Here is a 68,381-nt window from a genome sequence, read left to right on the forward strand (position 1 = left end):
AAATATCCAACTGGTTCTGTTATCCAACTTCATTTGTTTTTATCTGTGAGAAGTAAGGAGGGTACTTTATTCTATTTTATTATTATTATAAAAAAGGCTGACGCTTTTAAGAATAACTGAATTTTTGTTATCTTACAGCAATGACACACATCAGTCTCAGAACAGATTCTGATGACAGAAAAGGGAAATGAAATGGATGGGTTTTGGTTGGATTTGCTGTGTCTAAACTTGAAGGGTTGTAAATGAGTGGTTCAGTTTAGAAAAAGACATATTGTATGTTGTGTAGACATGTACACATGTTGTGTAGCCGTAACCTCTGCTCAGTTAGTGGGTCAGCCCTAAGGCAAAAGAAAATAAATTAATTGTGAGTCCATTCTGGTAGTATAATATGACAAATGTAGTACAGGTGTGTAGCTGCGTCAGCATGCGTAGTCTGCAAAGGAACAAGTACAAGTTTATTCCCTGCTGAGAAGAGAAGAGAGAAAACACAGCGTTTCGGCTGTGAAGTCTTCTTCAGCCTTCTAATCCTGAAGTGTGTTTCTTATTACTTGTTCCTAATATGACTCATGTTTACCATGAGCCACCAGTCTACAGATATAGTCAGCTTAGTATTGCTACTTTGTCTACAACAATCACTGCAGGGTTTATACCACTCTACTGCTTTTTTTATCCACTAGTTTATTGATCTGACATTTTATCCAAAGCAAATTGCATTTGTGCACAATTAAACATTTTCTCAGAGTGATGAGTGAAATGCGTCCCTCAGGGGTACAACAGCTGTTTCCCCACCTCCTGGGATTTGAACCTGCAAACTTCTAGATCCAGACCCCACGACCAAAACTCCTCAAGTTATTGATGGCAGCACCAGTGGATGCCTACACAGGAAAGTCTTTCCTGCAGAAATAGCTGTGGAAAGTTGCAGGATGCAGGATGCAGAACTCACTGTGTTTATCCAGCAAAGAAACCGCAAAATTGAGACAAGACAGAAAAGGTTCTCATCTTTTTTGTGCTTGACAGCTGCCCTGCAGATATTTTTCCTAATGTTAACACACTGTTAAGAGTAATAGTCATGCTTCCAAGTACATCATGCAGTGTTGAGAGACTCTTTTCAGCTGTTAATCGGATCAGGACACATTCGGATCAAATCGTCCGAACAACTTGTCTATAATTCCCTTTGAATGGGAACTTCCCTACTCTCTAGACTGTGAAGAGATTATCGCCATATTTAATTCCAAGTGCTGATGCCTGTGTCTGGTCTAGAAGGCCACACCCTCACCACAGAGGTGGGAACTGATTGTTTTTGTGTGTGTGTCCGCCGTGGCACAGTAGCGTTCGGCAGCCTCGGTAATTGTTGCTTAACCTGTGTGTGTGTGTGTGTGTGTGTGTGTGTGTCTCGTGTGTGTGTGTGTGTGTGTGAGAGAGAGAGAGTGTATATATAAGGTTCCCCTAATTCTGCTGTTTGATTATACCGCTTGAGAATTGGATTGTAAATTGGAGGGGTGCCCTCTAAATCTCAAAAGCATTGACATGACATGAAACCAGACTTTTAAAACTAACACTCCAAAAGCTCGAATACACACCAATGCAGGACAAAGAAAAGTGTATATTTAAAATGTCCCATAAAATGAGATTTTTACAAATGGGTGCTTACCAAAAAATTCATAAGACTGTGCATGTGGTCCCACAAAAAGAATAAAGTTCAGCAAACTGATTTTGTGCAGCCATGAGTGAGACAAAACATTAACAGATCTAATACTAAACTCAGATCTAAAGTGAGATCTTTAGGTGAGAGTTTTATAATACTGAAAGCACCACATGGTGGCGCAGTGGTTAGTTAGCATTGCTGCCTCAAAACACTGGGGCCCTGGGCTCAGTTTCTGGGGTGGTGTCTGTGTGGAGTCTGTATGTTCTCCACATGTTCTTGTGGGTTTCTTACCAGAGTCTAAGACATGCTGGTGGGTCGATTGGCTTGTGGGAAAATTGGCTCTGGTGATGAGTGTGTCTGTGTGTCCTGTGATTGACTGATGTCCTGTCCAGGGTGTGTGTGTCTGTGTGTCCTGTGATTGACTGACGTCCTGTCCAGGGTGTGTGTGAGTGTGTGTCCTGTGATTGACTGACGTCCTGTCCAGGGTGTGTGTGAGTGTGTGTCCTGTGATTGACTGACGTCCTGTCCAGGGTGTGTGTGAGTGTGTGTCCTGTGATTGACTGACGTCCTGTCCAGGGTGTGCCCTGTCTTGTACCTTTTGCTTGCTGGGATAGACTCTTCCTGCTTGCTGCGACCCTGACTTGGTAGAAGCGGTTAGAAAATGGAGGGATGGATGAAACTTTTGACATCGGTGGTGTCTGTGATGGATTTGGGCAGGGAGTTCCAGGGATGTTACTACTCTCAAGAAGGCTTTATCACCTCCTGTGGGGCCTGGTGTTCGTCAGAGTGAGGTCAGATGAGCCAGAATTCAGATGCAATATGGCCTGAAAGTGATCTGCAGACACCTGAAACAATAACCCAGTACCACTCTTAAAAGCTAATAGCAGCAGTACCCTGCTGTATTGACCCCCATCATCCTAAACTGCAGCAAGCTCTAAGGATCATCTTGCAGGTGCTTAAATGTCACATAACTCTTCTTCTTCACACGTTTTTTAATGCAAAAATTAGTCAAGAAAGAGAAAGTCCGTTTAAAAAGAGCTATTAATAGCCCTTATTGTTTAATACTAAGAATAAGAAGAGACGCCCCACCTTTCCAGCTGCTATGACCTATCAGGAGCGTCTTGCTCCTGCCCCAGTAGCTAGACTGCGCGGGACTTGATAAAAGCGCCGCGCGGAGCGCGAGTCTGTGCTCGTGAATGAACTGGAGGGAGCGCGTGAACGCGGAGGCAGTCTCGGACCGCAGTGTAGCGATTCTTGAACACCCCGATCACCGCTTGGCACCAGGTAGGGCTGTGGCTTTCATCAAGCACAGGGCTTTCGTCGTTGTCCAGGTTTTGATGCCTAAAAAAACGCTCGACTTGGAAAACGTCAAGGGGCGCAGTGCCTTTGATTTTTTGACAGCTTTAAGAAAGGTTTCCCTGGCGAACGGGTTGCGTTCTCTCTTTGGGTAAAACTGTCACTTTGCAAACAATAAAACGTGTTTCTCTTACTTTCGGGGGCAAAAAACCACGAGTGTGTTTGCGACATGTTTGTGCCGTTTTACAGATTTTCGATTTAATTTGATTCAGGCTGAGTTACAAAGTGCTGAGCGAAGATGTTGATGAGCAGTGACGAGGCGGGGTTTAGCACACCTGTCCAGGCTGAAGTGCGATCTCAGTGGGACAGATTGAATCACGGTTGTAATTCAGGGAGACAATGGGCCTTTTTAAAGAAAGCTTTAACTTTCTTAAACCATTTCAATAGCTTAAATGTGTGCGATTTGTTTCTTTTCGTCTATAACAGCTGGAGTGTTGGCTGTGTGGAGTTTGTACGTTCTCCACGTGTTCGCGTGGGTTTCCTCCCACAGTCCAGAGATATACTGTGGAATAACTGGCTTCTGGGAAGATTGGGCCCGTTGATGGGTGGGATAAACTCAGACTCCACTGCCCTGAACTGGATAAAGCGGCTGGAAGTTGGACACGGGTCCTCCATACAACTGACATACTGTTAATTGTTTGACAAGAGGGTGTTTACTCGCTCACACGCTTCGAACAATAATAACAGGGGAATTTAAAAAAATTCGCTGAGCTCGTTCAGATTCAAAGCAGGGTGTTTTATTGCGCTATTTAAATAGCTAGACTCGATGATTAACCATGTGGTTAGAAACAGGTGCTGAGTTTGTCTCGGGTGCGCTGCGTGTCCCGAGCTTGTAGCTGTTGAACAAAGATTTTCTGAAACATGTTCCTATTACGCAAAGGGTGGTGGGAGTGTGGAACAAGCTGTCCAACCACGATGTCGAAGCCAACGATACCCTTGTGCCATTGAGGAAACGGCTGAATGAGTATTTAGGGGATTGTAGACTACATATGGGATTATAGAATATAAAATATGGATTATTATACAGGATTATAGAGTATATAAGGGATTCGAGTACTGATCTGTGTATGAGCGTGCAGACTTCGGTGCCTCATATTCCGCATAGTTACAACTGCTGTAACAACATCGGCTAACTTTGTGCGTGTGCGGTGAATGTATCGGTAAATAGACCACTTACAGAGTAAATGTTTTACAACATAATCAATAGGGCTCGTCGGCTTTAAAAAACACGAAAAATATTAACGGTGTTTGCACAGGTGCCTCGTATCACGTGTTCCGTGACCTGAGTTCAATCTTTGCTCAGATCGAACAGAAAAGCGAGATCTAAACGGTCCTAATTGCCTGCGTAACTAAAGCCACCCACTTTACTGGGAATTCGGAAGATAAACAAAAACAATCGTCCCCTTAAGGCACGTACCAGCAAATGCCCTCAGTATTTTTAACATTTAAAGCGCAAGACTGACATCGCAAAACAAGTCAGTGCTTAACAAACAACAACAACGATTTCCGTCAGCTGCAACACACTCGGTTATTTCAAGTGGTAAAATAAATTCAGTCTTTTGTCCATCTGTTACTGAAAATGTTTTTTTTGCATTCCTCATTGAATTCTGTCCTAAAACTAAGAATTACAGAAAATGAGTTTGTATTTACTTGTTTTAATTACAAGCATGATGGAATCTGTGAGCTTACTGTTGCAATTTACAAAGTACTTTAACTATGGTTATTTTATTAGTGAATTAGTGTATATTGTATTTCTGTGTGTTGGAACATCAGACTATTGTCTTTATTTTGACAGTTGCATAGAAGGATTTTTCTTTCTTTTTTAGGTTAACGCCCCAGATCTCAGAGATTACTTTCATTTTCTTGGAATTACAGTACCAGTCCATAAACACTTTAATCCATTTGTTGTGACATGCATTTAACTACTGCCTTGTCATATAATTTATTACAGTTGATGGAATAATTCTTCATGATTACTGCCTTTGTGAAATTCTTAGTAATTTACATAGAGGACCAGGTAATGAGAATATTTTTCTTGGCCTGAACAAAGGGTTCCCCCAGTCAAATCCTGGAGATGTGGACTCCAGGTTTTAATTCCAACTCTTAATGTTCCTTCCATCCATTTTTTAAAAACTCTTTAGATAATTTAGTTATGGAAGGGCCAGATTCTACCCCAGCAAACAATAGACACAAGGCAGGGTACCCCCTGGACAGGACATCAGTCCATCACAGGACACACACAGACACACCCTGGACATGACACCAGTCCATCACAAGACACACACACAGTCACAATGGGTGTAAAGGTGTTGCCAGTGTGAGCCAAGATTTTATGCCCTAATTATCAGTTCTGTATTTGATGGGTATATAATACAAAAATAATAACTGAGAAATTCAGAACTGGAGAGCTGCTCCATACAGTGTCATTATTATCTCATTGTTGTATTGTTTTCACACACAGGAAGAAGATGGAGAGGACACTGATCAGGAAGGGACTTTTCTGTTGCTTATTGGCTACAGGTAAGAGGTCATACTGCACCCATGTTGAGTTTTGTCAGATGTTTGTATCCTTTGTCAGTGTGAAAGTATCCTTTACCAAAATCTGCATAGTGATGCTTCAACCTTATCAGTTCAACTAAGAGGTCAGAAAAAGTGAATATAACTATTTGCAGTGGCCACGATTCCTTTGTATCTAACTTTTTTCTAAGGATACTCCATTTTACTACTATTGCCCGAGTTATGAAGCTTCTTGTAACTCTCAATGCAGGTGTATTTCACTGTATTGATTTGGCCTTATAAACTCATCCAGCAGGATTACACAAAACTGCATAAATCTTGTAGCGTTTCCCATCTGCAGAATACTATAATTTTGCAAATATAGTGAAATGATGCCTCAATAAGGAAAAATAAAGCATTCTTGGATTTAGGGCTTTGGATCCTGATTCATTAAGTAAAACAGCAGCATTGCCTGTGTTTGTCTATAGTTCATTTTCACCTTAGCCCATTGGCAGTGAGTATTTTGTTTCTTATCAGGGATGCTTTTTTGCCAGTGAGAACAACAACAGTGTTCCCTGTAAAGCTTTAAAGGATAACCAAAGAAAAACTCCCAAAAAGATCTCTGTAACATCCCACTGTCAGTGATCTCTGAAATCAGTTTTCCTAGTTCAGCTTCTAGATTTATAAAATATGCCTATCTCACTTAACTAATCTGTTGTGACACAAGCTGAGTTCAGCATTTGTAGATACACTGAAAGTTCTGCATGGAAAAACAATCAGCATTTAATAAGTACTTTGGTAAAAGATTTGAATGAATTCAGACTAAATCTTAGGTGTGAGAAAGGGCAACAGGTGTTTCATTAACTCAGATGGTTTTTGTGTGATTTCAGTTGTCTGTTGCTGCACAGGATCAGGGCTGTGTGTTCCTGAACACGCAGAGCAAGCGATATGTATTTTCCTTGACAACAGCACATTTTTCTGCAACTCCTCAGACCAGTGCGGTGTCCAACCAGGCCAATGTAACCAGCTGCAGACCAGTGAAAAGCTACTGTGTACTGTTTATTTCAAACAAGATGGTAAGTTGTGTTTAAGTATACATCTTTAATTAGGTATACAGACCATACTATAGAAGTATGTGATATGAAATTAAACTTTTAATGGTAAGTTATGTCTGAGCAAAGTGGACTAATTAAGCCTTTAATTTATACACCTTTATATAAAGGGTGACCATGAATCTCTGTAGCTTACTGGGCTTGCATTCTTTCTAGAGAGAGCTGCGTCAGCCTTGCCTCTGATACAGACTGAGCTGTGTAGCTCACAGAATGACCTAACACTGCACGTTTAGGAAGATGTGTGTCCACTGTCTTGACCTCTCCTGGCCTTATATTGGAGTTGTGTCCTTAAGAATGACTGAACCCAAATTCCAGAAGAAAGCTGGTTCATGCTGTATAGTATAGTGCTCTTATGCATCACCTTTTTAGTAATTCTCAAAGACTGCCAGAATGTCCTATCATTAGACAAAAGATGCACGTCAAATGTTTAGAAATTCTGTTTCTTGTTTTCACCTTTAGTGAAACTCAGCAAAAGAATGTGCTGCTCTGAAGAAATGATCAAATACAAATGTTTGCCAGATAAAAGAATCTCCTGTGGATCCGAAAAGAACAAATGCACTGACTTAGACAGTGGCACAAAACTCTGTGATGTCAGCTACCTGAGAAACTCAGAAGGTGAGTTTTGTCCTGTCCACATCTGTCCCTGTTCAGACTCCTGAACCACAAAACAGCAACAATACATAAAATGTATCACCTACAGCAAAACAAAGGTTTCGTAACAACATGGTGAAGGTAGTGTCCTGGATTGGGCATGTGTGGCTGCCAGTGGACCTGGCTCACTTGTCTTTATTGATGATGTGACTGCAGACGGCAGCAGCAGGATGAATTCTGAAGTGTACAGAAGCATCTTATCTGCTCAGATCCAACCAAATGCTTCAAAACTCACTGGACAGCGCTTCACCTTGCAGCAGGACAATGACCCCAAACATACTGCTAAAGCAACTGTGGGGTTTTTCAGGGCCAAAAAGTGGAATGTTCTTGACTGGCCAAGTCAATCACCCAACCTGAATCTCATTGAGCCTGCATTTAACTTACTGAAGACAAGACTGAAAGCAAAAAGCCCCCAAAACAAGCAGGACCTAAAAATGGCTGAATTACAGGCCTTTCAGAGCATCACCAGGAAAGATACCCAACGTCTGGTGACGTCTATGGGTTGCAGACATCAGGCAGTCATCAATTGCAAAGGATTTGCAAACATGGCAAATTTTATTTAAGATTATGTTTTGTGTCTAATTACTTTTGGTCTCCTGAAATGGGGGGACAATGTATAAAAAGGGCTGTGGTTCCTATATGGTTCACCCAATATAGACGTCAATACCCTCGAGTGAAAGCTGACATTCTGCGCTTTAACCTCATAGTCGTTGTTCTATTTCAAATCCAATGTGCTGGAGTACAGAGCCAAAACAGCAAAAATTGTATCACAGTCCAAATACGTATGGACTGCACTGAATGTCCATTTCTAAAATTCCACAAAGACGCTGAAAAAAAAACTGTTGGGGACACTAAACATCGAGCGCAGCAAGGACCCAGGGTCATAAGTGGAAATACTAATCCAACAGATCAAGATAAGTCTTTCTCATGGTGCCTTTAATATGTTCTGATGTTTTCTCAGCACCCATGAGCACCACACACACTGAAGTGCATTCAGACAATGGTAAGTCTTTGAGCTGTGTGGATTATCAATGTCTTTGAGTCCCTGGCTTGTCCTGTCCTGTCCCAGCGATGAGTGGACACTGGGGGGCTGGGCTGTGTCCTGTCCTGTTCAGACTGGGCTGTCTGACTGCTGAGTGACTCAGGACCTGTCACAGGGCCTATGATGAAAGATTTAATACTTTTTAACTGTAATATCTGAGGCAGAGTGAAGAAACAGTGTGCACCTTTATTTTAATTACATTTTATCAATCTTTTAGCTGACAGTTCCACAGAGGACAAAAACCCAGCAGCAGACTCTAACGGTAGGTTTACTCTTTATTATTCCTTCTTGTGAGTCCTGGATCAGTGCAAAGAGGGAGTGGATTCTCTCCAGAACCCAGCTGTAGCCACTTTCAAGCTCTAATGTGTCTGAACACTTACAGTTAACATTTAAGAAAATGTACCTCAGTGAAAACATACAGTAAAAGAAAAAGATAAGAAATAAGCAGTATTTCTGCTGTACTCCTTTGCCAACAGTTCCTTGTATTTAAGACTCATTCGTTCTTGCTGCTGGTATCTGAGATCCTCAATTAAATTGATTCTTTTGAAAATGGGCTATGTCAGTTTTGTGTTTTCCTTTTTTCCAGGCAGGGTGAAGAGTGTGGTTGGAGTGTTTGTGACTCTGGGTCTGTTAGCCATAACAGCTATTGCTGTCACCCTGGTGAGTCTCTGTGCTTTAGTGCTGATCTGCACACAACACACACGGACCTCCCTCTCCCCCTCCTGTCTCCTTGTACCCCTGCCCCCCACATTCTCCTCATCCTCCCAGGACTCCCAGCTCCTCCTGAGGAGCCTCCTGCTGGGAGTGGAAGTGCACTCAGACTGGGGTTCAGCACTGCTGCTCCAGCACTCTGGACTGAACATCAGAGCCTGTGTTTCAGCCCTGAGCCTGTCTGAAGTCTGAAAGGGAGCTGACTGCAGATCTTACACATAGTGACCCCACTGTGTCTCCAGTCAAACCTCCTGCAGCTACTGACTGGATTTCTCTTCTTTCTGTCTCAGATCCGGAAATACAGGCGCTAGGCTGGAATGTGGAAGTAAGTGTTGATCCAACAGTCCTTTTTAATACACCTCCTGTATCGATTCAGAAATAGGAATGTGCCGCGTGGGCTGCTGTAAAGTCAGACTGTGTGATCAGACTCTCTCCTCTGTTTCCAGGGATGACCCAGAAAAAATGCACCAGAGCAGAGAGCCTCTGTTTGCTGGGAACTGAAGGTCTTGCCTTTGTAAGGGACAGTTTCAGCCTGAGTGCAGGAAGCTAAACGTCCTGCAGGGGGAGCTGTTAAGAGTCTTCATCTACACTGTCCTACTGCTCAGTTTCTTACTTTTAATCTGCTCCACCTCTTGCTCTTAGGAGCTACTTCTCTACTGAATAGGTTGGACCTCACTTGATAGCAGTTTGGCTGCTGCTGCTTAGAATTGTAGACTAGCCATTCTGTAAAACAACTGAGAGTAATATGGAAGAGGCTGCTTCTGAAGACCTCAAGAGTCGGGTGTCTCTGTTGGCCTGTTTTCTCTGGGAAAGAGAATGACCGAAATGTCCGTCCTTCTCTGCGAGATCTGATTATTTTGGCGATGAAACGTGTGGATACACTGGCCAGAAGCGTCGGTGCACCTGCACTTCACCTGAATGTGACAAAACGCTGACCACAGCCACAGCGAGACCCAGGTTTGAATCCAGGAGGGCCGGCCTGCCTTAGTAGAATTGAACACAACATGAGCGCCTACAGAACTCTATCCCTCCTATACACCTGCTGTCGCTTTACTGCCCAGAGTGTGTTATTTTTTTTTATTCTCCAGGGAGTTCCTAAATGTATCTGGAACAGCTGGGCTGGTGTTTTATGTACAGTATATACTTCTATTGTATTTTTTACAGTAATGTTTCAGGGAAGGGTTTGGAGCTATCTGTAACAGTCACAATGTGCTTGGAGCCTCGGTTGCCTGGACGCTAATGGCCACTAACGGCAGGACTTGTCCTGTCCAAGGACTGCTTTGCCACCCAAGGAGCCAGTGGACACTGGTCAGTGGACATAGCCAGTGAGACGAGGCCTGGACAGGACTGGGTCCTGAAGGACTGCACTCCTGTGTGTCCCTGGTCAGTGCTGGTCACTTCGGAAACATGTGTCTGTGGCTCTGTGGCAGCTCAGATCTTACACACTACCCAAGACCTGCGCACAGCGGCGGTAGCACTGATGAGTAGGACGGAGTTGTGTCTGCTGGCAGCAGGGAATGAGATTTCTGTTTTACTGGTGTTCATTTCGTTCGGGAATTCTTGGACTCTTGTTTTGTACTTTTGTAAATCCTGTGATGTTGCTGCGCCTCTGCTGTGTCCTGCACTCTGAGAAAGAAGAGCTGCTGTATAAAGTGTCAGCTGGGAAAGGCTGCAAAACAAGACGGACTGAATGGTCTCTCGTTGGTAACCGTTGTCCACTTTCTAACTGCGTGTTCCAGTCCGGGGTCACGGGGGGCTGGAGTCCATCCCAGCAAGCATGGGTGCAAAGCGGGTTACACCCTGGACAGGACATCAGTCCATCACAGGACACACAGACACACTCACACACCCTGGACAGGACACCAGTCCATCACAGGACACACAGACACACTCACACACCCTGGACAGGACACCAGTCCATCACAGGACACACAGACACACTCACACACCCTGGACAGGACACCAGTCCATCACAGGACACACAGACACACTCACACACCCTGGACAGGACACCAGTCCATCACAGGACCCACACAGACACACACACCCTGGACAGGACACCAGTCCATCACAGGACCCACACAGACACACTCAGACACTCCTGTGACCGGGAAAGGAATCCTACTCTATTGGGCCCCTGAGCAAGGCCCTTAACCCCAACTGCTCCAGGGGCCCGGTATAAATGGCTGACCCTGCGCTCTGACCCCCCAGCTTCTCAGCATGTATTTGGGAGGAAACCCACGTGAAACGGGAATAGACTCCATGCGGGTCCCCAGCGCTGCTGACAGCTGCGCCCTGTTCTTCACACGCAGGACTGACCGTCTCGGCCAGCCGGCGGAGGAACGGATTCCTCCTGCTGCCGCTAGAGGGCAGTGCAGCTGGAAAGAGGCCTGTAGGCGCGGATCATCGCCAACACTGATATGAGTAAAAAGGCAGATGTGTGACAAACGAAACAACACGTGAGGCACCTTATTACAAACAAAACTTCATTCAAAAAATTAAGATAAAGGTTGCAAATGATGAGGCCGGGGGAAGCAGGATGGCCAACGAAGTAACCGGATACTGGTGTCCGTGAGCGGCAGGGAAAGGGTTAATGGCGGGCTGAATCAGCGGGGTGCAGTCCGTAGCATGTAGGCGCGTCCAGACGGCACAGGACTGTAGTGCATCAGTGCGGCCGGACATTCACCCGTGCATGCTCGGAGAGCCGCGGGTGCACGCGCTCGGTCGGTCAGCCTGCGCCTCGGCCGGAAGTTCCCATGACGTCGTGGGGGCGGGGGGGCGTGGCTCCTCGCGTCCACGCCCACCCGCCTTCATCTCCGGGCGGGGCGGGGCGGGGCGGCCTTAGATCACTTCCCAGCGGCGCCGGCTGCCCAGCCTCCTCCGCAGCAGGGCGGCGCACATGGCGGCGGCCGCGCACAGCACCAGCCCGTTCACGGCGAAGAGCGAGTACACGCGCCACAGCACGGGGGGGCCGCAACCTGGCGCGAGCGAGAGAAGGGGGAGAAGGTCAGTGCGCCTGCGCGGCGAGGCCGGCCCTGTGTCAAAAACACCCGAGGAGAAGACACTACGCGAGGGCGTTGATGCCACGTCAGCATGTTACAGGAGAACAGCTGTTCTTTGCAGCGACGTCGTGTTCATGCGGATGTTTCGGCTGTGGATTCAGTGGGATTGTGTCGCTAATACTCGCACAGCCGCACTGCAGCGCTATTTCTGTACGAAGTTATGTGTCCAGCTGGAAGGTTGATCACAAATGGCATGTTGCCACCTGCTGGGCATTACCGCCCCTTGCATCGCTAAAGCCCAGCCCGCGGCGCCGATACCGTCTTTAACGCGCTCCTGTGTGCGTGCTCTGGCACAGGGGTCCCCACCCTGGCGCTGGAGGCATGCGGGCCTGAAGTGTTCTGTACACAAATGTATTGTTCAACTTTATGAAATGCAGCTGACAAAAGGCAGACCTCCGTGTGAGTCGGAGCTGAGCGCAGTCTAACAGTTCGGATGAGTCGTGTCGTGAAGTCAGTTCGGGGCTTGACCCGTGGGCCCACAGAACCAGAACCTGTGTCTCGAGGGGTGGTGGCGAGTCCAGCAGTCGGTTCCTGAGACCCGATTGGAACAGCGCTGCTGTTTCGCATTTAATAATTTTACCCCGTTTTTCAAAAAATGGATTTTCCCTGAAATCCCCCCAAAATCAAGTTGCGTGCCAGCGAGCCGCCAGCAGAGGGCGCCAGACCCAGGCTTGTCGCTCGTGGCTGTGCTGTTCACATGGACTCGGACTTCAAGAACCGGAAATGTTGAGTTTTGGTTGCAGCACCGAACGTCCATGGCTGAACTGGGACATGGTGCTTTTTTTTCTTCACAGATTGTAGGTGAAAAAGTTAGCGTTGCTCTGTTTTGTGCGATTATAAACATAGTCATTAAAATGAAGTAGTTCAGGTGGGTCATTAATAGTCATTAAAATAAGTTATAAGAGTCTTTAAAATGTGGTGGAGCTGTGGAATTTGCTATATTAGTATTTAGGTAAGAAGTGACTAATATTCAGTTCCTGTTGGTTGGGTTTTGTAGGTTTTTTATGTTCAGTAATTACTGACACAGTGAGAGTTTGCCATTGGCACTGCAGTTTTCGGAGTGTATAATCCACATGTCTGCACACACGCTTTGCAGACGTCTTTTAAACATTCTGCTCTTTTCTGTTACTCTTTTTTTAGGAGAAGCAATTTTTGCTGAGTCTTCTGCAGCCATGTTGTAGTAACCTAGCAGAAGCTGTGTTAGGGGAGTACCTCAGGGGTCTGGACTAGGGGCGCTGCTGTTTTGAATTCCTATCGCTGATCTACATGAGTGTGGGACACGCGTCTCACACACTCACACCAGGGCCGAGTTTAACCTACCAGTGTACCCAGTTAGGAGGATCAGCAGGTGCTGTGGAAGCAGCAGAGGAACTTGAATAAGATCTTGATAAACCTGCAGACTGGAGATGTTCCCTCTGGAGCAGAACTCCCATCCCTGTGGCCCAGTATGGTAACTGGGGCTGTTTACCTCGGCTCTCTGAGACTCCTCGCCTGAGCTCTGTTAACGCCTGGGCCGGCTGTCCCTATAGCAGTGGCGGCTCAGAGCACATGATGAACATGTGTTGTGACTGCTGACTCCTGTGCTTCAGGCCTCTGCCCGGTGGTGAGCAGGTGAACCTGAAACCCGGGGTCCTGCAGTTCCTGCGTTCTTCAACCCAGCGTCTCGTCAGCTCCGTCCCGCGAGGAGAAATGGCCCGATTCCTTCAGCGTGAATCAGGCCGAGGGCGTGGCTCTCTGTGGTTTGGCCCGAGTGCTGGATCGCAGACACGGAGCTGGAACGCCCCTGCACCTCCCTGTCTGAGCTGCCTGGGCCGTCCGCTGGTGCCGGCTCACCCCCTGCTGGCCTGGCCCTCCCCTGCTGGTGCACGCATGCCCCCTGCTGGCCTGGCCCTCCCCTGCTGGTGCACGCACGCCCCCTGCTGGCCTGGCCAGCCCCTGGCCCCCCGGCTCACGCCACATCGGAATCGGAAGACAGGCGGCGCTTCGGAATGGCGGATCCCGAGATTCGGGTTCTGGGGGGGGGCGAGCTCCGTGGCCGCGGGTTCGAGAGCACCTGCCTTGCTGCCAGCTGCCGCAGGGCGTGACGTTGAGGAGGCTGCCGGGCCCGGTCACGGTCCAGCGCCGCCCTTCGATCCTGCAGCTCACGCTGCACAGGAAGCCGCCGCTGTCGTTGGCCTGGAGGCGGGTGAGGAGCAGCCAGCTGTAGGCGCCGGTCCCGCCCCACGCCACGGACCCCCCCGCCCCCGTCCCGTTCACTGCCAGCGCCGTGTCCAGGTCGGGGCCGTACCAGGAGGCGCGACACTCCTCCAGCCGGCGGCGGCGGGACGAGATCTGGCAGTGCAGCATGACCGAGCCGCCCGCGCAGTGGGGCAGCGGCGACGCCCACTGCTCCACCCTCAGCTCTCCCGGGAAGGGCTCTGATGGGAAGGACAGGGACAGCGGTCAGTGTTCCCGGAGCGGAGGAGCGTTGCCCGCCTGCACGGGGATAGGGGAGCTCTGAGGACAGCCAGGCTGCTGTGATGGTGTAGGTGGACCAGCAGGGGGTGCTCTCCCCTCTGGACCAGAGTTTCCAGGCAACACCTAGGCATGAGAGGGGCTGTATGAGGTGTCGTCATTCAGATGAGATTTTAACCCCAGGCTCTGACTGGCTGTATAAGATCGCAGGGCGTGTCAGAGCGGTGCCCTGGCTAAACTCCAGTCTGGGCTGTGCAGTCTGGCCTCAGAGCTCCCCCTTAACCCCCCTTTCCTCTCCTCCCCCCAGGCAGTGGGAGTCCCACACCCGGCTGGCTCTGCACAAGGGCCAAGCGCTATCGTACACAGCGGCCGCAGCAGCGAGACACTTTCAACAGCCAAACAGGCGCCATGCAGCTGGAAAGGGAGCAAAAGAAGCAGAAGGTCAGTGTCCCAGCGGCGCAGGGGGGACGTGTTCAGGAGCAGCCTGAACACGCGGGGAGCTGGGGTGGAGGAGTGCGGCAGGTCGGCAGCCTGTGATCAAACCCTCTGGAGCGTGGCTCTCGCCGGAGGTCGTCACAGCCCCTCCTCCCCATGATCTGGGGGCACAAGGGGCACCCACCTCCCTGCTCGCTGTGGCATTCCTGAGTGGGTGCTCCGGTCACTGCCAGCGCGCTGCCCGGTCCTGTCCGCGATTCGAATTTGCCGTCGATCCTGCACTTGAGGGAGCAGTAGAAGGTGTTGGTGTCCCGCTCCTGCAGCCCGGCGAGGGTCAGGAAGGAGTAGGTGGCCATGTCCTCCTGCACGCTGATCCGGCCTCGGAACTGCTCCGCGCCGGTCACGTCCTGGAGCGCCGCCGCTCCCGCCGGCCCCGGGACGTACCAGTAGGGCGCGCAGTCCTCCAGCTTCTCGCTGTCGGACTGGATGGTGCAGTGGAAGGTCACCGAGCCCCCGGCGCGGTGGCAGGTCCTGCCGGGAGACTGGTTGATCCAGACCTTGCCGAGAGCAGGAGCTGTCCAGGAAGAGGGAGGAGGCGGTAAGAGCACTGTCCAACCACATTTGGGAAAACTAAATGAGGAAACCTGGAGCAAACGGGAATCCCGCTAGGCTTTGGCCTTTTCCTGCATTCAAGGAGATTGGAGTTCCCTTCCAGTCATTTCCCCGGAGGAGCATCCCCCCCTCTCTCCAGGCTCGCCCTGCTGCGCTGGGATGGGCTTCAGTGGTCATGTGACCAGGTGGGCAGTCGCTCCACGTCCCGGTCTGGGAGCTGCGGACTTCAGTGGTCAGCAAAACAGGCAAACGTCTGGACTCCAGTCTGTCTCCGATAGCCGTGGACGCGCCAGAGAAGGGGAGTGATGGGAGAGGGAGATAAGGCCGCTTGCCTTCACTTCATTGAACTTTGAAGAACTGGGAAGGGATTCGGACCCTTTGGGTCGAGTCGGCAGAGCCGACACGGGGCCGTTCGGGTCGAGCAGTAACGGCGGTTTCGTTGTGAAAGAAGCTGTTCTGTCTCTGGCGCCCCGATCAGACAGGTGCGGTCTGGGCAGATTTATTGCTGTTTCTCCAGCGAGATCGTTCTCAGGTCCGGTCTTGTTACACCAGGAGGCCCCCTGTCTGAGCTCCTTCCCTCAGAAAGATGTACCTGATCCAGAACAGAGCGGTTCCCCAAGGGCACCTACCCTGAGCTATATATGCTTTTTCATACTCTTCTTTGAATCTCTGCCTTTTTGTATCTCCCTTCAGAAGCACCACAAAAAAATTCTTAACAACCCGCAGGGCTGGTTTGGCAATAATGTTGACTTTGAATAAAATTCCAGACTCTAATTATTGGTTTTCACTCATTGTGGTTATTTATACTGTACATTTGTCCTGCTGCCTGGACAAATGTCCTTTGCACAGGAAGGTTCTAATCTGTAGCTGCTGTACTAATTAATCAATCTGATTAATTGGATCTGTACTGCGTGTAAACTCCAGATTAAAATCTTGTAGCAGCCGCCAGTTCCTGGACACTCAGAGAAAAAGTGTCAGATTCAGAGATATTTTATCTCCACACACCCAGTCAGCTAATGTGCCATAAATATCGTGCTGGTGTGGGTGTTGTGAAATAATCTGATAACTTATTCAGTGTGCCAGTTATAAACGGAAGTCGTCTTTATTGTGACTAGTTTGCATTTTTTAAATCAAATTCTTATAAAAACATGTGGGCCCTCCTTCTATATTTGGTAGGAAACTCCTTTTTCGCAATAAAACACAAGCAATCTAATCGAAACAGATCGGTATTCTGAAATGTCAGGTGTTCATTGTAAAGCTTTAAACGCCAAAGACCGGAGTGTTCAGCACCAAATAAAAAGCCATCGGTGTTTGTTTTTATCTGCTCTTTCAGCATGTGAGCGAGACTCCAGAACTTCACATTCGCTTGTCTGCTTGAGTACTGGTGCACAAAGAGCTCTGGAGAGGTCTGTGCTGAAATCACTGTAATAAGGGGTCACAGGGCTCAGGCTTTGTAAGATTCATTCACTCCTTTAAAAACGTTTTCAGCAGTGTGGGCTTTGTGGGGCCGGCAGCCGTCTGAAGGAGCTGCACACAACAGTCACAAGGCGTGGCGATTCGATCACGTTGGCCCGGCAGAAAACAGGACTTTCAGGACAGCAACAGGCCATCCTGCCCCCTGTCCCCCCCCCGCACCTGTCCTTCGGTCTGTCCCAGCACCCGTGACGACAATCCTGTCGCAGCCTCAAAACTCACTTTTTTTTAACCGTTAAATAACTCGTTAGATAAAAGTTCTCTGAAGAACAGCTACGAACAAGGCAGTGGTTAGTAGTTAATAGATCCCAGGATGTCACCCAGACTTTTTTTGGGAGAAGCCAGGATATCGGGTTTAAACTCTTAAACCCTTAACGTTTGTCAGTGCATTGGCCAGGAATCGAACCCAGGTCAAATGCTGAGAGGGCAGCAGGGCTAACCGCTGTGCCAGCAGCACTTGGTATTTTTGCACAGCTGGCTTTCAGCAGTGCCCTTGGCACCCACTCCTTTGAAAGGATTGTTAAGGGGACGACCTCATAAGACTAAAGAGATTCGTTCCCTTCCACCTGAATCATAACCCTTTTTCTGAAATCCAATCAGAAATCCGTCTTGCCGTAGTTTGTTTGGAATTTCATTGTAGCTTCTAAGTCTCTAACGACATGTTAATTTCTGCCAGGACATGTACGGGAGAGCAGCGCTAAAGAAACTGTCTCAGAACGCCGCGTTTCTGAACGCAAATGAATGCACTGTACCTGACCTGAAAGACCACAGTCTGAGACTGGATTAAGCAACTGTGCTACTGGTGCCCTTTCTTTCCAAAGCGCACCCAGTCACAGGACTGTGATTCAGCAGGCAGCTGCCATGAGCCGGTTTTCCTCTGGCAGCTGTTCCTGCTGGCAGTGGGATCTCAGCCTATCCTTGGCATAGGAGCCAAGGGAACTCGGGGTGCACAAGCGCCAGCAAGAAGCCGAATTCGGAACCATCCTTCTCCCACCTGCAGTGATCCGAGAGTAAACACATTTCAGGGTGAAACATCAGCGCGTTAGCAAGTACGTGGGTTGTTTTCACATTACATGTGCCCTTTAACCACGCACAGCTCTTCGGTTACTTAGAATTTGTGCCAGTTTGCTTACGAGTAAAAGACAAGCTTTCTTTTTATCCTTGTCTCGACTTGTAGGCATTGGTTTCTGCCTCGGATTCTTACAAGAGCCCTCTGAACTGACAGCTTTCAGTTCTCCTGCATCCTGACTTCATCCTGCAGATTCCCCTTCGCCCACTTCTGCAATTCTTGAGGAATAATTCCTCTATTCTCCTCTTTCCCAAGCTTGAGAACTGAGTCTGCTTTACACAAAGGGTTGTGGGAGCATGGAGCAAGCCATCTACCCATATTGTTGGAGCTGATACCCTGGCTTCTTTCAAGGACGAGCTCGATGAGATCCAGGGATCTGTTAGTAACTACCAAACGAGCTGGACTTGTTTGTAACCGCTCTTATGTGCTCAGTATGAATTGGTCTGGAAAGTCTTGTATAAACTCACAGTTTTGCCATAAAGCCCTAACTGTGATGACCAAATGCTAATAATCAGTATTTTGGGACGAATGAATGAATTAATAGATGCGTTCATGATCTGTTTTTCCCCTGCTTCGCTATAAATCAGGTCTCTTCTTTCTTTATCATTGATGTGCTTCGTTACTCTTTAGGATGTGAACCCGCAACCCTCCAGCCAGAACCCTACCCATGGTCCCACACTGCTGCTCCCTCTCCTCGGCCTGTGTGTTCTCCACAGCTGTCTGGAACTGTTTCCTTATTCTGGTCTCTGTCACTCATCCTTGGACAGAGTTATACGTTATATATAAAGAAATGTAAGATACACATGAATCATCGCTTGATGGCTCCTCCCCCCCCCCACCAAACTGCCAGACACCAACAGCTTCCTCGTGTGACCTCAGCTCCCCCTTGGAGCCTCGCAGCTCTCCTACCTGGAAATAAAAGTAGCAGGTTCAGCAGGACAGCACGGGACATTTTAGTTGCTCCTTGATTACTGTTCTGTAATCCAGGGTTCTCTCAGGACTGGCTCTATTTAACGAGGAGCTGAGCCCCGACCTTCATCAGCACTAATGTTTCCTGTCGTGGTTTTTCAAAACCCCAGATCCGATTTCCTCTTGAGTGTCGAGGCAGGCCCGTGCAGTTGAAAGAAAGCTGTGCTTTTGTTTTTTCATTTTGCAAAGAGACTCTGAACAGTGGAGGAGATAAGAGAACAGATAGCTGATGAGATTGATCTGAGCGAGATGCCAGGAAATGTACAGCACAGCGAGAGCTGTCATGCCTGCACTGAGACCTGTGGCTCTGCTTGTGTCCTCACCCTCACGAAAGCAGGAGATTACAGACCCCCTGAGACCACCAGGGCCACTGAGCTCACGCTGGGAGTCCTTTTAAAACAGGCTGCTTGAAACCTACTGTTGGGTTATGCCAGAATAAGAGCTCAAATGATTTTCGATTAGAAGTCATTTGGTCTTGGGACACAGTGGCCAGACTTGCTGCTTTTCAGCACTGGGGCCCCAGGTTCGATCCTGGACTGGGGGGTCTATCTGTGTGGAGTCTGTGTGTTCATGTAGGTGTCCTCCAGGTGCTCCAGTTTCCTCCCACAGTCCAAAGACATGCTGGTGGGTTAATTGGCTTCTGGGAAAACTGGCCCTGGTGTGAGTGAGTGTGTCTCTGTGCTCTGTGATGGACTGGCGTCCTGTCCAGGGTGTACCCTGCCTGTTGCTTGCTGGAATAGGCTCCAGTATCCCTCATGACCCTGTATTGGATAAAGCAGATAGAATATGGAGGAATGGAGTCATTAAGTCATAGAATGTAACACTGGAGGTATAACTGGGCTAAAATGTTTCAGTCCTGTTCTGAAGTCCTTCGGGGACCATTAATCAGAGAGACTCCAGGAAAATTCCTTTCTTTTTCATTACTCTCATAGTGGAATTTTCTGACACACACTAACCATGAACCGCCTCGCTTGACTCATCCTGCGATTGTTGCGGTGTTGCGAATGAGGAAAAATTAACTGCAACTGTAGAAGTGTCCTTAAGAATGATTTCCAAGAAGGAAAAGCAGTTACTGCACCCTCGAGGCTCACCAGAGAATGGGACACTAGCCCATCACAGGGAGCCCCATACTCCCCTGGGGCCCCTCAGTCCTGCCAGGCGGACCCGGACCTGCAACCTCCCCCCTGTGGAATTCTTTGAGGAGGAGGGTTACAAATTGCCAAAAGGGGTTTTCCAAGGTTCTGTTTTGTATCCAGCAGGGGGCAGTGTTGGAGACCGCAGGGGGGCAAGAGCCATGTGCTCTGCTGGGGGGGCAAATATACAGGCAGCAATGGGAAATCCAGAGGAGGCAGGCAGATCCGAGAGTAACATCACGTAGAACCCTTCCTAAGTGGGAAGTGAAACTGTTTACATACTGTAGGAAAAGAATAAGAGCATTGTTGGCAGACTGGGGCTATTTTTGTTGGTTTTGGAATAAACTCAGTTTCATTAAGGTCTCATTGTTTTAGTCATGGGTTGAAGGTCACTGTGAGTCTGGGCTCATGAGGACAGTAACTGGCTCAGCTCAGTCCCTGAGACCCCAGTCCTTCAGGGGCCCCGGGGGTCTTCAGTCAGGGGTTAAAGGTCACGGTGAGTCTGGGCTCATGAGGACAGTAACTGGCTCAGCTCAGTCCCTGAGACCCCAGTCCTTCAGGGGCTCTGGGGATCTTCAGTCAGGGGTTAAAGGTCACTGTGAATCTGGAAAACAATTTGAAACAATAACTGGGTTCAACTAATTAAGAGCTGTTTTGGAAATAAAATAACAACGGCCCTGTTTCTCTGTGGGCAACATGGCCGATATCACTGAAACCAAACTTCAACAGGACTACAGACCAAAGTATCAGATTTTGAGATTTTGTAAAAAACAACAGCAACAAAACTCCTGCCATCACCGAATGTGATCTCAGCAGGGGGTAAAACAGAGAATCTGCTTACGATCTCTCTTAAACTTCAGTGTAATCAGGTGACCTCACTGAAGCTACGAAGAGGAAAAAATGAACAGTCTTCACAGATGAGTGCAAGGATAGCAGCTGGTGAGGTGTCTGCAGATGAGGGAGATAAGGGTGGCAAGCAGCCTGCTTGCTGGAAGAAGATGTAGAACAGAGTCTTTGTGTGTGTTTACCCTGCTGACCTGGCACTGTGGGTGAAACTCCCCTTCTGAGCTGTGCGCTGTGAGTTCCTCTTGTCTCACTCTGCTTTCTAGGTTCAGGAGTGTTTTAAGATCAATTAGTTTTATGATCAGAGAAGACAAAACCTCTTGCCCTGAATCCCTGGATAGTGAATAGTTGTGTGTGTGTGTGTGTGTGTTTGAGATCCTGCTCCCAGGCAGAAACACTACAGGTTTTGGCTGCGATTGAAGTACAGAAAGGAAAATGACTCCCTTTGCTTTGTAAATGTGCCATTTTAATATCCCGCAGAGAGTTTATTTTACTTCCTGAAGAGATGTGTATTGTTCCGTCTTTCAGATGAGACGTTAAACCAAGGTCCTGACTCTCGGTGGTCATTAAAGATCCCCAGGTATTTCTCGATAAGAGTGGGGAGTTATCCCGGTGTCCAGGCCAAATTTCCCCCCTCGGCCTTTACCGTGGCCTCCACACTGTCCCCATGTGTGACTGGCTTGCACTGGTCCTGCGATGGACTGGTGTCCCGTCCAGGGTGTACCCTGCCTTGAGTTCGTTGCTTGCCGGGTAGGCTCCGGCTTCCCACAACACCGTGTGGTATAAAGCGGTTTGGTAAATGACATGACGTGTATTGTTGTTCTTTTAGTTTGTAATTTCCTTTGTCTTGAGTGCTGTGATCTTGAATGATCCTTTCTGTTTGCGCAAGTGCTTTTGTTTTTATTTGAGGTTTGATTCACCTTTCACTGGCCAAGAGACTTTGAGGCTGTCTGAAGTGACACATGAGCCAGGTCTGCTGTTCCATTGGAAACATGGCTATTCCAGCACTACAGAATTATGTTTCCTTTGTTCATTTTTATTTATGATTTTAAATTTGCTCTGTCTTGACTCCCTCTCTTCCTGATTTATTGCGCAGGCAGAGGTCTGTAAACACACAACCAGTTCTGCCTCTTTCTGTGTGTGTTGGGGGGGGAGGGGGGGTATCAGCTTTCTGACAAGGCTTTGCACGCAATTCAAGAGGGATACATTAATTATTACTTACTCAAAGGAAACCATAAGCTGTTTTGTAGTATTTTTTTAAATGTTAGAATGCGTGCAAATCCTGAATCATGCATACTTGAGGTCCTGTTCACACAAGACTCCTTATATGTTAGTAATGTAATTTATTTCAGACTTCATTTTTTAATTTATTATTATCCTTTGCTCCCTTATCAAAAAGTTTGGATTATCTCTTTCGTCAAGTTGAGAGCGTTGGGTAGCATGACACTGACTCTGCTCTGGCTCTCTTACCCCGCAGGGGGTGGCAGGTTCGAATCCGCCCCACAGTGGCAGACACTGCTTGCTGTGTCCCTGACCCAGGGGCTCTGCGCTCCAGTCAGCGTATCGACAGGCGCAATGGTACAAACAGGTACGGGCCGTTGCCTCCCCTCCAGGAGCATTCCTGAATTTTACGTTTCTCTTAACGCTCAAAAAAAAAAATGTTGTCCATGAGTACAGTGCCCAGGGAATCAGGTGAATTAGTCAGCCAACCCTCTCCCACACTGCTTTCCGAGCCAATGCAGAAACCTTCTGCGTCACGGAATGTGACTGCCCCGGAGCTACAGCACGGAGCTGGATCACAGGAGAGTTTCTCACATTCCTGTGGGAGTTTTCCTAACCAGAGGTATCAGGGCAAATACCACAAGCCTCAAGCTGTCCAGAACACTTTGATTTCCAGTGGTGATTTGTCACTTTCGATAGGGTGCGATGGAGGGCTGGAGGTGGGAGGAGGTGTGGACCCGCTGTAATAAACACAGCTTGACACCTGCATCCTCGAACCCAGCTCTTACAGGATGTCCCTGAACCCTAACAGAGCTATTGCACAACTCACTCCACCTGGAAAGTACCAGTGCAGATTGCGTTACTGTAATGGAAACTGAGGAGCAAAACTTTTATGGATCCATTTTTCAGTTTATTCTAATTCAGGGTCGTGTGGGAGTCAGAGCCTTTCCCAGCAAGCAACGAGCACCAGGCAGGGAGGAGCAAAACCTGCCTGTCATATTTCAACATATACATATAAAAGTGTTAGAATAATTCTATTTTTTTCTGGAACAAAGAAGTAATGAATTTATTATATATATGTATCTGTTATGACAGGAACAGATGCTACTTATCCGTGAACAAGGACTAACTGGGTCTCCATCCACTGGAGGAGAGACAGCTCTCACTGACAGCACTGCAGGACCACAGCAGAGTCTCCATCCACTGGAGGAGAGACAGCTCTCACTGACAGCACTGCAGGACCACAGCAGAGTCTCCATCCACTGGAGGAGAGACACAGCTCTCACTGACAGCATTGCAGGACCACAGCAGAGTCTCCATCCACTGGAGGAGAGACGCAGCTCTCACTGACAGCACTGCAGGACCACAGGTAACCCTGTGGCATGTCTGTGGCAATCTGGAGATACTGTACGCTAGCTGACTTTGTCTAGCCCACCTGACCCTAATCAAGCCAGCTGGGAGAATTCAAGTTACGGGTTATTGCCACAGCCTGGGATGAAACAGGGCTCAAGAGCCTAATCTGCTCGCTGGCTGAACCATTCAAGTGTCTGTCCTTCCCAGAGAGTTGCTGTAAATTACCAGTACAACAACAAAATACTAGATTTGTCCGGTGCCTGAGTTCTTTCCGCTTGGTGCTTGTTTAGAAAGACAGTGGTAAGACTCTCATGGAGCTGTAAACACACAAACAGGGCCTTCATCAGTGACTCAGAGAGTGAAAGTGTGGACTGGGGCCAGGGAGCATTCCTGACTCCCACAGCTCGTCCTGTTCAAACTTGCCAGTCTCTGTAAGTGCTGTGCATCCTCAAATGACACCACAAATTGTCAAAACAAAACAAAAAGCATAAAGACGGAGAATAGAGACCTTGCATGGTTGAGCACTCCAGCATCTTAAATAGCTTAAAAGAACCACAGAAATGGCAACAGCAGAGCTGAGGTTAAGGTAGGTTACAGATGAGAGGCAGCCTGCATTTATATTTAGATCAAAGTTTATGGCCAGGATAACACTGCGTGACACACATCGGCTCGTTTTCAGGGGGTTGTGCTAGACATCTAGCCCACTTGGCAGCTAGAGGCTAATTGCTCTGAGGATCTCATCCAGCTGTGCCTAGAGAGGAGCCAGGGTATCGGCTCCCACAACATGGCAGGTCTGCCTGTTAGTGTGTCGATCTTTGCTCCTGGAGGAAGAGGATCTCTAAGTGACACCGTTAAGCTAACGAGCTGCTGAAGCAGCCAATTGTCTGTGTTCCTTACAAGCTGTCCCATAAGCCCTGCAGGTCTCCCCTGGTGCATCCACTTCCCTTGGCCCGATGTTGTCCAATGAGACGTCTCACAGCTCTGGCATCCACTGAACAGATTTGCATTGAGCTCCTGTCCTGCTCTGACTTGTTCCCCTTTTCAAATCTCCAAGCGGCGAGCTACCGCTCGAAGTTTTGGCATGCACCACAACTGGTTCTGTGGCTCTGCGGGTTATAAGACGAGGGGTGAGCACGCAGCAGAGACTCAGAGCTCCTCAGCACAGCAAGAGCGAAGGGTCTGTCTGCAGGGAGACAGGACTGGAGAACTTAAAGCTCATCAGGTACGACATGATCTACTGCTGTTTACTGGAAGGGCCCTCTCATATAATTCTATATTGATAATAATCATAATATCAGTCGTCGTTGTAGTGCAGGGAATGACATCATCTGGAATGTTTAATTATTCATTTATTTTTATTTCTCATTGTTGTAAGTTTGCAAAAGTCTGCATGTTCACATTAGAACTGTGTGGTCTTGCTGGATATCACAGGATGAAAATGGACTGGGTGTGAAATCCTCAGCTGAAACCAGAATAAGATTCCTAGAAAATGCCCCTTTGACACACTTCTTGCTGTATCTGCAAAGGGGCTGCAAAGTCAGACATTGGTTTCTTGATCAAATTGTGTCACCTCTCCAGGAAAGAAAACTCCAGAGCACTGACTTTCAGGTGCAGGACACTATTTTAACATTATTTTTTGCTGAACTACAAACTTTCAAAGACCAAGCCTGTGCCAGCCCAGATAGTTACTCTCAGCATTTGCAAATTCACAGCCAGGTGTCTGTATAGTTCACTAACAGACTGTTCTCCAGTGCATCGGAGATTCCCAGTCCCTGTCTTTGTGACCTCAGTGTCTGCTGGTGTCTTCGTTTCAATTGATTCCGTGGATATTTAACAACCAGATCCCTTCCTCCTGCATTTAAAAATCGTTAACTAATAATAATTTACTAATCCGGACCTTTCTACTTGTTTCCAGCACTGAAGACACCTGAGATTTTATTTGACCTCTCCAAATTCGTAAGTAATTCACCAGCTTCATCTTTTTAGTAACGGCTTGAGCTCATTTGTGCCCAGCCAGACTTGAAAACCAGCAGGAAAGGACAGATTTGCAAGAACAAGCTGTGAGATTCAGTTCGGAAGACACAACAGGAAAGTTCACGGACGTTCAGGAAAAAGACATGCCTCCCATATACTCTAGGTGACAGCTGTCAAGTTAGAAGCTTAAACAGGTTGTGTCTGTCTGCTTTAATAGCCTTGAACAGTTTGTTCTTCAAAAGCAGACACATAGGGACACACAGGTGCTCTCTGCCAGCCTACAGCAGCTCGAACCCAAAGATTATTTGCACATCAAAGGTGGAGAAGTGGGGAGTCTGTTCACAGCGACTTGCTGTAAAGTGCTATCACTGCTGTCCCTGGTCTGTTCGGCGTCGGACGAGCGGAGAGAGTGTGCTGCACAGAGGAGAGTACACCCAGCTCCACCCAGGAAAACGCGCTCCTGTTGAATTGCGGTTCGTCTGCTTTCTACTGTGACAGGAGCTTATTCTAAAAAAATGTCTGAGGGCCTTTGTTGTCTCATTGTGAGAAGCTACTGAGAGGCTCTCTGCCTCCACCTCCCAACACGACACGTCACTGTGCTCTTACCCTGCTAACAGGACAGTGTAGTGCAGAGCACCAGTGAGATCAGGGCAGAAGCACAGTACAGTGCAGTAAAGTCCAGTGAGATCAGAGTAAAAATACAGTACAGTGCAGTAAAGCCCAGTGAGATCAGGGTAGAAGCACAGTACAGTGCAATAAAGCCCAGTGAGATCAGGGTAAAAATACAGTTCAGTGCAGTAGAGCCCAGTGAGGTCGGGGTAAAAGTAGAGTGAAATTGTGGTACACAGATGTGTGATAGAGAAAAATATGAACAGTGAAAAACTATTGCAAGGCAATGCCAATACACAATAGAAGGTACAAATACCACTTATTGCAGTGTAGTATCATTAGGGAGGTTTCCCTTGTGAAAAGCCAGTCATGCAAGAATCTCACAGTCAAGCTTCTCCAATTTCCTTGGACAAAGGCCATGCTTCCCTTGAACCAATCAGAGGACAAAGGCCATTCTTCTTTTCAGCCAATCACATAGCTGATCTCACTGTCACTTCGCTGTTTTGACCAATCAGGGGCTCTTAACGAGGTTGCCTTCCTGTGATGGACAAGAGCTCGACAGCAATGCGCTCGCTAGGGGCTGCAGCGCGGCGGAGTCCTTCAGGGTCCCGTGAGCCTGAACCAGCTTTACATCTGAAGGAAATGACACAGTTACGACTGATAAAACAACAGTTTACAGCCCCAGTTCAATAAACACGCTTTCTTCATGGTGTTGTTGGTTGTGTGAAGAAACTTTTATTTTAAAGATTGAGTTCAGGTCTTTTCTAAATGGTTTTGCGATCTGTTGGTATTCAAATAAAATAATATTTAAGTGAATTAAAATTCCGTTTCCTTGTGATGTTGTTTGTTACTGCTGTGAAACCGCCGCTGTTTGCAGGGGGGCCGGGATTTTTGTACGAACTGCACAGAAGGTGGAGGAGTGAGCGCACGGCGTCCCCGCTTTTGTATTTCGCAGGAGCCCCCGGGCCGGCCGGACAGGAGCGAACCCGAACCCGAACCCGAGGCCAAGGCGCGAGGATGAACCCCAGGGCGCTCTGCCTGCACGCGCACCTGCTCCTCCTGCTGAGCCCCGTGCTGGGGGGCGCAGGTGAGCGAGCCGGGCGGCGGTGTGGCTCGTGTTAATCGAATCGTTGCTCATTTCGTTGACGTGTTAGCTTCTCCTGCTCTCGTCGCGATGAATCCGTGCACTGGTCTCATCCCGGCTCCTGTCGCTGTAACACGGTTTCTCCAGAGCGAGGGGGTGCGTTGGTGTGCCTGTCCGGACACGCCACCGATATCAGCTGCTCCTTCAACGAGACGAACGTCTGCGATTCGATCCGGGACTGCAACGTGACGCCCGGGGCGTGCGGGCTCTTACCCGGCTACACGCGAGTGGAGTGCCGGATCACCTATGACGGTGAAGGTGAGCCAGTCTTTTAATCCGGTTGGGTGTTCACCGTTTCTAGGATCATAACTGTTCCGACTCGCTGTGGGTGAGAAGCTGCCACGCTCCTGCAGCGCTAGGCCTGGGAGTCAATGTCTGGCGGCAACAGTGTGTCCTTAGTGCTGCAGAGGTATATAGACAGTATGTGGACACAAGAAGACCTTATCTGAAAGCACATGACAATGGAAAGAAAACAGCTGAATGTGTTCTAAATTAAATTGAGGGAAACAAGCGTAGGGTTATATTCGACTTTTTGTACCCTAATTTAGCCTCAGCACTTACTGTACGTAAGTAGGTATTGAAAGTAGTATATCAGCGCTCTGATATGACAGATGTAAATTCAACATGAGGATGATCATGTTAGCGTCCAGGATTTTGCTTACCAGCACTGGCAGAATGCCAATTGATAACTGTATTTTCATGTTTGTTCATTTCCAGGACGAGACTGCATTAATGTAACCATGGGGAAGGACTCCAAATGTTACAACAATGAGAAGAAAATCAACAGTCAAGCTGAAGGCTCCTCCTGCATTAAAGCTGACAGCCTGCGGTGCACACATGTGTATGTCCAGCAAGGTAAGCTGTCTGGTGACGGGGGCGTCAGAGACTCCCGCAGCCCTGGGCTGGTACAAACCAGCTGGGCTCGCCCTCCGTTTGCCCAAACAGATGGACAGAAATCTGCTTTTCCTCACGCAGAATACAGCTGTGGGGAAGCCTGCATCTAAGGAGGACAGTGATGCCCCATCAGCCCTTAATGACAAGTGGAAGCAGGTGACTGTTATTCCTCTCCCTGGAGTCTAGACTTGCCAGCCCTCTATTTCAGACATATGCGCGTCTGTCCTCCACGGGGCTGGGCTCTTCCAGCAGTCACAGCCGTGATGTCACAGCCGTGATGTCATAGGAGTGGGGAGACCTGGGAGACAGGAGGCGTGGTTTCCAAGCTGATCTGGGTCTTTCCTTGTCTTCCAGATGTGGGGTGCAACCACGACGGTCGTACTGATTTCCCATCCTGCTCTGTTCTCCCTCATGGGAGTGAGGGGGGCTCTCTATCAGGTAGCCTTTCACTGTTGCTACGGCTCAGATTTAAGAGAGAGAAAATCAGGGTTTTTTTTCAAATGCTATTGCTTGCTGTCGTTTATTTGAAAGCTGCTGTTAACAGCGTCTTCTAACAAGTCCAACAGGCATGTTCATTATCTCAGGGAAGGGCTTCAGAATAAGCAGCCTGAATGTGAAGTGATTATCTTAATCAATATTTATATCTAGAAGCACTTAATCTACACCTAGGACATGACACTGTCCAATAAGAATTTCTCACTCCTGCATGATGCTGTGAGAGACTCACATACCACTGAATGACTGTCAGTCGGACATGATGTGTGCCCCTCTCTGCGTTCTTCCTTCCAGACTGGAGTCTTTCGGTCGGAGTGATTGTTGGCGTGTTGGCCGTCACCATTGTGGCTGGAGTTCTGGTACGTCTCCGAGGTTGAGGGATCGAATACAACACCGTGTGTCAGAGTCTCAACCCCCTTCATCTGCCTGCTGTTCCCAATTACATTCTGTATCCTCAGTATGGAGGTCAGCGAGAGTGAGCTGGGCACTGACGCCCTTAACTCGTCTGTATCCTCAGTATGGAGGTCAGCGAGAGTGAGCTGGGCACTGACGCCCTTAACTCCTCTGTATCCTCAGTATGGAGGTCAGCGAGAGTGAGCTGGGCACTGACGCCCTTAACTCCTCTGTATCCTCAGTATGGAGGTCAGCGAGAGTGAGCTGGGCACTGACGCCCTTAACTCCTCTGTATCCTCAGTATGGAGGCCAGCGAGAGTGAGCTGGGCACTGACGCCCTTAACTCTTCTGTATCCTCAGTATGGAGGCCAGCGAGAGTGAGCTGGGCACTGACGCCCTTAACTCTTCTGTATCCTCAGTATGGAGGCCAGCGAGAGTGAGCTGGGCACTGATGCCCTTAACTCCTCTGCATCCTAAGTATGGAGGCCAGCGAGAGTGAGCTGGGCACTGACGCCCTTAACTCCTCTGTATCCTCAGTATGGAGGTCAGCGAGAGTGAGCTGGGCACTGATGCCCTTAACTCCTCTGCATCCTCAGTCATACCTCTTGCAGTTACTGACTGGAATTCCCTTCTTTCTCTCAGGTCTGGAAATACAGGCGACAGAAAAGGACAAGCAGGTAGTTGTAATTTCTTCACCTAATAATCCCTTTATAACCCTGGGTCTGTGAAGAGAAGACATTGCTTAATGCAGTTTCTGTTTTTGCCCAGGGAGGACCTAGAAAGTTCAATAGGGAGCGAAGATCCACTGCAAGCTGGTGACATGTGAAGGTCCGGACCGCTGGAGAGGCTGTTAAACTGAGACTGAGACGCTTGCTGTCCTGTAGAATTGTTATTCCCTGTAACTGTTCCTTTTGACAGTGTCCTGCTGTGAGTTTCCTGCTTTGTGACTGTTCCAGCACACTCCTCACAGATGGAGAAATTGCTGTTCTGTATTGCCTTTCAGCCATGTGTATAGAATTGAGAAACCGTCCTGCTGAGCGGCTGAGATCTGGGTCCACATTCACTCCAGTGCTGAAGTGTGAAACCTCAGAGCTGTGAAATCAAGGAGCTCTGGGAAGAGAACGCGCACGGTGCGGTATAGCCCTCTGGTGTGAGCGAGCTGCCGTGCGTGAAAGCACAGCGCGTTCGTGGGGCGCCCTCTGCTGGTAGACAGAGGTGGTGCAGCTGAGTAAACCGCGAAGTAAATAAGCCGGGAGCCCCGAGTCCGAATCGCTCTTGTCTTCTGGAGCACAACCTTAGAACAGGGAGACATTCCCCACATACACGCACAAAGCATCCCTCAACAGCACTTTTTTTTTCTTGCTACTGTGTTAATGTGGATTATGGAGCTGTATTTTTTATTTTGTTTTGATGGTTGTTGTATTTATTTGGTTAAACGCACAGCTTGTTGTTCCCCTCTCTGAGCACTGCAGCTGCCCACAATCCTGCGTCGGTTCTTACTGTTTCAGGACCTCCTGCGCCAGCAGGGGGCAGCGCAGTGTGGTGGGCACGTCTCCGGACTCCCAGCAGGGGAGATAGCGGTCCGTTTGTCAGGCTCGCATCGAAATGCCCACCTGAACTACACCTGGACACGGACTCTCTTCTTAAACTGGGAGAGTTAACTTAGTCTTCAGTGGGCTTAGCAGCCACCTGGGAGGAGTTTGACTGAAGCTGCTGTCTGCCCCCGGACTGACAGCACAGCCTCTGCTCGGAGCCCCACACAGCGCTGGCTCCTCACGGGCTGGGTCTCCTTCCTCCGTCCCTCTCGTCTGCCTTCAATGAGACGCGGGTACTTGACTCGGTTTTTTTTAAGGCTTTCTTTTTTCTGGTCTTCTCTGTTTACTCTTGCACAATGTCTTTGTTAATTGAGCCTACCGATGTTGCAATAGGTCTTTTATTTTCTTGCTGTAACCGTCTGCACTGTCAGCCTCGTGTTTCAGTTGGGTAGAATCGGTGGGGGATAACGAGGGGGATGGGGGTGCGTTCTGTTCTACACTCGGTCTAGGGCGAGGCTCTGTGTGTCGGCCCTGGTGATTGGACTAGCGCCCCCTCCAGGCGAGAGCAGTCACGGCCCGTCGTTCTGCACTGCAACCTGGGAGCCCATACTAGGCTCCGTCCTGCCATCCTGACTCGGGTGATCCGATGGGAAGCAGCAGAGTGCCTGATCCGTGGCTGTTCACAGGACTGACCACGAGGAGCCCGGTGCAGACAGTTAAAAAACAATGTGAATATGGGTCTCTGTCCTGTCAGGGGATTTGTGACGGTGCCCATGCAGCTGTATCTCAGGAAACGGCTTTGGTTGTTTGAGGCGTAGAGATATTCAGGATGGAATTATGCGTGACAGATAACCAGATTGCGGAGCAGGATGTGTTACCTTTTACTGGGACTAATTTTGTTTGCATTCACTTTGAAATAGGAGTGTTTCCGCTCTTGGTATCTACTGCATTCTGGCTGTGTGAAGCGCCCGGGGAGAGATCTTACTCGGAAGAAGGTGTCTGATATAGTATAGAAATAGGTGAACGTAAGGACGCAAGATTGACTCTAATACAGTGAAAATCTGTAAATAAATGAAGTGTCAATGATTACTGTACTCAGGGTAGCACTGTGACTTAATTACCCTCTTCCTGTAACTTGATGGTACCTGTTTTTTAGTTAATAAAGCACGTTTTACACTAGTGCTGTTTACATTTTACATTTGTTATTGTATTTGTTCATCTTCTTTCTGAGTTTTGGATTCATTGCAAATTCTTCCTCTTTGAGGTCTGTCATAGTTACTGTGATGTGTTGAGAACTGATCAACACAACCCTGTGATTGGTCAGAATATCAAGAAAAATTCATTTAAATAGCACCTTTGACCTCAAAGAATACCCTGCAGAAGTACAGCCCCACCTGGGAGAGACACAGTGGTCATTCTCCCCCAATCTATGTACAGAGGGGCCGCTGGTGCAGAATGACCCCTGTGTGTCTCCCAGGTGGGGTTACACTGCGGTAGAAGGCGCTTTATAAAGGCGAAGAATTGCTTTTAAAATATCCTAAAACATCCGTCTCTGTCTTGACTCTGACGATCGTGTATTAGTCGTGGGTTTTTTCCCGCTTCCTCTTCGCCGCGGTTACAATAGTGGAGCTGTGGTGCAGCGCGTCTCCCCCCGGCGGCAGGTCGCGCCCCCGAGCTGTGCAGACGCGGGCGCGCGGTGTCGCGTTCGACACTTCTACTCTCCGAGGTTTCAAGCAGGTGAGTCTCTTATTTTCGTAAAGCCCGGTGCCGCCGCTCTACGCAAATCAGGGCAGACAAGGGCTCCTGTGGCGCGTTAGTCCGTCCGGGTGGTGCACTCGACCTGAACGGTTGAAAAGCAGTCGGGCTACACTCGGATTTTATTGTCCTCGTTGTTTGCGATTCGTGTGACCGCGCGAAAAGTGGAAAACCTTGAAGAAAACTGGACTTCCAAATCCGGAAAGATAAACCACACTCGCACTCGCCACATTTCCAACAGAAACACGGGAATCCAAGTAACACTGAAATCTTTAACCATAGCGCCTGAACTTTTTTTTTATCGCGATTTCGCCTCTGATGCATCTTCCTCCCTTTGATATAAGACAACAAAAGCAGGAAACGTAATTAAAATCTGTAATCATTTCTGTTTTTTTTAAACAGTTGGTACAGTTTAAGATCCGGCATGACCACGAAAGGCCCATTTGAGTCACGAGGGGAAATACGTATTAAATCATTATTAAATCAAATGGAAGCGAACGCTGGGACTCTCTTAGGAAGTATTGCGAAAACGAGCGATTTTTTTTTATTACACGTAATTGTTGTCCAAGGAAACTCTGCTGCGTTTAGCGACGCGCGCTGACGCTCACGGCACGAGCTGCCGGAGAGGAACGGGCTCGGGGTCCCGGCGGCACGCGCTGTGTGCGCGCGGCAGAAGGGGCGTCCAACGCCGAGAGCTGGGAGAGGACGTCTGATTCAGTTTTGCACCTCCTGGGCGGGCGGTGGGGGAATAACGGTCTCTTTTTCCAGCTGCCGCCCTCGGATGTCAACTCGATGATGAGCTGTCATCAGCTGACTCTGAGCTGGCCGTCCGCGCCGCGAGCTGTGTGTCCGAAGAGCTGTCAGGCCGGTTGTGTCCAAGGCGCTGGTTAGCAAGCTGTCCGTCTGTCTGCTCTGTCCTGCCTGTCGGTCATACAGCGATAGTGGTTTGGCAGGACTTAAATAAAAGAAACACCTGAGCTGTCTACAGAGGAACTCAGGTGTCTTTGTACTGCATTTTGAAATCAAGAAAGAGATTTTTATAAATGCCTTTTTTTTAATGCAGTCCCTGCTGAGGTGAGGATCGTTCTGCTCGGATTAGAAGGATGTCTGAGATTCTGCTGGTCTTCTTGACTCTCCAGTTTCAAGGTAGAGTCACTCCCATCTTTATTCTTCTACCTTATCCATCACGGACGTTGGAACCAGAACCTCTTACGTCCCCAAAACAGCTTAAGTGATTCTCGAATCAGAGAGCTCACAGAAAAAGGGGTCTCTAGGTCAGTAGTTCCCTGCTGGTCCAGGAGAACCCTGACTCTCCTGCGATTTGCTCCAGACAGGTGGAGCTTGACCACTTAAAAAGATGAATTTGGATGGGATTTGGAATTTTGAATCTAGATCAGCCTTGTACCAGTGTTCAAACAGCCCCTGTTCAGGTGTGTTGCCTGACATTTAGTGAAATTTACCTCTGCATAAGGAAAAAAAAACACTTACGTTGTGTGTCTGATGCAAATGTCACTCCCACCATGGGCAAACCTAACATAACCTCACTCTCCCTGTGGGTTTTTCTGTTGCATTATCCCTCTGTGTACGATAGTCTTAGTCTCGCCCCATTGTGAGTGTGTTGATATACTGACTCCAATCGTGGGCATGTCTGTTACAAATGTCACCTGCTGCATGACCCCTCCCACAATGGGCGTATGACTCTTAAGCCCTCCCACTGTGGGCGTTTGGCTATTGCCCCCTCCCACTATGGGCGTGTCTGATCACCCCCCCGCAGCACATTGCCCCTCCCACTGTGGGCGTGTCCAATCCCCGCAATGCATTGCCCCTCCCACTGTGGGCGTGCCCAACCATGCAGCGCATTGCCCCTCCCACTGTGGGCATGTCCGCCCCTCACACACAATCTCCTGTGGAGAGCAGCTCAGTCAGAACAGAGCTGCGAGCTGAGGCTGTTGGGAACGATGAATCCGCACTGACCTCACTGTCACCCGCCAGGCATCGTGGGCGGCGCGCCCTGGGTGAGCCAGTGGCCGCTGGAGCTCAAGGGCGCGGTGGGCGGAAACGCTACGCTCAGGTGCCGGATACATCCCGACGGCGGGCAGCACATTTCCCGCTGCAACGCCTTCTGGTACCTGCAGGATTCCCGGGGCCGGTGGCAGGAGGTTGAGCAGTCGCCCCGGCACGCCGGCAGGCTCGGGAAGTCCTGGGACAGCGCCACGGCCGCCGCCGCCCTCACCCTCGCCTCGCTGCAGGCCCACGACACCGACGTCTACTACTGCACGCAGTCCTGCCACGTGGACGGGCGCATGCTGCAGTACCACGGCAACGGCACGCTGCTCGTCGTCCGAGGTGCGGCCCCCGTCCCTCCTTCCCCTGTCCCGGACCCTGAGCTCGGGATTTCAAACACCCCGAAACCCTTTCCTCGAACCTGGGGTGGGGGTGTGGTGTGGTGTGGTGTGGTGTGGAGTCAGGTATGGGGTGTGTGGTGTCAGGTGTGGGGTGTGGGGTGTGGTGTGGGGTGTGGGGTGTGGTGTGGGTGTGTGTGTGTGGGGTGTGTGGTGTCGGGTGTGTGGTGTCAGGTGTGGGGTGTGTGGTGTGGGTGTGTGTGTGTGGGGTGTGTGGTGTCAGGTGTGGGGGGGGGTGTGGTGTGGGGTGCGTGGTGTCAGGTGTGGGTGTGTGTGTGTGGGGTGTGTGGTGTCAGGTGTGGGGGTGTGTGGTGTGAGCTGTGGGGTGTCAGCTGTGGGGAGTCTGGCCTGCAGCCTCGCCCTGCTGCCCGCGGCGCGGGGCCTGTCCTCTGCCCCTCTTCACCCCTGCTCCTCCTCTCCTGCTCCAGCAGAGGCGGAGGACTGCGCTGGCTGTGCTTCCGTGCCGGTGCCCCTCTACACCCTCCTGTCGGCGAAGGCGGTGCTCGCCGGCGTCACCGCGAGCGTCCTCGGCGCCGGGGCCTTCCGCAGCTGAGCCGCAGCACCAAGCCGAGGAAGACGAGGAAGACGAGCCCCACTCCAGAGCTCTCGCTGCCAGATATGGATTTTCACACTTTCAGTTCCTGCCTCGCTCCCAGTTTAAACATAACTGGATCAGTGTTACCCCCCCCACCCCCCTACTTCTCCTCGGGGGTTAAACTGTCGCCGACATCAATCCATCCACCCAGTTCTTAACTGCTTTTCCCAGTTCAGGGTCACTGGGAAGCCGGAGCCTGTCTCAGCAAGCAGTGGGCACAGGCCCGGACACACACAGACACTCAGGGCTGAAATTCCGAGAAGCTGATTAACCCCCAGCCTGTCTTTGGACTGTGGGAGGAGACCCAAGCGAACTTGGGGAGAACCTACAGGCTCCATGCAGATAGCACCCCAGGTCCGGGATTGAACCCAGAATCCCACTCACATCAAGAAAATGAAGAATCCCGCCTGACTGTCGCCCTCGATGCACAGATGTGCAGGACCTGGCGTTTCCCTAATGAGATCCTGATTAATTGAACCCATTATTGGCTCACTTAGGCCTTTTTGTAAAATAAATCATCCAGCCATCCTCCCCTGAACCAGCTGCTCGTCCTGAGCTCTGTGTGTTTCCAGGAGTATCCAGACGTCTGCTGCTGTTTCAGCCAGAGAAGCGCCTGATCCGGCTGAAGAGACAGGATTCCAAGGGTCAGCAGAGTTTTCTTGAGCTGAGGAGTACAATCAGAAGTGAAGTGGTCCCATGGGTAGACACAGAGAACAATATCATCACTGATCGTGAGGCCACTGTTCAAGCATCACGAGCTTCACAGTCAGCTTCTCCTCCTGCAATGCAGCCTGCTCTGCAAAAGCATGGTCAACCACTTCCCCTGCAGAGACAGGCGCTCGGAGCTCGTGGTGGTTTTCGTTTTCGTGCCTCGGAGACCTGTTTCCCTTGTCGTGCTGAGCTCTGGCCTCCGAGACCGTGACACCGGTCTTTTGCATTGCTTTTATCACCTTCAATTAACTGGGTCAGGGTTAACGAGAAGAACTGATGGTTGTGAAGTTAATGTTAATATTAAACTGGAGTAGTCTGAAAGAAATGGCTGGCTAAAGGACACCAACAGCTGTGCCTCCTCCTGGGATTTGAACCTGCAATGCTCCCACCTCTGTTCCAAATTAATGAGACAGATGTACAGGTGAGACATTCAGTGGGGTAGTCGGACGCAGACCTCACTCCCATCACACTCAATAGTTGGCCAGCACAAAGTATTTTTCCTCTTCTCCCCGATCATAAATTACAATGGGAAGCATTTGAAATGGAAAAAAGTAAGAATTCTTCTACTAAAGGAGCTTATTTTGAAGGCGCTGAAGGGATACAAATCATCTTATTTGCTGTTGATCCGTTGATAAAACTACCCATCACTCCGCAGTCCCTTCGGTTCCCCACTTCCTGGTGCATTGTCATGTGTGTGACATGTCCTTTACACCGTGAAGAGAGAATCTGCTGGACTGGAATCAGCACTGACGTACCTGGGCTAGACTGAAAGATGCTGTAAAAGGGTAAGAGAGATGAAAGATGTTTTTGTATCACAAAATTAAAAAAATATATTGTATACTTATTTCTATGTTTGTTTTAAAAGTAATTACCAGTTTTTCTGATCCAACAAGCCTTCGACCTGAACCACTGGACCAGCTGTCCTCCTGGTCTAACCGGACTGGACCTGAACCACTAAACCAGCTGTCCTCCTGGTGTAACAGGACTGGACCTGAACCACCGGACCAGCTGTCCTCCTGGTGTAACAGGACAGGACCTGAACCACCGGACCAGCTGTCCTCCTGGTGTAACAGGACTGGACCTGAACCGCTGGACCAGCTGTCCTCCTGGTATAACAGGACTGGACCTGAACCACTGGACCATGTAAAAAATGAAATGTAAAAAATTCAAGGCATATGTCAAGCAGTTCATATAAAATAAATAAAATATAAATCTTACTACTCATTTGATGTGAAAATCTAATTTCTAACAATGACTGAACTGATTCTGTCTTGTGGTCTAGAAGCACAGAAATGCTTTGAGAGATCTTTTCTGGTTTCAATGGCAAGACAGCTCTCGGCCAAATATAACCATCAATGCGCTGCAGGGCAGCAGGCATGTCATCAAGAAGCCACACAGCGATGATCCCTCTCCACTGCGCAGGTCTGCTCATGACGTCAAACAGGAAGAAGACCAGCAAGGGCGCAGAGGAAGACCTCCTTCGGAAAAGTGAATCTTCCTCAGAAAGGGAATTTCTTCTCCACTAACATCACAAAACGTTTATCAGAATGTTCTCGGGACACTGGATTCGCCAGTAAGGTAGGCCGGGTCAAGCCCAGCTCGTTGGGAAACGTATCTCGACAGGGCGTGGGGTTTCGTGTCGGCAATCTTGTGACCTATATAGGTTTCCGTGGTCACATTGGTTATGACCACTGTTTTCGTTCACGAAGACTAGCGACAGAAAACCCAATTATTTTAATTTTCAATTTGAAATTAAACCTGATTCTGTGGGTTCAGTAAACTGCTACTTCCTGGTTCTGTTCCCCGGGAAAAACATGTTTGTCAACAGTTAAATGTCTCCTCTGTTTCATGTTTGTTCAGGTAATGGTTTCAGCCGAGTTTGAAAATACACTTCATACAGAGAGTATTCACCTTCATGCAAACCTTTTTGAGTTATTCTTTGTTAGTCTTCACGCTGCACAAGCCTGCTCTGCTTGCAGGTATATATGGTAATAACTGCTGTCACGTTGACTTTTGGTGAAAAATGTTTTTGGTGTGTTTAGCCTACAAAAATATATTTAGATTTTTCTGACCAATGGCTTTTTTGAAAATCCAAGGAGAAAATAAGTCATAGAGCCAAGAATAAGTTAAAGGACTGAAAAATGGATTTGGGTTATACATAAGAGAAGATCACTTTATTGGCCATTTACAATTTCTTGTATTGGTGCTGAAGGATTCCTATATCTCTATTCACCTACAATAAACAGCGAATTTTGGAGAACAGGCGAAAACAAAAAAAATCCATAACAAGCTCAGTCTTTTTAGTCAAGTACCAGGAGTGACTTTGGGAAGACGCTCTTTAACCTGAAAACGGGTTAGGGCCGACTAGAGCAGTCTGGGAGGCTGACTGACGCCTTCCTCGGCATTCACGGAAATCCGGGGAATTGTGGGATTGCGTCATAATCGTTTCCTCAGGAAGTTCCGCCTCCGCCTGAGATTTCAAGGTGAGGGACATGGCATCCGCGGCTGCGGAGCCAAACAATCGCTCCGAGTATCGTTCAGCCCAATCGCCTGAAACGTCGCCCACAGGCATGTGGTTGACAGCACCAGCGGGACTCCTGCGACTCTCGGTTCTCTTATTTTCCACGCCCTTTCTGCTGGTCAGAGAGGTGGCAGCTGTGGCTCGTGAGCAGAGACAAAGGGCCCTGGCTCATGATCAAGCTCTCCTGCTCCTGGGGTTGGTGTTTTTCTCCCCGATCGCGGTGCCAGGGTATCCACGCTTGCTCACGTTCACAACTTCTGTCGGCTGGTACCAGAAGTGTTGGCGGTGAGGCTTTAAAGCAGCGACAGCAGAGCTTTGACTTGCAAATCTGATCAAAATCATCGCCCCTGCGGTAGGGAGAGAAACCAAAGGAAGGAGGTGTTTCAGATCAGACTCGATCGCTCAGACACCAAAGCAGATGAAATGAGTTACATTTGCAGCCGTCGACAAAGCTTGAGCACAGAAAACTTGCCGAGAACTAAAATGTTTTTTTTAACTCTGCTTTTTTTTCCCCTCCCCCAGGAAGTGCTACTACAACATGAATGTCCTGGTAGCTGTGCTGCTCACTTTGGAAATAATCTCCGCCCAAGGTAACACCCTCCAGTCTGAAATCCTAGCGTTGAGGGGGTGGAGGTGGGGAGGGGTGGTCCCGAGAGGCTCAAGCAGAAGTGGGGAGCCCTGGCAGACGGGAGTGGGGTGGGACTGGGGGTGGTGTCCCCACTCACTGTGCTTCATCTCTCCACCCGTTCTCCGGCCGCTGACCACAAATAGAACACTGCAGAAGCATTGTCAAGAATGTCACATCGTCCTTCCTCGCGAGATCACTCTGGTAGCCCAGAGATGTGATATTGTGGGAGGAGCACCGGTTGGGCTCAGTGACCCAGATGCTGCGGGTTCCAGCCTGGCACGTGCCCCTAGCTGACGGGGATAAGGATTCCCCGAGAGGGTGACACACTCGTACCATCAATACGAGTCCTGCTCTGGAACAGGCTTAGGATGCGTGTGCCTGTGTGCCCTGGCCCTCTCAGCTTTTGATGCCCCAGAGACTTACTGCAAGAGCCTTGAAGGACACCCCCTCGCTGGACAGCGACAGTGAGGGTCGCTCTGCTCCTCCAGTCGGCACCAACTCAACTGCCGGGCGCTGTGGAGCTCCCGCAGAGGCAGAGGACGGTCAGCTGCCATTGTCTCCAGGGGTCCGCCTCTCTGTCTTCCTTGTCCCTGTGTGGACACACAGGATTTAGAGGCCTGTTAGGTCAGAATGAGTCAGTTCCTGAATAAATCTGACTTTTTAGCATAATTTTGCTTTAGGAAAACTCATTTTAGTTATCCTTTCCAGACACCTGCAGGTACCTGGAGATCAGAGTCCACGCTAAAAATATGTCTGGCTTCAACGTGAGGGGAGAGCAAAAGCCGCTGTGCGAAGCCGGCATCAAATCCCAGAAGGGCTGCAACATCGAGAGGGTTTCCGATACTGAATTATGCATCCGCCACGACCGGGACGCCAGCATCAGGTTCAAGAACAAGACATTTGAAGGCACCTTGATGGGTAAGAGTGTGTTAAAGGGCTGTTTCACCCAGCACACACCTATCTCAGACGTGCATTCCTCTGTCTTGCACTAGTTACACTCTGACCGCCATCTCCTTTCTGCTCTTCCCAGGAGCCTGCGTGGAGGACCACAGCGGTAAGTGGAAATTCGGGAAGAGGCAGCTAGTTCTCCAATCCAAGCAGCAGCTTGAGGTTCTGATGCAGTGAGTCGGGCGCTGCGTCAGGGCTGTGTTATGGCGGATTATTGCAGACGCCAGGTCAGAGGTCAGGGGTCAGGGGTCAAAGAAGGAGGTGCCTGAAACAGCCCATGCTTCAGGAACATGGGCAGGATGAGAGTCTGGGACTGGAGGGTCCGGCTGGGGGTGCTCTTCTGGCTGTGTCCTTGTGAGTGTCCGAAGTGACGAATGCACTCAGGAGAGCTCTGGGATCCCTGGATCACCGGATGTGTTTCTGAAGAGCTGACACTGTGCTTGTCTTTTAGGTCTCAGCTGCACTATTGGCAACCATCCCCAGAATCCCGCTGAACAAGGTACTGTTTTCCTAGATTTCCCTGTGCTTCCCGTTGGCAATAGAGTGATACCCACACAGAGCAGCATGTTGACACAGTGGTCAGCATTACTGCCTCACAACACCGGGGCCCTGGGTTCAATTCCAGACCGGGGGTGCTGTCTGTGTGGAGTTTATACATCCTGCCTGTGTCTGCATGGGTTTCCTCCCACAGTCCAAAAACATACTGGTGGGTTAATTGGATTCTGGGAACAATGGCTGTAGTGCAGATCTGTTTTGATTTCTGAAAACACACAATTCTCTTTCCCTTTTCTTTCTGTGGGCCCTTCTGTAAAATGACTTCAGGATAGGTTCCCTGGCCTCTAGCCCTCTGACCCCCAGGCGAAGTCTGGGTGCCCACTCCTGGTTCTTTCCAGATATCAGAGAGGCTGGAGACCAGGATGGGGGAGAATCATCCGACTGCTCTCCTGCTCATTTCCACAGCTCCGAAAGACGGTGCTCAGAAAGGTCTGCTGAGTTCCAGACAGGACAGACACACCGTCAAACAGTACACAAGCTATACGTCTCTCTCTGCCCATATTACACTACCATCACGTGTAATCCGATAGCTCCGTTGCTGGAAAAATGAGCATCAACTTCATTCGGAATGAACTTCCTTGTTTCCCTACAGTGTCTGAACTGCCTCCCTGGGCCACGGATACTTTGGGAAGTGCCGGCAAGGCTCAGCCCAGCTCGGCAGGTGAGCTCGTCACGTTTCCTCCTTCAGACCTCGGACAATCAGACAAAAATGAGAATGCTGCCATTCGAATCCGAAAGAGGGCCCCTGTCTGTAGCCCTCCTGCAGCCTCAATGTTGTCTGGGCTCAATGTCAAGAAGGCAGGGGCCTGCAAGCTGACCATGTTCCCAGATCGACTGCCGAACTCGAGTGTCGCCTCCTGACGGTAACGGCTATCCTTCCCCTGTCTGTGTTCCAGCACACTGGCTCGCTGCGGCCTCTGTCCCCGTCCTGTCAGCCCTTCTCGCTGCTGCGCTGCTGGTAAGTCCTGGAGCATCCCGCAGGAGCGTGCCGGACGTCCTGCCGCGCGCGAGGCAGGCCGGCTGGTTGCGTCTTTCCCGGAAGCGAGCAGATGGCTTGGAGTCGACCTCTTTCCCAGGAGCCCCAGGGGTGATCCTCAGGGGCCGCTGCCTTTCAAAGAGACCTGGGAGCTCCGCCCGCGCGGCGGACCTCCAGGACAGAACCGCAGTGCGCAGGCGTAGCTGTTGACAACAATTCCGTTTTCTCTTCCAGACCTAGACCTTAGCTGTGGATAGCAGCAGGAAGGTAAGGGAACACCTTCTTACAGGCCACTCTCCACCCATTTAGAAACCTCCTGATACACTGCCAGCATTTAGTCTGCGCGTTTGTCAAGGCATCATTGACATAAACAATGGCTTTCCGTGCTTAATCTGCGCTCGGTACAGCCCTCTAAATTAGGGGTCTCCCACCCCGGGTCCTCCTAGGTCACCACTGACATCGCCTGTTTTTAAAGACTGGGTCATTTTTAGTGATTGATCGATTAAGTCATATGTTCTTTCAAAGGAAGGCTGAGGCTTGTTCTAGAGGAACGCTGAATTTACCGTATTATTTAGTGATTTCATGGTGACCTCTACCACCAGCTGGTCTGGGGGATCCAGGAGAAGGGTAGAGACGCCTGGCTCTGTGGAAAACAGTGTTCTTTCCAATCGGAGACTAACTGAAGGGCTGGTCACTCTAGCGCACAGCGCCTCTAATTCACTTCTTCCTGAACCCTAACTTCACTGTCTCAGAAACGTGTTTCATCATGTCAAATGGCCAACACTAAGAAAGAAAAATGTTCATCTAGTCTAGAGTATTTAACAGATTCTGAAGGCAGCTCTTTTGACAGCAGTCACTAATTGGCAGGAATGCGGAAATTCAGGCATCAGTCCACAAATGACATCTGTGTAACCGTGGAAACTGCTGCGCGGAGGCTAACATTGGAGTGCGCTCTTGATCTGTCCTCCAGGAGAGCTGCAGGCATGCGAGAGACGGGAGAGAGCGGTGCAGAGCGTGGCACGCCGCCTGCCACGCCATCCGCGGTGCTACAGTTTCATTTTCAGTGTATCACTGAAATTCAGTGTGATTGTTTTTGTTTTACTTTTATAAATGACCCACAATTTGAAACAAGCTGTTCCACCAAAGACAATCAGAAAATAAGCTTTTTTTTAAACAGAAGACTACAAGGATCTCACAAAACCAAGAGACAAGAGACATCCTCATGGAGCGTGCTGCCAGGTATAGAGTCCACTCTGACCTCAGGCTCGCAACATTAGCCCACCTCCCCCTTCTCCCTCCTTAACTGTGTAGCCTATCCCAACACTAACCCTCACCCTGGTGCTTTCAACACAGTTTGACATTAAAACACTTCCCCCCAACTCTGGAAACACTATTGTCTTTTAGCATCTTTTTCTGAGATCTGTAGCCAGTGGACAGCAAGACCTCAACTTTATACTGACGGGAAACAATCACACAGAGTCCACGTGCACTGTAAATCAAATTGTAAATAAAATAATTATTTTAATTGGCAGTTGTTGCTTCATCTTTCCAAGACTGTTGTCCAATGCTGAGGGTTTACAGACGAGCCCTAAAATCACTGATTTTCTAAGGACTTTGAAAGACTTGCTGGTCAGTTAAGCAGTTGATTAGCATTGGTACAGCTGCTTATTGTCACCTGTTCTTTATAACAAAGCTATTTATTTTACAAAAGGCAATTCATTCCAAAAGGTGTTTTTTTCCTAACACTCATCGTACCCACTCAAGTGAATCCTGTTCTCTCCCTAACTGTCTTACCCCTTTCATTCCTGGCTTCCATCTGTGCCCCACGCACTCCCCACACAGGCACAGAGAACATACTGCACAAACTCCACACAGGCACAGAGAACATACTGCACAAACTCCACACAGGCACAGAGAACATACTGCACAAACTCCACACAGGCACAGAGAACGTACTGCACAAACCCCACACAGGCACAGAGAACATACTGCACAAACTCCACACAGGCACAGAGAACGTACTGCACAAACTCCACACAGGCACAGAGAACATACTGCACAAACCCCACACAGGCACAGAGAACATACGGCACAAACCCCACACAGGCACAGAGAACATACTGCACAAACCCCACACAGGCACAGAGAACGTACTGCACAAACTCCACACAGGCACAGAGAACGTACTGCACAAACTCCACACAGGCACAGAGAACATACGGCACAAACCCCACACAGGCACAGAGAACGTACTGCACAAACTCCACACAGGCACAGAGAACGTACTGCACAAACTCCACACAGACAAGGGCTGGAATTGAACCCAGGGCCCCAGTGCTGCAAGGCAATAATTCTGACCACTGCGCCACCATGCCACCCCGCTGACAAATCCTACTCAGCTGTTTTTTTCTTCCCAAAACGCCTGAAGTAGCAGGTGGTTAGGGGCTCTGGACTCACATGTTGGCTATGGTTTTGAATTCTTGGGAGCATACAGATTGATGGAGTGCCTTTGAGAACGGTATTTTACTCTTATGTGTGTTATTTAACTTGTTGTTGTTGTTGTTGCTGGTGCTGCTGGTCTGTGTTTATGTTTTTGTTTTGGTATTTTCTTAATGTCTTTGGATTAGCGCATACATGCAAATACGCATTTCATTGCACTTGTGCATATGACAATAAACTGAACTGGTCTGGCACCAGGAAAATTCCCTACTGTATAAATGGAGATTAATGTGAGGTGCCTTTGAATTGGTGCCACGCTGGGGATATAATTATGCAATCTTTTATTGAACAGATGAAGCTCACAAACTTCTTCCACTGCTGCCACTAAAAAACATCCCCCGAACTGGCACAGACTTTACACAGCAGTGCCCTCTAGTGGCTAATACCATTCACAGCAGGAATGAAGGTAATGAAGCTGTTTATTAGTAGCAGTATTACAGTTAACGTATCTACAATATTTAGTAGTTCAGGTGGGTAGCTGCGTCAGCATGCGTAGGCTTGCAAAGGAACAAGTAATAGGGTTATTCCCTGCTGAAAAAAAGAAGAAAGAAAACACAACGTTTCGGCCGTGGAGCCTTCTTCAGGTGTGCAGGGCAAAATCAGCGCCGCATCATCGATCGGCGTCCACGGCAACGCACCGGCTCACACGGCCCCCCCACACCGGAGACGCCATTCCTTACTCTGAGCTATCACACGGAATGTAAGTGCACTCAAATGATTCTTTAAAATAATGTAGTGAAGTTTAATTAAATAGCAGTTTCGACTTATATCAATATTGACCCACTAACATTTTTCGTACTTCGTACTGGTATGTTAGTTTTCAGGTGTTACACCTAGGGTCTTAATTGGCTCAGAATCGTCCTTTTTTATTTAAAAAAAAATACGAAAATACGTCGCAGCAGAAAACAGATTTTCTGAAGACATCCCCTCGCTTCATCTCATTCACTTTGCAGGAATCACGATTGTGACCGATAGATTATTTTAGGTTTATTGGAAGCCCACGACAGAAGCGGTCTTGTTTTGTCTTGATGGGTCTGCAGTCAGGATGGAGGTGACTGGGCCGCTCTGGCAGTCGTGCTTCCTGCCACAAGAGGGCGCCCTTGCGCTCTCAGGCGCGACTGTAAGACTGGGCTTTTCCTTCCCAGCTCCTGGCTTGTAACACGAGTATTCAAAAAGTCTACGTACTTTACTTCCTATTACACTCTTGTGGATTTTTAGTTTGTATTTGGAAGTCATGTCTGCCTATGAGCTACAGATATAAAATCATGCAAGTTAATGTTAGTTTTAGAGGAGAAAGACACGAAGAGTGGTTGTAGAATGAACTTTGCTTTGCCGGTTCCCCATGTGGTGTGATAACTGATCAGTCCAGTAGCTGAGAAGAGTATGTCAGCAGGGGTCTGTGGTGGAGCAGACTGGAGGAGCTGGGCGTCTCGTAGTTCTGGTCTAGACGGAGTGCGGTGTTCCTGATGGTCCTGTCCTCTGCCCTGCCCCGCACTCCGGCCTGGCCCGGGTGGAGCCGCACTCTTCCTTCCTCACTGGCCTGTGGTTTTTCCTTTTAGAAATGGAGGGAAGTTTTTCATTTACGGTGGAAATAAAACACTTTGTCTTCTCAGTCCTGATGCTACACACTATATTCTAAGTTCCTGCTGAGTTACGTAGGCAAACAGCCTTTCTGAACTACTTTGAGGTGTTCGGAGCCTGGAAACCGTGGTCAGGGTCTTCATAGAACTAATTCAACGTGAGAGTGCCATTTGAGAAGAAGGTGGGTGTCTACTGGGACTGTCTAGCAGGAAGTTTGTAAAACCACGTTCTGCACATGACCGCCAGTGTGCAACCCAGGCACAGCCAGGGTGGTTTTCAACACATTGTGCACCCAGGTCTCTGAGACAGAGCAGATGTTTGAAGACCCCAGTCTGGGGGTTTGTGTTGTCTCCACATGGGTTTGGATTCCTCGCTGGACCTGCTAAGAGAGTGAAGGGTTGGGTGGGAGGTTGCTGTACATGTATCTGCTGTGTTATACAGTTACAAGGCTTTGTTGACTTCTGGGTTATAGGGACCTAGAGTCACAGAGGGCTTCGTACAGCTTGGTTCTTTTAATAAGCCTCAAATAAGCTTTTCATTCAGTTTATTTAGTACTGTTTTGAATGAAAAGTGTAGTAAGAGTTGCATGCTTACCTGTCCAGACAATTTTTAATTTCCTTTATCTTCCAGAACACCTGTTAAAAAAAGAGTTTCTGTGATTGCTGGTTGTTATGCACATATAGACTACATAGTGGTAACATGAATGATGCAACTAAATCAGAAAGCTGTGTCAGAAAGAGGCAGGGCAGCATCTACTGATGAGGCCTGTGGGGTAGAACAGAGTCACTCCAAGTCTCTGTTAGACTGAGGTCAGAGGTCAGAGGCCAGGCCACGGGCAGTCATGCAGAGGTGAATCCGAGTGGGCAATTACACAACTGGGAAGACCAAATTTATTTTCAGTCTTACCCTCATAGTATCAGTCAGATTGTTGATGGGTTTGAGTTATAAAAACAACATATATGTTTTTTAAGATGTGTGATTAGATGAAAACTGGCTGTATGGCATCAATTCAAGAAGTCATGGCCATTTTGACGACGTGCGACAGATGGAAGATGCCCTGCCGTTTCTGAAGTGGATTTAGAGTGGACACAGCAGGCGCAAGGCCGATGCTCCGCTGCAGGATTAGCTCATACAGGCGGGTGAAGGCCGGTGCTGCAGCGTGAGGAACACAGGACTTACTGCCACAAAAACAGCCGACACAACAGTGATCGCAAATATGAGCCACTTCTTTGATCCGAATTTCGATTCTAAAACAAAATTGAGTACGGTGTTAGCTGTGAAGCATTTGTTTTAGATAGCACAAAATCATTAGTAACAAGCAGCTCCTTGCTTTTCTGAAAGTAGCTTAACTTACTGGGGGGGAAGAGACTTTGAAAATATGTACTGTTAATTATGCATTTGAAATAATAAGGGCAGGAACAGGTTGGAATATTAAACTACAGAATGTCGATGACCTTCCTGTCTCAGTACTGGACCTCCTGAGAGCCACTTCAGGTACAAGTCATTTGAATTTGCTGCTGCCAGCAAATGAATCAAACTGTGGAGCAGGCAGGAAGTGTTCACTTTGCTATCTGAGGGAGCTGTCAGCTGCATGATGAAATCTTTTCTGCCTTGCCCCCTTTAACGTGTTGTGACCTGTTATTTTATGTGTTTTATAATCGATTGTTACTTTCTTTCCCTGTTTTGTCTTTTGTGCAACGTTGGCGTCTTGGCCAGGACATGGTTGTAAATGTAAACGTCTTGCTCTGCACTGTCTTGGTTGGGTTCTGGGATTGTTCTCAAGTGTCACAGTAAGGAGGCTCAATGAATTGGTGGCCAATTTCACAAACAGTTTGATTTCAAATCCCTCTTGTGCCCCAGCCCTGAAACACAGGCTGCACTCACTTGTGATTGTGAGTTGTGAAGGGAAGCTCCTACACTGGTGGCAGGATGCAGTATGTCGGTGTCCTGCATCATTACGGAAAGCTCAGTCACCTGGAGATGCGCAGGTTCTTATTGCCACCAGGTTAAAGACATCTGGGGTCTTGTCTTCCATCATTCAAGAGCATCTTATAGCTGTAGTCTGCGTCTTATTAATGACATTTTTGTAAATTATTTTTCTTGAATGTGAAGTGTGCTTTTTGTATAGGTAGGTAGTCTTTTTCTTTGCCTCAGTTCACAAATAATTGAGACAGAGCTCTTACCTTTTCCTGGTTGGGTGGCATTAAACTCCTTCTCAAAGCATATACCTGGAAGAATTCACGAGTGAGCTCAGGGCAAAGAACCTAGAATACACTGACAGGGGTGCAGCATGTTGTATAATTCAACACCTGAACAGAAGGAAATATCTCTGATTCCAGACTGATTTAGACGATCGTAAGAAGGAAAAAAAGAATTGTTTTAAGAATCATTGTCCAGTGATTAGATATGCTGTGTTTCATTTCCTGAATATCATCTCTCTTACTAGAACTAAAAGTGGTAATGTAAGGGGGTCTGGTAGCATTGACGTGGAAGTTTTAGTGAACACATCAAACATTACATCTGGACCTCAGTTTAGTTCATAGTTTGATCTGCACTTTCCACAACAGTGGAGTTTTAAAAAATACAGTAAACCATTGTACTAGTAATGGATTATGGTAACTGGAAAATGGCTTAAATTGGAACTAGATTTGTAATATTACACCATTGGTGCTGCGCTTTTCCATTGCATCTTTCAATTCAGATGTGATTCTGGGTTTAATTACTAAAAGAGAGCTCATTACTTACTCTCTTGATCCCTGGCTGGGGCACCTGAAGAAAAAGGAGCAAAGGTGACAGTGAGATGTTGACTGCGTCTGAAAGCAAGAACATGTGGAAGTTACAGGTCGACCTCACTATTGTCTAGTGGGGCTCTCTGGAAGACCGTCTGAAGTGGGTCTTCTAGATTCTCTTACAATCCAAGGGCAGGTCTGGAAATAGCTGCAATGCTTTCTGACCGAGTCTCTTCCGAGCCTCAGCACTCACAACAATGAAAAAGGAGCAGGAGGGATGTGGGAGAGATGAATCACCACAGTCAGTGTGAAGTGATGTGTCCCGTGCCTTAATCCTGTCAGCTGCCTTGAATGAGCCTTCTCATTGTGAGTGACAATTCGGCCTACAAGCCTTCAGGCTTATAAGATCCTCTTATATTGCTGTCAGCATTGTTTGTCTGTGTGGCGTTGGTTAAAAACAGTCAGCACCCCAGATGCAGGCAAAACCGGTGTGGTGAAAAACAGAGCAAGCGAAGCTGCCCAGGAGGTAAAGGCAGAAGTGTTAGCAGTGTCTCACCTTCCATCACTTCTGTGGGAACACGGTGCAAGCAGAGCAGCTGAACGCTGGAGCACCACTTGACGTGTGTGGACGAGATGGCGCAGCGCTCTGATGAACGGTCAAGTGTACACAGTGGTTCCTTTCTGCCGTTTATTTCGTAACATTCCCGGGCTGAGAACTCCTGGAGCCGATACTCGGTGTCGGGACCTCGGAAGAGAAACCTTTACAATCGGCTGATGACCCCGAGTCTGTCGTGTGTTATCAGAACTAAATGAGTCGTGATAACGGCAGCAGTGACAGATTCAGACACCACCAGTGTAGTAGGTTTTTGCAGTTAAATGGTTTACACTTTAATGTCTTATGAATTGTGTAATACCAGTTGTCTTCAAAAGTTCTAAAAAGGAATGAAAATAAAAATGAGATTGAAGGGTACACGCTATGAAATCCTCTGATTTAATTGGCCTTTCATGTACAGTAACACTGAATTCAACTGCAGGTGTCCGAGTGTCAAGTGTTATTTTGCTGTATGTGATTAGTCTTCAGCTTTACCTTCGCATGCTGTCGCGGATACTGGCCCCAGCGTGAGGGCAGTCAGGATGAGGGGAATGTGCATTTCTCTGGGAGCAGGGAGAACATACAGAGAAGGTTAAAAATAAATCCACATTAATATTGTACCTGCATGGCTGTTCTTTTAGTTTAGTAGCAGTTTGCTTTTGGAAACTGTGGTAAGTTATAGACTTCAAAGCAAGGGCTTGCATCATTGCACATTTCCTCAGTCTTTTCCCATAAGTAACACACCTGGCAAGACACGCATTCTGATGTTTAAGAGTAGGTATTGAAAGAGTGATGCTCTCTGTTTGTTTTTTTACCACTTTATCACAAGACCAAATCACGAATTGTCAATAATTCTGTGTGAAGAGGGACAAGTAGTGACTCATTCTATGTTGCAATAAAATGAAATGCACACTGTTTTGGCTGTAGTGCTATTTCCTTTCAACATGGCATTAACTTCTACTTGTTATCATTGGCCTAAGCCGGGCAGGTTACAGCATGTCATTTAAAAAACTGTTTGAAACCAGCTTGCGGCTCAGGCACATCCACTCTCGGAGGTCCAGGTCAAGAAGACTTTTACAGGTGGCATGTACAGTAGCTTCCACCCAGACGAGAATTGTCAGAAGAGCATTCTCTTGTTCCAGGCAGACTTCTTTTGTGTGTGAAGGTGACTGGAATGAATTTGCATTACTTTTTTTGTAACCAAATACATGAGATAAGATTTTAGTAAGCAATAAGAGTATTAATGCCAGAGGTGTGTGTGCCAGTTAATGCAGTGTTTTTTTATCTGTGTTATCTTTATTGAATTCTAATCGGCAACAGCTAGTCTGTTCATTTCTCCTTGTCCACAGACGAGGAGTGCCAGACTGCGTCTTGAGCTCACACTCCTCCGCATAGCCCCCGGCTGCTGCTGCTGTGTTCAAAGTAACTCGTCCCCGTGTGTCAGAGGTAAAGCTACAGTACATACCAGTTCAAAGCACCCCTGAATATGGGGTTAAAGTTTGCTTACCTGCTTCTGTGAAGCTGTCGTCTTGGGTTTAACACACTGGCGCTGAGAGAATTACATGTTGAGTTTGTTGTGGATGTTTTTCAATAAGTGGTTTTACTAGTTTGAGCAAGTAAGGTGGAGTACTGGGTTTAGTTTTGCTGTGCTGATAAGCTGTAATGAATACAGCGACTTTAGAAAGAATGCCTTTAGGAAGCCAAAGGACTTTGTACAGAGAACAAAAGGGCAATATGTGTTTTTAACTTAACTGGATTGTGCAATGTCATTTTTGTTTCAATTTCTTTTGCATTCCAAATAATGTACAAAACTGTATGCCGGACTGTTCTGTAAATTTAAAATATTAATTCACAAAGGTTTGCATCTGGTGAAGTCTTTAATGTGAAGTAACCTTTAGCACGGGCTGTATCCTATACGTTTCCATACACGGTGCTGTCTGGCTTGGCGACCGCATCGCCAGGGGGAGAAGCTGCAGTGATTGCAGGACGGTGCTGCCCTTGAGCACTGTGAGCCGAACACAGTATTTCAGAAGGGATGTTTCTCAAGCTGATTACCCCCGACCCGGCAGGCAGACAGTCGGAGCGCAAGTGCGGGGCTTCAGGAGTTTCCGGGCGGCTCCATGCGGAGGGAGGCAGGCCGGGAGATAGGGAAAAGACCGCTCTGAAAAGCTCAATCCTGGAGCATCGGCCTAGCATGATGTTAAGCCTTAAGTAAGCCGATCCATCAGGCGCTGGAGTGAAAGGCTGGGGGAGGAACAGAGAGACGGCCACGCACACACGCACACGCACATGTGCACACTCGTGGGCCTGGAGGATTTCCCCTGGGGCCGGAGGATGGGCTCCCATTGCAGCGTCAGGCTGCGAGATAACAAACCAGTGTACACAGCCTGGTAAAAGCCCTGCTAAACCAGATTTCTTGGTTCCTGCATGGCAGATCATTTTAAATAATTAATAAATGTTCAAAATTAAAACGGCTTTCACTGTGGGGACTGAGACTGGGCAGGAATTATCCGAAGTCGATCACAAAGAGGTGTGACCATTTCTGTCTTTTAAAGCAAAAAAAGATGCATTGTCCTGTCGTACCACAGGTCCTGGGCTGTGTTCATCTTGATAATTCAACGGACAAACAATCTGTTTTTTATTGCTTGCTTTTCCTTCAAACACACAGTTATTTGTTCCCTAAAATGAGGGGGACAAGGTGGCGCATTGAGCCATGGGCAGTTGAAGGCAGTGAAAGTGTTGAAGAACAGCTGAGCAAATGCAGGAAGGAGCAGAATGATGACTTATGTCTTTGTCCAGAACATTCATTGTAAACTCGAGTAACTCGAGTCATGGTACCTGTTCAGAGTTTTATTCAAAATGTGAAGTGTGCACTTAAAATAGGAAAAAAAACAATGATCAAACAGTTTGAAACACTGTTTGAAACAGCCCGCCCTGTAATGGCGATTCTAGGGTTGTGGAAAACTGGAAAAATCTGAATAATGTTGGTGATTCATACAAAAAAACTATTGTCGCATTTGGATGAGATTTTGTAGTTTACAGCACTATTGAAAATGGAGTAGTACCTGTTTCCCTTCGTTCGTTTCGGACTTCTTCTTGATGCCTGACAGGCGTTGATCCGGTGTTTCCTCCAGGTCTGACGTGCTGTAATGACGCAGAAAGGGCTGAGTACGAACAGCACGCCAACGTGAAAACGTTTCAATTTCACTCGTCCGCACCTTGGAACTGTTTTTGTCATTTCAACCTCTAATTAGAATTGCTAATCTGTTATGACTCTAAATGAGTAGCTTTTAATTCTTTCAAAACTATGCTTAGGTATTTTTTTCTTATGTTTTGTTGGATGTTCAAATTTGAGCTCTGGTTTTCAGTCCTTTTTCTTGCTCATTATTGCAGAGACCCTGAAGGCTGGCTCCGCGGAGAAGTGCAATTGTTCACGTTTCTGCTTAGCATGCCTGTACACGTACCATCTAGTAAATAAACATGCACAATGTACCAGATTTCTGCCTCCTTTCTAAGATCTGCCATCACAGCATGTTGTCCTCCACGGTTTGCTCTCAACACCAAGGTCCAGTGTCCCATCGGCTCTTCCCCAGAGAAGGGAAGACAATGCATGTTATACCACCACTTCCCCTCAGCTTTCAGTAGCCATGCGAGGTGAAGTGTTGCAGTGCTCTTTAGCAGACTAACAGGTTTTCCTGTGTTAGTGAATCGCCTGTACTTTTCCCCTCTCTCTCGACAAGCTGCTGATGAGAAACAGCCCGATAGTGTTGCCGCCACTGTGCTTGACAGCAGTGATGGTGTTGGATTGTGACATTTACATCCTTAAGATAAAAAAATAAGTTAGTCAATTGACTTGGTGAGCAGTTGTTGAATTCTCCAAGGCTAAGAACGTCTGCTCTAGAACTTGAAGTCTTTGGAGGTGTGGTACTACTCTGTGCCACACGAGGGCAGTGATGTACATTTTGAATGACTAGATCTAACTCCTTTGTAGAAGCTTGTTTAACTGGCTTAATGTGTCATAATCCTAGGTATTTGATCATGGATTAAGGATAGATTAAGGATTGTCCATCTTTGATATTTTGGCAGCAGGTTTCTAGAACTCTTTAATAAGGCGGCACTTTAATTAAATTGGAACAGTTCATCAAATGAGATGAAATGAAAACATACATCATTTTGGTTCTGAAAGTTCTGGAAGGAATATAAAAGAACCTAGGGCAGCGTCTCAGCACAGGGCCCAGGCTTCAGCAGTGGACCTAAGAGGACTGGAGTGCCACCACATTGGATACAATTTTTAGCCCTCCTGTAATTCTGGTTTACATCTCATCAGCTAGAGGGTTAAATTAGACGTAATCAGGTATACAAGAAGCAGAAAATTAATTCAGACTATTGTGGAATATTATAAGAATGGATTGTGTCCAGTTCATAAATATGTAATAATGAAACAGAAAAAAGATTGTTAATCCTTAACAGTTCAAGTTCTGTCAGTGAAGATCTTTAGTTGATGGAAATGTTGATGGATGTGTCCCATGTTAAAATGTTTCTGAAGCATTATAATTGGGTAGGTTTTGTAGCACATTACTGTATATATGTATTCATACCTCTGTGTTTTGTTTAATTACTGTGACCTCTTTAGCAGCAGTCGCTCTAAAAATGTTATGTTGAATTTTAAATATGCCCCATTTTAAGCAATAAGGAATATATTTAGGTATTTACTGTGTGTATTGTATATACATATACATTAAAATTAGTAATTATGTTCATATACTGCTTTTAATCCGAATGTTTCTGAAGCACTTCACACACAGATGTGGACCCACATCATTCCTGCCCTGTTTGGGAGACACACAGGCTATTCAGTACCAGCAGCTCCAGTGCACAGCAGATCGGAGGGAGGAGACAGATTGCTGTGGATTAAGGGGTGATGTCAGGGAGGACCGATTGTATAGTAAAGAGTGGAGTTAAGACAGGAAACGGGGGTTAATACCCCTACTCTTATGGACAGTGTCCTTCAATCTTTAAAAAACGAATATTGAAGTCCTTAACATTGTTTTTTTTTTTACTATCCACTTGCCTGATCTCTCTGGGTTGGCTTCAGAGAGCTGAATGTCTGACAGTTTCAGAACTGTGACGGATGACTGGTGCCTACAGGGGATTTAGCCCATCTGTGTGTGTCATGTCAAGGTAGGGCTGAGTGGAGGACCCATCAGCACTGCGCAGGATCTGAGTCTGAATGTCCCCGCTGAGAGCGGAGGGGAAATGGCGGGGTTAATCAGTGCTCTGTGTCCCTGTGAACCGGGGTCATGACGTTCACGAGCAGAGCCGTCGCTGTCAGCTGCGTGGGAGCCAGCTCGCTTTCCCCCAGTGTGATAGCCGGCTGATACAGAGGCGCTTGCAAAGAGCTGGTGAACTCGAAGGTGTGCCAGCAGCAGGCTGCCGAGTCTTTGAAGAGGAGATCTGATGTCATCTGCTGACAGCTGGTCAGAAGAATTCTGCAGAAGTAAAGTCAACAATGTGCAAAACATCTCCTTAGCTGTCCCATACAGGTCTGGAACATGAAAGCGTTAAAATGTAAGGTAAAATGTTCTATTAAGCAAAATTCAGCCCCAAAAGGGAAAAGGTTTTCCCCTTTTCAAAAATTCATTAAATTGTTATTAATGAACTCAAAGCAGGGGGCATGCCAGTTCAGCGAATGTATTAAGATAAGTTTTCTACAGAAGCTGTATGTCTCTCTGATGTAAAATCAGATTCAACAGTACAGATTCAATTTTCGCAAGTGGAGAGTTGGATGTCAAAGCATAAAAAGTAACACTTAAATAAAATAATATTTAAATAATAAAAAAATGATCTGCCATTCCATTCTACTGTAATTTCACACAACTGATTAAGGCATCACAGTGGAAATATTTCGCACTTAATCTTTACTTGTTCCTCTTTAGCTCACACGCTGACCCAGCTGCCCGCTCTGTTCTGAATTTGTTTGCAGTATCTTTTTTGTAAGAGTGTGAACTGTTTCAAAACATTTTACTTTATTAATCATCTTAGAAACAGAAATTATGATTTCCACCCATCTGGTTTATAACCACTTCATCCAATTCGGGATCGTGAGGCAGGTGGAGCCTATCCCAGCAAACATCAGCTGCAAAGCCGGGCACACCCTGGACAGGACGCCAGTCTATCGCAGAATACATGATTGTGTTTGACAAAATCAACAAATCTGACCAGGCCTAGAAACTGTAGCTGCAAGACATATAACAGTTTTCCTGCTGGGTTACAATTCAGTCGTCCACATTACCGAAGAGCTACACTACGTTTCTTTCACTACCAGTATGATGATTAACATCGTTTTGGTTTGTGAGGGCTGGGCAGTGTGTGTCACACCATACACAGCATCAGCGTGCAGATAGCAAAAGGTTGTATGTGTTGTGCGAGAGGGGTGTCCGATCCTGTGTCATGATTGACTTCTGGTTGAAGTGTGAAAAGAGTAACCTTTAACGATGTCAATGGTTTGCATTAATCAGCTTGTCAGAAGTGGGGCTGCCGCACTGTACACTCAGAGCGAGAGAAAGATTCTCAAGCATTGCACTTACAAGGAACTGGCGCTGGTAGGGCTCCGATCACCTCAGTGGTGGTGCGGGGGGGGAGTGGTCTGTGGCTTTTCTCAAGCGTGGTCTCTCGGGAAACGAACCTGCAACCAGACGCACTTACTGTCAGCGCCCCCCGTCTCTGGAACGTGAGGGGTGGGGAGCTGACCCGCCTCTCTGGCTCTGGGGTCCTTTCTCAATGTCAGAAGTGACCAGAGGGCAGGATGACTCGCGCCACTGGATGAGCCATCCCTTCCCACACATCTCGCGGTGCACCTTTCCTGTCGACTCAGAGCCTTGGTGGCGAGTGGCGCCTGGGCCCGGAATGAGGCGCGGGGCCAGGCTGGTGGCCGCGATGCTGCTTCAGTGGTGACCACACGCCCACAGCAGCAGCAGTTTACAAGAAGCTGAAAAGGCCTCGCGTGTCCTCATTTATGAAGCATACCAAAGCATTTCTCAAATCGCATGGATGAATCATGCTAAAATCCACTCTGAATGGCAGTAAAACGAATAAGCTCTTTTTTTTTTCACATCCATTGCTGTCGGGGAACCACGGTGGCACAGTGGTTATCATTGCTAATCACTGCTGCAGGCCCTGGGTCCAGTTTCAGACCGGGGGTGCTATCTTCCCTCTGCACACATGCTGGTGGGTTAATTGGCTTCTGGAAACATTGGCCCTGGTGTGAGAGTGTGTGTCTGTGTGTGCCCTGTGATGGACTGGTGTCCTGGCCAGGGTGTGTGTGCCCTGTGATGGACTGGTGTCCTGGCCAGGGTGTGTGTGCCCTGTGATGGGCTGGTGTCCTGGCCAGGGTGTGTGTGCCCTGTGATGGGCTGGTGTCCTGGCCAGGGTGTATGTGTCCTGTGATGGGCTGGTGTCCTGGCCAGGGTGTGTGTGTCCTGCGATGGGCTGGTGTCCTGGCCAGGGTGTGTGTGCCCTGTGATGGGCTGGTGTCCTGGCCAGGGTGTACCCTGCCTTGTGCTCATTGTATGCCAGGTTAAGCTGCACCTCCACCGCAACCGATTTAGGTCAAGCTGTTAGAAAATGGGTGGACAGATGGATACAGTTGGGTATGGGGGGGCAGTTACAGGTGAGGGGAGGCCATTCAGCCCCTTAAAAACCCTCCTTCCCAGATCACCTGTATTCACCTGTAAAACTTTCACCAGCCAGGTCAGGAGGCAGAAATCAGATTCAACTTCAACGAACCTGGATTTGGGAGAGCCGGTCTGAGACATTTTCTCTCCCCACTGAGGAGCAGTTCATGTATGCAACTAGGATGGGGACCAAGTGTCCATTTAATAGCTTTCTGTAAGCTCTGAAATTGAGGAAGAAAAAACACAAATGCCCTTCTGCCTTCCACCTGAGCTGTAGAAAGTGGCAGTTTCTCACATCTCCCCACAGCGGTGAAGAAGAGCACGTTGGTGCGCCGCCTGCTCTGCTCGGCTCCGCTCAGTGCACCAGGGCGTGAGAGCCAGATGGAGACAGGTGTGGTTAGGCAAGAGGCTGTATGAAAAACGGTGACCGTGACCTTCCTCTGTGGTATTGCAAGGGGTTCTTTTTTAGATCAGGGTTACAGCATGGGGGTAAACCACACTGCAAAACCCAGAGCCCCCACCCCCTACTCACACCCGCTCCAGCCTCCGAGAGAGACACTGCCCTAAATAAGTGTAACCTCCAAACAGCATCCAGACAACTAGTGCGTGCAGGTATGGCTGGTGGTCTGACCTGAAGACAGCTGCACCATTTGTGCAGCATAGTAAACAGCACAAGATGGACTTACCAGGAGTAAGTCCTGCCGGTAAGGCTCAGCTGTTCAGGATAAATGCATTTAGAAGACCGGATTGGCACAAGGTGTGGTTTAGGAGTACAAGGTGTGCAGAACTGCCCATCTTGTCCCACTCCTGTGTGCTCCTTTGTGCTTTCTGGCACAAAACATAGGGTTGTCAAAACCTCACAGTTTTGATTTTACTGACATACTGAGCAAATTCCAGATTTTGTAAACAAGATTGTTGTGTTTTTTTTTTGTGCATACACATCTTTAAACGAAACAGTCTTTCCTCTCTTCATCTCAAGTCTCTTAAAAGTGCAGTTGAGTTTAGGGCTGGGGATCATTCTTACTAAAACCGCCCTTGACTTGTTCACATTACAGTTATGTACCAGATACCTGCACAGAGTTAGTGACTTCTGGATGGGAGCGAAATGCTGTGCTCAGAGCTGAGATGGTATTACACTAATCCACTCTCCACCAAGAGAGGCGCTTCCTCTCAGTCTTCTGATATTGCAGTAACTGACAAGGGTATAAGCCGGAAGAGTCAGAAATAAGACACAGAACACATGGTGTTGTCCCCAGGAGAAGGAAGAGGTGAGATCAGAGCTGAAAGCAAGACTAGGGCAAATGTGGCAACAAACTTCATAGAGGCTCCAAAGTTGAAGCCCATCTTGTTTCCTGAGGTGTCATTAGGTCAGTGACTCCAGAATCTCATCCAGCTTTTTCCAAAGATTCCAGAGAGCTGCTTTTCCACACAGCTGGGCAGTTTGCTCCACACACTCCCCATCATCACTCTGTAAGGAAGCATAGCTTGTCACCAGGAGCTCTTGTGTGCTTCTTGTAAGGGAAATTCAGTTGTAATATTAAAGTTAGAAAAAAGATTTAGCCTAGATTTTCCTGTCTGTTTCCTGTCTTACAGTAAAGCTGTGAAATATTAAACCCAACTACTATAACCGTACTACAGAAAACAACCAACCTTGGACCTAAATGAGTCATGTTTACTTTTAAAATTGCAGCATTCTGGTTAATCAAAAAGATGCTATCAGCACTTAATAGATTAGGATCTGTATCATACCATTTTGGCTCAGTTAAAATAAATCTCATAATAACAACTACTGTACTTTCCTTTGTTCCTGCACCTGTTATAATTGGCGATAGGTGTAGGATGTCATGGTCATGGGCTTTCAATGGTATACCTTGTTACAGTGAGAATTCTGACATCACGAAGGCCTAATTGTTCTGCATTGTAGCACCACACAGTCATGTCTTACTGTGAATCATACCCTTTTACGTGAAGCCGATTAAAATTTAAACATGTGACATGCTGAAAAGTGTTCCATTTTCAACCAAATAGCTAGTTATGTTTGTAACGTTTTCGTTTTCGATAATAATGGCAATCATCACTTCCTCAGTTACTGCTTTTACTAATGTGACATTATACATGCGGCAGCGAGCTTTCCAGTGAATTGCTCCAGTGAAGGTACGGTTTCAGGCCATCGTTGCAGTTAGCAGTTTAGCAACATTGAAAATAACCATGTGGCAATATCATTACTGATCTTCATCAAGTTTGTATTCTCTGTGTGGTCTTTAATTTACAAAAAAGTTTCTCAGTTTGTGTTCTTTGAGTTATTTTGTTCCTAACCTCTGATCTTTCATTTCTTTAGGTTCAAGCCACTCAGTGATTTAATGGATGTGGAATAAGAAGGTGAGATGGAGAACCTTTTTTAGAAATGCGTCCGCATGTGTGCCCGGCCTGTTTGTAGAGAGCCTGTGTAGAGGTTAGTGAAGTTAACACTGCACTATTCTGCAGCTCTCCACAAACAAACACACCTAATCATTTCACACCTATCCGTTCCACATCTGTCCACTCGATACCTGGCTCTTCTACATCTGTCTGCTCCACTCCTGGTCATTTCTCACATGGACACTCCACACAGTAATGCCATACCTTGTGATTTCACACCTCGTTGTTGCACATCTGTCTTTTTGAAGCCTGGCTATTCCACTTGGTTTGCTGACCTTATGACCCCACAATTACTAACACAGAGGAGATTGTCCCAAAACTAAAAGAGGAGAAGTCACAAAATGAGCATGTAACCTTTTCTAAATGGATAGTTAAGCTTAACCTCCAAATGAATTTCAATTAACACATTTTTACTGTAATATATATAACCTGTACTTTGTAAAAGCTAACCTTTTTTGTTATCTTGTTTTTTGTCACTTACTAACAATGGAATTTCTTAATAGCCCTCTGTTAAATAATGATTTGCCATAATTTAGTAGGTCTTATCTGATCGATAAGTAATATTGATCAGGTTGAGTTGAGCTGGAGGTGAGAGTGTCAATCGCAGTGATAAATTAATGGCATGAAAACAAACAGCTAATGTTAAATATGGATCACTACCAAACATGTTGAGAATGTCACTACTGAGGCACACAAAGTGCGCACAATTAACAGGAGAAATTAACGACACATTAACCGTCTTTTTAAACGACTTCTCTGTTGCTCTCGAGTGACACTGAGTCAGCGATCTGGTGCCCCTGTGGTGATGCGCTCCATTGCACTGTAGCTTGACAGGGCTTCTCGGAAGCAGGCTGGGCTGTTGGTTTTTCAGCAGGGCACCAGGGTAGGCTGGGGGTGCAATCCAGTAATATGCAAAACAGCCTTTCCGGTTGCCAGTAGATCCATACACCCACCTGAACATTGCGCAGTGCTGTTCCAAGTGCATCGTGTTTATTTAACTGAACACTTGCTTTGTCATGGTTTCCTTGTGATTGGACACACAAGGCATGACATTACCATATCTCTTTATGAATTGTCACAGTTTTAGCACTGTAGTTTACAGTGCTGTGCTTTGTCCCTACCAGCAACACAGGAAACACTGTGAAGGCACCTAGTGCCCAAGTCAGTCCCTGGACACATTCCAGCAGGAGGTCAACTTTCAAAATCGGACAGTATTTTCAAGTCTCACAAATAATGTGTGTTAAACTTCACAGGTTTTCAAGTACCAGCTTTGGTAGGTTTTTCTAAATTTTCACGCATCTAATATATAGTTGTAGTTGACATTCAATAGGGGATGAACTCATACTATATATGACACAAGGTAGCTGTTTAAATCTGCCACCCCTTGGACATCTTAGCACTGAATAAACACAAAGGTTCCTTTACACTCCTTTACACTAGCTCACTTGAACATCTTAACTGTGAGGAAATTGAGTACCTTCATTTTTTTCATATTTCAACAGGTTTGCTGTTTGAGGGGGAGTCACATAAGGAATGAGATGACCAAGAAATCTAAGAAAAAATATCTGCAATTCAAAGGCATTATCTACTGTACTTCACAAGTAAGTTCTGTGCTGTCGTGGTCTGAGGAGACTGAATCCAGCAAGCGGAGTTCCCAGGGGAACCTACTGGTACCACTTTCTGTGCTAAAGACATACATGGTGCATGATGGGTCAAACACATTTCCTCCAGATCAGGGGTAGCCAGCCCAGTCGAAACCTGGAGAGCTACTGCCCGGCAGCTCTCTTTTACACCTGAACCTCGTACGCGTTTAAATTTTGACTTGGAAAATGTGTGAATCCTGAACAATTTAGTAAGTTAACTGATTGGGTTAACTCAGGTAATGACCTGCTTCTGAGAAGCCCTGTCAAGCTACAGTGCTTGTGGTCTTTTAAAGGGAGTGGAGGGAGCTGATATTTTTATTTTAGATCATCTAAAAATTGTTTAATTAGACAGCAACCAGATGCAGTGGTCAGAACAAAGGTGTTTTGCAGTTGAGTGTTTGAGGAGTGACGTGTTCTATATTGGAGCTCCCCCTGACCAAGCTCGGGGCGCCCCTGTCCCCAGATACAGCAGCACCCACATCAGTGTCTCGTCAATAGCGATTGTCATCTCGAAGCACTTTGCGAAGGCGTGTGTCACAATAGGGCGATAGTAAAAAAATACATAGCAGACGAGTAATATAGAAAGTACATCAAGCAATCGTTAGGTTTCAGAAAAACAACAAAAAATATTCAGATGAGCCGCTAACGAACGATTAGGACATGACTCAGTTGAAAGCTCTTGAAATTTGAAGAACTTGCTCAACTCACACCTTTACAAGAAACTACAGTAGCAGAGTGACTTTCAAAGCTTATTTATGAAGTGTAAAATTCATATTTAATTTTTCATTCCAAGAGAGTCCCAACTGTGTTTTGCAAAACACTATGTAAAGGAAATGAATATCTTTTCCACACCTGCAACTTTGCTTACTGCTGGGCAGCTATAAGTCTTAACGATTTCTTTTACACAGCAGGGAGCAAATGTAACTGAATACAAAAGCTTTGAAAACTCAGCCAGTGGATATATTTACTTTTTAAGGTCACAATTTGAAGAGGAAAAAGGATAGATATCAATATGGCTCTTGATTGAGGATAAACAATCACTATAAATTGGGGTGGAAGAAGGATCAGATTTAATCATGAAAAAGAAACCTGCATTAATCGTGAACAAAAATTTAACTTGGACTAGAAACACAAAATCACTAGAGATCACAAATTTTCAGAAATCAGTCATTATTGGGTTGGAAGAAAATAGCATTGCTCGTAAAACACTAAATTGTCAGTGTTCAGAAAACCTGGCAAAGGTTATGAGCCTACACGCGTTTTCATCGTTGAGCTGCATTGCAGTGTCACAGCCTCGACGGGGAAATGAAACCTTTGTGCTTTGGCAGGGTATGTCCTGCTCAGCGCACCTGGGGGGGGTTTGTCACTGTGTGCTTTCCCCCAATGAAAGTGGGAAGCCCCGCAGCCCCCTCCCTCCTACCAGCACTCTCCCAGATTGTGTCACCTCTCGCACAAGCGGCCGTTGCAGAGCGATGATTCAGGACATGTTGGCCTCACTCACTTTACTCCTACTGACTCAGTGCCTCACTGGGGTCTCCTACACCCAGAGGCCAAAATATTAGAACCCCCCCACACACACTGCTGCTCCAGTCAAGTAAATAGACTCTCTCAGTGGCAAGAACGGCAGAACCAGGAACTTAGCCAATTCAATCCTATATGTATACAGTAGTTTACTCTTTGTTGCAGTATCATCTGAAGGTCAGCTTGACAGAATGACAGAATTGGAATAGAAGTTGTGAATAAAAATGTGCTGTAGTGATTGAAAAAAGTGCTATCCCCAGAGAGAAATAAGTGTAGCTGAATCCTAAATCTAGTTAAGATTTAATGGCTGTTAGTTGCTTTTTAAAGGGAGGTGCTTTGTGTCTTCGTAAAAGACACTAAAAATGTAGAACACTGATCATTAAGGATCATGAAAACTACGTGGTTTGTTTTCAAAAGCAGGTGGGGAAAGGCTTAATCACAAAGCTCTCTTCCCCTTTCCCCCTGTAACTCTCTGTCTTGCCCTCTGTTTAGAGATTGCATCAGATACGTGGTGGAGCTCGGCACAGGCTGAGCTTCACCGCAAGAGAAGGAAAGTGTGTCACGTTTTTTTCTTTCTCACCATCGGAAGAAAAGTCTCAGTGTTTTTTTTTTTGGTTTGACGTTTTTCCATTTTTCTAAAAAAAATCACCTCTAAGTCATTTGCTGAAGCAGAGAACAAAAGAGGACGCATCTTTTTGAGAAGATGCGAGACAGCACCTGATATTATCCCTGTATGTGTGTGTCTGTGTCATTTCTCAGCGTGACGCACTCGAGAAGTCGTTTTCTGCTTCAAATCTGAATGCTGGTGCAATACAAAATAGCTCTCACTTAACTGTGTCTTAAAGCTGCATGCTTGAATCTCTGACTCTGTACTAATAGTTGAATCTCTCTGTAAATATAAGTTCCTCTTTGGCAGCCTCTGCCTGAAAGGAGTCAACTCGCTGAAACACCGCTGCTGAGACTGAGTGAGCAGCTCTGTTCGGGCGGAGACGGGAGTCGCGAGCAGCAGGTGTCTCAGGCTGAGCCGTGTCTCGGAGAGCGGGGTGGGGGGATCAGGATGTGGTGGGGAAAGGAAGGGATGGGGAGCAAGGGCAGCTCCCTGTTCTCACCCAGCTGCCCTCACCACAGCGTGGGGAGGCTCACACGTGCTTTGATGACGGCACTCTTTATTCTTTATCTTTCCTCCGTTTCTTTTTCTTTTTTGCCCTTTCCTTGACAGGCAAGTCAACCACAAGCTCTTCTGAGGAACTCGAAACTTAACTGTGCTGTCACGGCTGCCTCTCCATCCGGCACCCGGCCTCTCACTATGAGAGCTCATTCATGAAATCAGATCATTACCCACACGCCGTCCTGTTGGGAGACTGAACAGAATATAGGGCAGAGGTGAGGCAGCCTGGCCTGGCCTGGCCTGCTCCAGGCCACACTTGCACATGTAATACACTGAACCTACGAATAGGGAGCCAATCTAGTCAGGGTCGGAAAAAAAATAGTAATAATGATCAGGCATACATCCCATCCAAATTAAAATAATGAATTGAATGCCATCAAAATATCCTGAAGTGTAGATATTTGATTAAAAAAAACTTCTCAAGGTTTTCAGGCATTCTTCAGGTCCATTGTGAAAGGAAATCTTTTTATCTTTCCAGTTTAGTAATATAACATGTTTAGTTCTGGTACATGACGGGAGTAAACATGTGGATGTGAATTGAGAGACCTTTACTGAAGTCTTTAATAGGACAGAATGCAGGGTCAAGCAGGATGCTCTGGCCAAAGACAGGATAGATGTGATTTGACTCTAGAATTGAAAAGGAGCTTTTCCAGAAAGCATGTATCGTTATCATGTTGAAAGTGAAATTGCTCTTCCGTGCTCTAAAGAGAGCTGTGCACAGCAGATCCCCTGGCAATTTGAAGGAGCTTGAACATTTTTGCAAGGAAGAGTGGGATACAAGTGTCCAAGTGTGGGGAAAAAAATAGTGTGGAAAGTTGATAGAGACTTATTCACAAAGACCTACTGCTGTAATACATGCAAAAGGTGCTTCCACAAAGTATTAGTTTGGGGGGGGGGGGGGGGGGTGCACACTCATGCAGCCAGGGTGTTGTATTGTAGGGTTTTTAATTTAAGCTGATTGTCAGGTGCTAATTCACTGCAGTGAATCTGAATAACTTCATTGACCTTAACTCCTTAACCAATCATAACTAATAAACTGTAATTATTATCACTAATAAAATCATCTAAATTCAAACTTGTTCAATTGCTTACAATTATTGTCACTATTGAATTTCAAAAGCTGATTTTTAATCTTAATATCACACTGAACCTTAACTTATCGGACTCGTCAACTAAACATCACTTTGATGAAGAAGCGATGGCTCTTTGATAAGGCCATAATGGAATCTGTTTCGTGTGTTTGTCTACTTCAAATTTGTAAGCTCACCACCCCAGATAAGAATTTTCAATTCTTCATAGGATGTGCAATCTGTTGTTCTGTCTTTTCTAAGGAGAGAATTAAATGCTCAAGCCTGTCAAGCAGTGTAGATATTAAAATGTCAAGTCACATATATGTAGTGTGTGCAGCAGCACAGGCATTATTGATCTAATATGTGCTCCGCAATTAATACAGGTATCATTAGTAATAATGTCAATAATATTAAGGAGCAATGTAAAGTTTAGCCAAAACATCTGTTAGGTTTGGAAAAGAGGTAACTACAACTGAGCTTAATTCAATAATTTAATATTTTGAAATATTAAAATATTGCCAAATGTTTCAAGTGAATCAAGGCTCTGAGGACAGGTAATGTGGAAAATAAGACAAGCAACCAATTCCATCGGTCGAGTGGCCGAAGGTCATTTGTAACCTGTCTCATATTCTTATGCTCTCAATATGTGAGCACGTGTCTTTTAACAGTTTAGATGTTTTTAACTGGTAAAGTACAGTAACGCACAGTGAAATTGGGATAAATGTAAAGTTCAGTAGCGCCAGTAAAATCATGTTGAAATCACAGTAAAGAGCAGTAAAAACCAGTGCAATCACGGTAAAAATAAATTGGAAATATAATAAAACACAGTAAAATTGTGATAAAACATACAGGTTAGCCATTAGTAAAAATACAGATTTTCCCCAAAAACGGCTAATTTGCCACATGGGTCGATGCTGACAAGTACAAAACAGACGTGCACCGTGCAAGTACATCCGGAAAACAGGTGCCGGGTTTTCCTTCTGCCTTTTTTTGTCAAAATCAGAAGCATAAATGTGGTGGGGGGAGGGGGGTAGTAAGACGAAACATTGCGACCTGCATGCGTGGGTTCCGAATGGAATCGCTCTGTGGTCAGGCCACGAACCACACAGAGATCTGTCTCAGCAGCCTTCCCACGGTTCCCAGCGCCGCCCCGCGGTGCTGCTGTTCGGCGGGGAGCTCGTTTCCCCAAAACCGAGAGCGCTTCTAGGGGCTGGTGGAAAACCGAGAGTCTCCACTTTCTTAGGAAGAAGATGACAACGCCCTGAGTTCGGCGATCAAAAAGGCTGTGACCACAGGTCCCACCTCAGGGGCTGCCCCTTACTCTCCCTGACTCGTTTACCGAGTCGCAAAAATGCACCCGATTGTTGTTTTAAACCCCCCCAAAAAAGAGTCAAATTAACAATGAAGAAGCTTCTGTTTCGGGGTTTTTAGGTTTCCCACACTGTTGAGTTCAAGGGAAAACCATTCAGCTCTGTGGCGCGAAGGTGAAACGGAAAAATCGCTGTCGTGTAAGGTTCTGTATGCTGAATTGCGGTTGAAATGGTGAAAAAAATGCACATTATGTATATCCAGATTGCATTATCTTTTTTTAAAAACAGAGTGGAACATTATGTCATACAGAATTGACTGTTCTTTTGATAAGAATAGTTGCTTCACACCTTCTGTAGTATTTGCTGACAGAGGAAGTTGTTTTCTGTCTATGACAGATTGTACTTTTTACGGTGTTCTAAATTTGCTTTTCAGAATTAGTTTTCACTTCTTAGAAGTCAGTTACCAAAGCCTTTGTATGGACTAGCTTTTTTTTTAACGTGGAGTATCAAATATAAGGTTTACAACTTGATATACAACTTCAGCATTTTTTAGATCTCGGTTAAACAAAGCTGGGTCTGGTCAGTATTGAGATTGCTGACCGCTAGGGAAAACGAGGTCAATGCCATAAGTGGTGTTAGTGGACCAGTAGGTGGTGCTCTTCTGGACCTGAATTTCCAAACAGTACTGCAGTATGATGACCAGGAACAAATCTTACGTACGGTGCCAATCTTCAGATGAGATGTTAATCTGGGGTCCTGAATACTAGGTCATTAAAGATTCCCCAACGCTGTAAGCATACAGTAGGTGTGTTCACCCCTATTGTCCTGGTTAAATTCCACTCTATGCTTGAACAATCTGGCCTCCCTAAAGATTTGCATTAATAAAACTGATGAAGTTTCTCATTACTTCCCCCTGCTTTGCAGTGGGGTTGCTTGGTTTCACACAGGTGGGGATGCGCTTCAGTGCAGTAAACCACAGTGAAGTCTTGGTAAAATCACAGTGTGGTGCAGTAAGGAACAGTGAAATCACAGTAAAAGCCCAGTGAATGTGCAGTAAAACACAGTAAAGTCTGATCTGTACCAATGAAATCGAGCACAGGGCAGGTCGAGCTGGGAAACCACGGCAAAGCAGTGAAGATGTGATGCAAGTGAGGTACAACTGCAGCAAACCAAGCAGGGGTGCCGTGGTGTGTGCAGGCGATGTGCTTCTGAGGTGCTCTGCCTGCGCGGACTGTCAGGCGGTGTACCCTGTGCTCTCTGCGCAGGGAAGAACAGGTCCTCTAGCTTTTGCTTGGTGCATGACTGCGAATTTATTTTTCCGTTGTTGCTGTTTTTGTATAGGAAGTACAAATACGTCTAGGGCGACTTATTGGACACCGTTTTGCGTCAAAACGGTAATGCTGCAGAGTGCAGAAATGTCTTGCAAGGTTGTTTTCGTCTTCAGCCCCCATCCCGTCCTCCCACAGTTTTTTGTGGTGGGCATTCCCACTCAGATGGAAGTTTCAGATTTCTGGAGAACTTGTTCTTGCAGATATTGTGACTGTAAAAGTTCTGAGTGCGTCTACGGAAGTCATTAAAATTGCAAGGCTGGCTGCAGAATGTTTAAGGTTTGCTTTTGGGCTTCTTAGTGAGGTTACTGGCTAAGCGTAGGGTGGGATAGGATCTCAAAGATTCTGGTTCTGGAGAGTAAAATGGTTTCTGAATAAGGGGTAAGGAGCAGTGCTCATTTCCAAAAGGTGTCACTTAACAGAAACCCAACGGCCATATCTCATGCATTGACTCATCTTGCTCGGGTGCCCAGCAGCTGCAACTCCTCCGTTCACACCTGGGGTTGTGTCAAAGAAGTTACAGGTCCCCTCTGCCTGGACCTGGTGTCTCAGAACAAAAGGATTGCATGAGATAAAAACAGAGAAAGGCAGAAAAAAATATATACCTTCTTACCCATACAGCCGCCCACCTCCTTTCCACTAGCCAATCGTGGCATTATCTGGCGCCACTGTCACCCCCCTGCCCTCCTCCTGCCCGTTTCTGCCATCTTGTATCTCAACATCTTGCTGTTTCGCCCACGGAGAAGCCAGCTCAGGTGCTCGTTTTCTGTCACTGGGGTCGGGTGTGATGGGAGGTGTGTGGAACAAGGGGGCAGAGAGGACAGCTCTTGCTTTCATGGGATGATACTGCAGGTACTGCAGTCTGATAGCGAGGGTGGCAGCAAAGGTGCGCTCCCACCCCCGCTTTTCACACACGCCTGGGCGCCCGCCGTGTTTTCGCAACGAGAGCGACGCAGAACCGCGCTTGAGCTTCTGACCCGTGACTAGCGCGACTTTGCCGTGTGGACGGCCTCTTCTTCACGGCCTCCTCCTCCTGCTGCTCAGTTCGCTCGCGCTCTCGGCAGGTTCCCTCGGCTC

General features: G+C 47.4%; 5 protein-coding genes across 11 annotated transcripts; 3 read left to right on the top strand and 2 right to left on the bottom strand.

Annotated features, from left to right (window-relative positions):
• Positions 1 to 2,822: 2,822 nt before the first annotated feature.
• Positions 2,823 to 10,695, top strand: LOC148814931 (uncharacterized). 3 transcript variants are annotated; one of them, XM_088905576.1, is made up of 9 exons: positions 2,823 to 2,929; positions 5,463 to 5,521; positions 6,388 to 6,573; positions 7,069 to 7,224; positions 8,222 to 8,263; positions 8,520 to 8,564; positions 8,889 to 8,962; positions 9,304 to 9,338; positions 9,460 to 10,695. In XM_088905576.1, exons 2-8 carry the CDS (start codon positions 5,470 to 5,472, stop codon positions 9,322 to 9,324), a joined length of 576 nt encoding a protein of 191 aa, XP_088761702.1. In that variant the 5' UTR covers positions 2,823 to 2,929; positions 5,463 to 5,469; the 3' UTR covers positions 9,325 to 9,338; positions 9,460 to 10,695. The 3 variants fall into 3 exon arrangements, with proteins under 3 accessions (XP_088761702.1, XP_088761704.1, XP_088761703.1); XM_088905578.1 differs by having other exon boundaries at positions 2,826 to 2,929; positions 6,490 to 6,573; XM_088905577.1 differs by lacking the exon at positions 8,222 to 8,263 and having other exon boundaries at positions 2,826 to 2,929.
• Positions 10,696 to 11,854: 1,159 nt separating this feature from the next.
• On the bottom strand, positions 11,855 to 19,070 carry LOC148814932 (uncharacterized). Its single transcript, XM_088905131.1, has 4 exons — positions 19,028 to 19,070; positions 15,149 to 15,538; positions 14,133 to 14,492; positions 11,855 to 11,991 (listed from the first exon to the last, which is right to left on the bottom strand). Exons 1-4 carry the CDS (start codon positions 19,068 to 19,070, stop codon positions 11,855 to 11,857), a joined length of 930 nt encoding a protein of 309 aa, XP_088761257.1.
• Positions 19,071 to 24,757: 5,687 nt separating this feature from the next.
• LOC148814933 (uncharacterized) lies at positions 24,758 to 31,860 on the top strand. 4 transcript variants are annotated; one of them, XM_088905238.1, is made up of 9 exons: positions 24,758 to 24,859; positions 25,553 to 25,593; positions 27,176 to 27,307; positions 27,452 to 27,622; positions 28,082 to 28,219; positions 28,613 to 28,696; positions 29,048 to 29,112; positions 29,789 to 29,823; positions 29,915 to 31,860. In XM_088905238.1, the coding sequence occupies exons 3-9, from the start codon at positions 27,238 to 27,240 to the stop codon at positions 29,970 to 29,972; spliced, it is 621 nt and encodes a 206-aa protein (XP_088761364.1). In that variant the 5' UTR covers positions 24,758 to 24,859; positions 25,553 to 25,593; positions 27,176 to 27,237; the 3' UTR covers positions 29,973 to 31,860. The 4 variants fall into 4 exon arrangements, 3 of the variants coding, with proteins under 3 accessions (XP_088761364.1, XP_088761366.1, XP_088761365.1); XM_088905240.1 differs by having other exon boundaries at positions 24,770 to 24,859; positions 29,898 to 31,860; XR_016086066.1 differs by having other exon boundaries at positions 24,776 to 24,859; positions 28,082 to 28,414.
• Positions 31,861 to 37,607: 5,747 nt separating this feature from the next.
• Positions 37,608 to 43,228, top strand: LOC148814934 (uncharacterized). Its single transcript, XM_088905848.1, has 9 exons — positions 37,608 to 37,722; positions 39,188 to 39,255; positions 40,002 to 40,211; positions 40,324 to 40,347; positions 40,693 to 40,740; positions 41,389 to 41,457; positions 41,693 to 41,754; positions 42,007 to 42,039; positions 42,743 to 43,228. The coding sequence occupies exons 2-8, from the start codon at positions 39,204 to 39,206 to the stop codon at positions 42,010 to 42,012; spliced, it is 471 nt and encodes a 156-aa protein (XP_088761974.1). The 5' UTR covers positions 37,608 to 37,722; positions 39,188 to 39,203; the 3' UTR covers positions 42,013 to 42,039; positions 42,743 to 43,228.
• Positions 43,229 to 44,675: 1,447 nt separating this feature from the next.
• Positions 44,676 to 50,912, bottom strand: LOC148814935 (uncharacterized). Of its 2 annotated transcripts, XM_088905434.1 has the most exons (8): positions 50,681 to 50,910; positions 49,669 to 49,736; positions 49,138 to 49,326; positions 48,598 to 48,621; positions 48,036 to 48,080; positions 47,032 to 47,099; positions 46,447 to 46,487; positions 44,676 to 45,823 (listed from the first exon to the last, which is right to left on the bottom strand). In XM_088905434.1, exons 2-8 carry the CDS (start codon positions 49,730 to 49,732, stop codon positions 45,715 to 45,717), a joined length of 540 nt encoding a protein of 179 aa, XP_088761560.1. In that variant the 5' UTR covers positions 49,733 to 49,736; positions 50,681 to 50,910; the 3' UTR covers positions 44,676 to 45,714. The 2 variants fall into 2 exon arrangements, with proteins under 2 accessions (XP_088761560.1, XP_088761562.1); XM_088905436.1 differs by lacking the exon at positions 48,036 to 48,080 and having other exon boundaries at positions 50,681 to 50,912.
• Between the last annotated feature and the right edge of the window lie 17,469 nt (positions 50,913 to 68,381).

Source organism: Atractosteus spatula, chromosome 25 (genome assembly GCF_055471065.1).
Source record: "Atractosteus spatula isolate fAtrSpa1 chromosome 25, fAtrSpa1.hap1, whole genome shotgun sequence".
Classification (NCBI taxonomy): domain Eukaryota; kingdom Metazoa; phylum Chordata; class Actinopteri; order Semionotiformes; family Lepisosteidae; genus Atractosteus; species Atractosteus spatula.

Bases quoted from the DNA above. Each gene is read 5' to 3' on its own strand.
- LOC148814934 (XM_088905848.1), top strand. From the start codon at position 39,204: ATGAATGTCCTGGTAGCTGTGCTGCTCACTTTGGAAATAATCTCCGCC. The intron at 40,348-40,692 runs GTAAGTGGAAAT...CTTGTCTTTTAG, and splicing joins CTGCGTGGAGGACCACAGCG to GTCTCAGCTGCACTATTGGC. The intron at 41,458-41,692 runs GTGAGCTCGTCA...TCTGTGTTCCAG, and splicing joins GGCTCAGCCCAGCTCGGCAG to CACACTGGCTCGCTGCGGCC.
- LOC148814933 (XM_088905238.1), top strand. From the start codon at position 27,238: ATGAACCCCAGGGCGCTCTGCCTGCACGCGCACCTGCTCCTCCTGCTG. The intron at 27,623-28,081 runs GTGAGCCAGTCT...GTTCATTTCCAG, and splicing joins GATCACCTATGACGGTGAAG to GACGAGACTGCATTAATGTA. The intron at 29,824-29,914 runs GTAGTTGTAATT...GTTTTTGCCCAG, and splicing joins CGACAGAAAAGGACAAGCAG to GGAGGACCTAGAAAGTTCAA.
- LOC148814931 (XM_088905576.1), top strand. From the start codon at position 5,470: ATGGAGAGGACACTGATCAGGAAGGGACTTTTCTGTTGCTTATTGGCT. The intron at 5,522-6,387 runs GTAAGAGGTCAT...GTGTGATTTCAG, and splicing joins CTGTTGCTTATTGGCTACAG to TTGTCTGTTGCTGCACAGGA. The intron at 8,565-8,888 runs GTAGGTTTACTC...CCTTTTTTCCAG, and splicing joins CCCAGCAGCAGACTCTAACG to GCAGGGTGAAGAGTGTGGTT.
- LOC148814932 (XM_088905131.1), bottom strand. From the start codon at position 19,070: ATGTCCCGTGCTGTCCTGCTGAACCTGCTACTTTTATTTCCAG. The intron at 15,539-19,027 runs GTAGGAGAGCTG...CTTCCTGGACAG, and splicing joins CCTGCTACTTTTATTTCCAG to CTCCTGCTCTCGGCAAGGTC. The intron at 11,992-14,132 runs GCAGGTGCTCTC...CGCTCGCGCCAG, and splicing joins CTGCGGCAGCTGGCAGCAAG to GTTGCGGCCCCCCCGTGCTG.
- LOC148814935 (XM_088905434.1), bottom strand. From the start codon at position 49,732: ATGCACATTCCCCTCATCCTGACTGCCCTCACGCTGGGGCCAGTATCC. The intron at 47,100-48,035 runs GTAAGAGCTCTG...ATTTTGTTTTAG, and splicing joins TGCCACCCAACCAGGAAAAG to AATCGAAATTCGGATCAAAG. The intron at 45,824-46,446 runs GTAAGCATGCAA...CATTTCTAAAAG, and splicing joins ATTAAAAATTGTCTGGACAG to GAAAAACCACAGGCCAGTGA.